This window comes from Rhipicephalus sanguineus, chromosome 1, assembly GCF_013339695.2.
Source record: "Rhipicephalus sanguineus isolate Rsan-2018 chromosome 1, BIME_Rsan_1.4, whole genome shotgun sequence".
NCBI lineage: Eukaryota > Metazoa > Arthropoda > Arachnida > Ixodida > Ixodidae > Rhipicephalus > Rhipicephalus sanguineus.
In genome coordinates, this window is record NC_051176.1 from 133855327 (window position 1) to 133927415 (window position 72089).

At 44.9% G+C, this 72089-nt stretch overlaps 2 protein-coding genes across 2 annotated transcripts in view; both read left to right on the plus strand.

Annotated features, from left to right (window-relative positions):
• The first annotated feature begins 10212 nt into the window (after positions 1–10212).
• Positions 10213–35596, plus strand: LOC119379303 (uncharacterized). Its single transcript, XM_049412101.1, has 11 exons — positions 10213–10588; positions 16397–16605; positions 18216–18339; positions 25759–25938; positions 26818–26914; positions 27033–27128; positions 29499–29667; positions 31481–31563; positions 31933–32055; positions 33940–34114; positions 35098–35596. The coding sequence occupies exons 1-11, from the start codon at positions 10213–10215 to the stop codon at positions 35464–35466; spliced, it is 2001 nt and encodes a 666-aa protein (XP_049268058.1). The 3' UTR covers positions 35467–35596.
• Positions 35597–48361: 12765 nt separating this feature from the next.
• The window catches only part of LOC119386931 (nose resistant to fluoxetine protein 6-like), a 27832-nt gene continuing 4104 nt past the window's right edge, over positions 48362–72089 (plus strand). The window contains exons 1-10 of the mRNA XM_037654224.2: positions 48362–48604; positions 50454–50577; positions 51940–52027; positions 52812–52924; positions 53389–53568; positions 58969–59065; positions 65690–65785; positions 66147–66315; positions 68398–68480; positions 69577–69699. Coding sequence (XP_037510152.2) covers positions 48365–48604; positions 50454–50577; positions 51940–52027; positions 52812–52924; positions 53389–53568; positions 58969–59065; positions 65690–65785; positions 66147–66315; positions 68398–68480; positions 69577–69699 — 1313 coding nt within the window. The 5' untranslated portion in view covers positions 48362–48364. The remainder of the gene's footprint in view (positions 48605–50453; positions 50578–51939; positions 52028–52811; positions 52925–53388; positions 53569–58968; positions 59066–65689; positions 65786–66146; positions 66316–68397; positions 68481–69576; positions 69700–72089) is intronic.

Sequence of the window (72089 nt, forward strand, 5' to 3'; positions counted from 1 at the left end):
CGCCCGACCCTCACGTTCCTAAACACGATACGATCATCCTTCAAGACTGACATAACTACGACGTCCACATTACACACACCTTTAAGTTATTGGTCCCGGAGCCATTCATCACGAAAGTTTCTTTTGCATTAGCGTGCTTCCCATGTTGTTTCCCTGAACAAGAGAGACGGCGCGCGCAGCCTTCCTGCAGATAAGTTCCTGCAGTTAAAGAATTAAATTGCAATAGAATCATGTCAAAGAATCCACCAACTTGATTACAAAGCAGCGCAAATAAGTTATTGGAAAGTACTCTTCGCAATGCTCGCACCACGCTTTCTGTACGGTCAAGCTTATGCTGTACTTTCGCCTCAGTGCCGTTTCTGAAGGCTGCCCAGAAAAGCCGACTTCTTGGTCTGTCCGAAAAGTATGTCATTCACAAGAGTAAGCTGTACACACCGAATTGGGGGGTGCTGCAGCAGTCGCCAAGCTATTCGGAACAGTTGGAGCTTTGGCGGAAAACATGGTCGGAACAAGCGGCCAACCCGTCGTTTGGCCACTTCAGAAGCGAAACTTTAGAGAGTCTTCAAGTGCCTAAAGCGATAAACTGATAGTCTAACACCGCCGCATCGCGAAACCGAAGCTATCCGCTGGCTTAACATTTTGCTGGGAAGTTGCCGGGGGACGCGCCAGTACCTCCTGCATCTAGATTAATTGAGGAGATACACACGAGTTACAGGACGGACATACCAAGTGGCGCGTAATGTGCGCCTTCTATACTGGTAGGTCTAAAACCAAGAAAATAGAGATAATGTTGTCGCTCATTCGTTGGGAAGACACTGAGATTAACTCAGTCGAGACCAAAGCCGAAAATCGCCAAGAATTCGCCATGTCGCCATTGATAATTTTACGTCGCCAAGGGCCTCTCAAATTCGCCATTTTGGCGAAAAGTAGCCACCAGTGGCAACCCTGAGTGCCGGCAAGGAGACGCAAAGTGACTTCTCTTTTCTTCACATTCATGTTGCACTCATTCAAACGTTAAGTCCTATTTGAAAAATTTGACGATTATCTTCAAGTATTTACAGACGCATCTGTAGACAGCGACGGCCAAGGTGGCTCTGCAGTTTCTTATTGCCCTGCGACTAACATCAAACAAGTGTTTCGTATACCGCAGCCATCTTCATCAACAACTGAGGAACTATCAGCGATTGATGTTGCTATGAAATATGTTCAAGAAGACTTAGGAACATCAAAGGTTGTCATACTTACAGACTCTCGTGCTGCCCTTAGCAGACTGTTGAGAAAAGACTCCGACGGTCCAATTACATGCAGTATTATAAAATCTGCCACAAAAATTATTTCTCGTGAGGCGTCCTTCATTTGCGAGTGAATACCTTCGCACGTGGGTATTGCTGGGAATCAAGAGGCCGAACACCAAGCTTCAAGTTGTGCCCACAACGAGTGTGACTGCCAAGAAATTTCATGCATGTTTGACAACGCTCGTCTGTTGATCGGCCGACAGCTTTTAAAGCAGCACCCTGACCAGCGTGTCGCAAGCGGATTGGTCCCTCCCGTATTCGTGGTCGTGTATTGCCTCGTCGTGACAGAGCCATCTTATATAAACTAAGAGTTGGCTTTGTATTAGTGCATGAGCGATTGTACCGTCAAGGACGTGTGGACAGTCCGTTATGTACGTCATGTGGCTCCTGTGAGACATTAGAACACGTCATTTAGGGGCGAAGCTCCTTAGCGTGTGGGTCGTTCCCTCCTCTGTAGTAGTATGTAGCCAGCTCTAGTTTAATGAATTGCTCACTAGATGAGCAATTCACTAGATATCATGATTTACAAGACATCGTAGTCTTCCTTGATTTAATCACACTAAAAGACATACTTTGCGGGTGATATACTCTAGTGAGCTTTCAACTTTTCGTCTTAATGTACATGACAAAGAAAATATTTCTACGAAAAACGCAAAGCACACCTTGAGCAAGATGTTTGGTTTTCAAACGCTTTATGTGCAGTAAACGCCGTGCATTGTTCGCGAAGCCGGAGCACCATCGCGTTCCGTTGGCTTTCGTTGGGCATGCTACCGACCTCGCGTCGTGGAACGCGAAGAGGAACGCTACGCGCGTCGTGCAAGGTCAATCTAAATAGGTCGCGAAAGTCGGTACGAAAAGTGGTCGGAAACCTATTGCGACAAACATCAACACCCGCGTGACGATTAAAGCGCTACTAGGTGAGGGGGGGACAAATAATGAAAACAAAAAATTAATTAAGCGTTTATTTTCATTAGTTTTAAATTTATTTGTCGCGAATAAAATTAGTAGATTACTTTAATCAAACTTTAGTCTTGGGTATGTGGTTGAGTGGCCAATTTTTTTCGTTTATTTTCAGAAACAGCGGGCACATGCAGGCAGTCTGGTAACATGGGCCAACGGTTTTGCGCATTTTGAGATGCAAATGGCGTCGCTCGTTTTTGCGCAGTAGGTTTGTGCCTGTCGTCCGTAAATATTTCCTCGCATAACCGTTGTTTTCTAGTCGTGGTAGTTGGCAGAAGGTAATATAGCCCATCGCAGCCATCGGGAACCGTTTCAGTGACTGTGTTTTGCCAGCGCACGGCCGGTGTGCTGTCGCCCTTCGGGACGATGAGTCCGCCACGCTACGCGAAGAAACGCTGCGCTGTCTACGGATGCAAGAGCAACACGTGTGCAAGGTTTGTGTATGTGATGATGTGGATTGTGTGGCCCGTGACGGGGCGAAGAGGGAACGACAGTTCTGCTCTGCGGTACGCCTTGGAGGGGAAGACGACGAAAAGGAAGCGCGAGCTGGGCGTGCGGCTCGAGGAGTTGGAGCGCGACACGGTTGGAACGGCAGCCGCTGGTCGGCGAATCGGGTCGCGACATCGCTTAACCAGGCGCCCGGCAGCCATGTGGACCTGGTGAGCCTGATTCCCGCTCTGTGCCCGGTGCTGACACAGAGACCGGCAGCCTAGTCTGTTCCTGGTCTGAGGTCCTGGGGCCCGAGTGGTGTCACGAGGTGGCCGCGGCTCATGTTGGCGACGGGCAGCTAACCTGCGCTGCAGTGGCCTGGTGATCTACCGGCCTGCAGTGCCATCATCACCACCACTACCACCTCGCCACGGTCAAGGCAGCGTGACTGTTGACTGCCCAAGGAGTACCGGTGACGACCGACCTCGCCGCAGCGGCAACAGTTCATGACGGCGAGTAGGACAGTTTGTGTGCGAGGCGCGTAGGACGTTTAGGATGTAAATAAGGAATGCTGTAGTGTGTTGTGTGTGAATCGTCAAAGTCTGTGTTGTGTGTCCAGAATCACCTGACTGCCGGTTGAATTATTTCGGATCCTGGGCCCACATCACACCATCACAGTGTGCACGTTGAATTGTTATGCTACTTCTGATTTCTGTGTTATATATTTTGCAATATTTCGCCAATAAAATACACCTTATTTATCAAATCTGTCTTTTTAGTCTTCCCGTTATCTTGCAGGCTTCCATTATGGAGCCGTCATAGTGATAAGAAAAAGAACATGCAGCTATAAAAAAAAAAGTAAGAAGCGGCGCCCTGTCAAAAAATTTCATAATTTCGCGCCCATCGCGTTAAAACCTGACGTCATTTCCGCTTCCGGTTGTGACGTCATCCTTTTCTTTTTTTTTTTAATTCTGTTTGTCCCCTCCTCACATAGATGGCGACTGTTGCAACAACTAGCCACCGGCTTGACACGTGGGCTTCTACGGAAGTTACGCTACCAGTTTGCGTCGTGCGTCGTGTCTTCCCTCTAGCCTTGCCGTTAATTCTCACAGGGCGAGCGGGGAACGCGGTCGCTCTTGGTGCGCTTTCTCTTTCGCTCGGGAGCGGACACTTTCCCTGCATTTCACCGATCACAAAGCGGTGATAATGACGGGACCACGTGAACCAACAGTACAATAAAAGTTTGATGTTTAATATATACACGGTGTTTCACACTCTTTATATGATGTACTGGGCGAATTTCACGGAAGTGTTTCACGGTTTACCGATGATTCCCTCCGGAGCTTCGCCCCACTCATCATCATTCACCCCGTGGATGTGCTGTGATTTTTTTTTTAGAGTCCCGCATTCGTTATGCAGTGAATACTGCTCATCAAGGAATATGAACTTATTGGTCTTAAGTGTACGCACCTTGATGATTGCCTGTTCCAGGGAGGTTGTGCTGCTCGGCGCGACCAGGCCCATCTAGCCCTGCTAACTTCCTTAAACAATACCAATTTGGCTTCGCGTATACAGACATTTTTCGATGTGTCTACTTATTTGTTTTTTTACTTTCCTATTTTCTTTCCTCTTTCTGTCCCGTTTATCTTCATTTCCCCTGTTTCTCCCTTCCCGAAGGAGCAGGCAGGCGTTGTGCCCCTTTAGGTGGGAGTTGTCAGCCTGTTCCCTCCCTATTTCCTCTGTCTCTTCGTGTTTTCTATGTATCCAAACCAAATAATGATAATAAGTCAGGCATCGCTTGTTCTGTCCGATATACAGTCTGTCAAAGGATGTGGCGCGTGGCTTTCGCTGTGTGTATCTCGCTGTCCTAAAAGTCCTCTGCGCATTGGTTTGTCCGTTAATTTCCATCAGCTCATGCCACTTAACTCTTTCGCCAAACGAGCGGAAGCATCTTCAAATTACGCCAGACCGCGCGACAACAAGACGTTCAACGAGGAACGCGCATAGGCGCGCACAAGCCAGGAAAAAGGAAAAGCTAGGTGCAAGTTGTTTGTCATACCTGATGGCACTGATCCAGTCGTGCTCCCGCTAGGATTGTAGGAAATAGAGCCATTTTTTTTTTCTTTTTCTTAAAAACCAAATCACGCCTGTGGTAGCGATTGTTTTTTGCAAAAAGCGCCACAGAAGATGTGATTACTGGCTGCGTTCACGTATAATCCACTGTGTGTCCTAATTAATATTATTATTGTGTGCCCCGTGCAACACAAAGAAGAAAAAAAGGAAAAGAGAGAAAAACGCCAGGTCTGCGCGGAAAGCGCAGCACAGTCACAGCGAAAGCTCGAAGAGCGGCATTTCTAGTGCCCGTTATAAACTCTCTTGTGGCTACTAATACAAGTACATTAGCAACGGACCCGCTACGCCCCAAATCATAATTTTTGTGAAGTTGGGAAGCACCCACCACGACATTACTCGTCATTCTGCGGAGAAGCGAGGTACCATATGTAAGGCATTATGTGCAGTTTCTTGATGCGACGGCTGATGACGATGAAGAATTATGACTGAGCCTTTCGTAATGGGTTGGTAGCTTTAAAGGACCCACTAGTTACTTAATTCGCATTGTGTGACGTCCGGCCGTTATTTCACTCTCCCACCACGCTTTATAACATACGCTAACGTGAGAAAGAGATAGAGAGATGGAATTAATTTTATTGAGACCCTAAAGAAATGGATCATGGGAGCCTTATGGGCTTCCTTGGCAACCAATAGAAGTGCACTTGCGAGGAACCCACTACGCATAAATCATCATAATTTTTGTGAGGTAGGGAAGCAGCCACTATGCAATTTTTCGTCATTGCATGCTGAGAACCGTGGTACCTGCTATACACCTGTAAGGCATTACGTGCACTTTGTTGATGCTGTGGCTGATGACGATGAAGAAATATGGCAGAGCCCTTTGTAATGGGTTGGAAGCATTGAACAACCCACTCGTTGCGCAATTCGCATTTTGTGACGCCTGGTTACAGAATTCGCGTTGTGTGACGCTTGGTTGTTATTTTACTCTTCTACCACGCTACATTACATATGTCAATGTGGTTCCTTCCCGACATGAAGCCTCTGTAGGGTCTTTTTGCAATGCAGTTTCAAGCACCGGCATTGCTCTGAGGTAGAATACTGGGCTCCCACGCAGAGGGCCCAGTTTCGAACCTCGTTTCATCCTGGACATTTTTTCTTATTTCGCTTTTTTTTCTTATTTCGAGAGATAGTAGTTACTGACACGGGCGGCGGCGGCGGAAAACTACGGCGCCGAAAACGGCCCTTGTTGTGATCTCATAACAGCTGTAAAAAATCCGGAAGATCCCACGCACTGCGGGAACCGATGTAATGCGAAGCAGCCAGCAAAGAGCTGCATACATCGCCTTGTCTTTGAGGCAAATGAAGTCCTTCATGTCATGACATCTAGTTCCCTATATATCGCATGTTTGTCATGCATGCATCCATGCATGTACAGTCTTGTATATAAAATGCTAATGAAACATATATTCTGGTATATACAGTGCATGATCTGTCATTTATGTTTGTCACGCACTCATGGTATGCCACATCAATTTTGGTATATAACCAGTTAACAAAACGGCCGGAAGCGCACCAAGACAGTGTCTTGTAAATCATGCCGCACATTGCATGCATGCCACGATTTGCATCTTAGGACCCGTCATTTATGTTCGTCATGCAGTCGTCACGCAGCAGCGATATTGGTGTATATCAAGCTAGCGAAATGGCCGCGAGCGTAACATGAGGGTGTCATGTAAGTCATGCTGTACATTACATGTATGCCATTATTTTCATATTACCATCTGTCATTTATGTTCACCATACAGTCGCGTCACGCAGTACCAAAATTGGTACGTGCCGAGCGAGCAAAACGGCTGCGAGCGCACCATGAGCGTGGCATGTAAATCACGCTGTACATGAAATGCATATCATGATTGTCATGTGACCACCTGTCATTTAAGTTCGTCGTGCAGTCAGGTCCCGCAATACCTGTTTTGGTGCATATCAAACTAGTGAAACGGCCACGAGCGCACCATGACCGTGGCATGTATGGAATGCCGCACATGACATGCATGTCATCATTTTCATTTTACCACCTGACATTTATGTTCGTCATACAGAAATATCTCGTCATACCAATTTTGGTATGGTATGATGAACTTTATTCGGGTCCTGAAGATCAACCCTAAGTTGTCGCAGGTGGCACCCACGTTGGTACAGTAAGGCTTAACCTTACCGCCATATCGTGGGCTTTCTGGACGGCCTGTGCTTGATCTGAGAGAGCTCCACTGTGAAGGACTCTTTGCCACCAGTCTCTTTCCTAGTCACAGTCTGTGAAAGCCACAGGACACTGCCAAAGCATGTGATCCAGAGTAATGATGTCATTGCACTTCTCGCAATTGATGTGTAACTCCCTTTCTGGATATATCTTGTGAATAAAGTTTGGATTCGCGTAAGTGCCTGTCTGTAACAATCTCAGAGTCACCGCTTGAGCTCTATTGAGCTTAGCGTGTGGCACAGGGAATTCTCTTCTGCTCATATAATAATGCTTCGTCACTTCATTATATGTGAGTAATCGGTCCCTGTTCTCCTCCTGCATATTATCGGGATCCTGGTCGCGTAGTGCACGGATAGTAAGTCCTCGTGCAGCTGCGTTAGCCACCTCGTTTAAATTCTTCCGAGATGGATCGACAGTCCCCATATGTATATGGCCATTTAATTAAACGGCCGCGGGTACCCCGAGACAATGTCATGTAAATCATGTTGTACATTACATGCTTGTCATGATTTGCACGTTAGGAGCTGTCGCTTATGTTCGTCATACACTCTTGTCACGCCATACCAGTTTTGGTATATATCAAGTTAACGAAACGGCAGCAAGAGCACCAAGACCGTGGCATGTAAATCATGGCGTTCAACACATGCACGTCATGGTTTTCATGTTATGACCTGTCATTTTATGTTCGTCACACAGTCATGTTCCGCCACACCATTTCTGGGATACATCTCAGTAACGAAACACCCAGGAGAGCCCGAAGTCATAGATAGATAGATAGATAGATAGATAGATAGATAGATAGATAGATAGATAGATAGATAGATAGATAGATAGATAGATAGATAGATAGATAGATAGATAGATAGATAGATAGATAGATAGATAGATAGATAGATAGATAGATAGATAGATAGATAGATAGATAGATAGATAGATAGATAGATAGATAGATAGATAGATAGATAGATAGATAGATAGATAGATAGATAGATAGATAGATAGATAGATAGATAGATACTCTCAAAGTTGCAGAAGTTCGCGAAGAAATGCTTCGCATTTGAACCGCCAGGCCTGCGCGGAACACACCGCCCTCACTTGCTAGAGCCTCATCTAATCGACTGTGTATGGATGAATCTTCAAGTCGTCGCGGAATTATCTGAATAGCGTTGTTCGTGGACGTATTATTTATGTACAATATGATGCACGCTAATAAACCACATAAACGAAAATGCTAGAGGTACACATCTTCCCGTTTTTTTAGGAAACAGCAGAGCTACATGCCTAAATATTGATGCTGTGCTCTGTCCAAGCTTAGATGTTCTTATTTTAAAACATAATTATAACGAGAACGACAGAAACCAAGCGGCTTGATGCCTGTCAATCCCTCTCATATGAAGCCGGACAGGCCTGGAATATCGTCAGCACCACAAACATAATTCACTTTGCCCCGACATTACGCCTGCATAGGCTGTTTTTCCAAACCAGTTTATAGACCTGGTGTAGCTCTGCGGTAGAATACCTGATTGCCACGCAGAATGCTTGGGTTCGATTCCTGCTGGAGATCCTAATTGTTATTCTCTCCATTCGTCGGGTCAACGCGGCCGATGTCGGTTTTTCTTAACACTCTCGCATTTAAATTAACAATGTCTGTTCTCGCCGTTCCTGGGTAGATATAAACTGTCAATCACCTGTGGCGCATACCCGTACGCCGCGGCCCGCGGCAAACGGGTATGTGCAGCTCGTGCCTGGAGGAAAGAGTTTGACGACGTACATGACAGGATTTTCACGTTATTCATGTCATGACCAAAGAGTCATATTCGTCAAATCCTCTTACCCTCTCATGCTGGTTTTGGTCTACACCAAAATAAGAAGGCGATCATGAGAGCACTCAGAGATAGATAGATAGATAGATAGATAGATAGATAGATAGATAGAAACGCTTAAAGTGCCAAAGGTTCGCTAAGAAATGCTTCGCATTTAAAACATTGCTCTCGCATGCTGCTAGCGTCAGTAATTCTTCGAAAAAAATATAGAAAAAAAAAGCTCCTCCTAACGTGCATGTATCAGAGTTATCACCCGCAGTACGTTGCTCTATTAAAGCCAAGGGCATACTTTATGCAAGAAATTACTTTAGCGAGTAGTAAAGGCAATTTCATTCATTCATACCATCAATACATTGCAAACCTTGGCTGGAAGTAACATGTTAGTTAATTACAGGAAATATTGCTTATTAAGTTACGGACGTGCTGAACATGCGAAAGCTTATAACCGAGCACTCCAGGCGTTAACTGCATTACCGTTTATTTATTTGCCATCAGCGTTGTTCCTTTGGTGTTTTAAATCTCGAATCAACCTGAATAATTTACATTAGGTAAATAATAACGTGCGGGCCGATTTAATTTGCAGAGCGCACATCGAAACCTCGTTTTTTTCCACCATTTCTCTCTCTCCTAATCTGGCTGTTGACTTAGTTATTTCCATACGCCAACATTAATCAAGAATATATCAAATGTAACAAGAACGATAAGAGCGAAACAATAACTGAACATCTTAAAAAACGAAAATGATTAGCAATACATGACTATATTTCAAATTTGATAACAAAAGCTTCAATCACGAAGAAATGCGTTTAAAAACGCGCCGTTTTACATGCACGCCCACTTTTACGCAAGAGCTTGAAGAAACAATGCATATAGCGATAGCTGCTCAATGTTCGGTGTTGTAATCGGATAAAAGCTGCAAACACGCGACTCGCATTAAGTATCTCAATGCGACTCGCATTTTTTTTTTCTCGGAACACGACAAAGGTCTTTGTACCGCACCGCAGTACCGATGTCGAATCGTGGGAAACGGACTCGTACACGGACAAGAAGGAAGCGACCGCGGGGAAAAAAAAAGGAATGCTCAGTGAAAGGAGTTCGTCGACTATCACCTGCTTCCCACGCTTTGCAGCATTTTTCCCTTTATATGCAACGCTGCGTCACGTCACTTCGACTTTCGAATCAATTATCACCGCCGTTCGAAAGCTCCAGGTGCTCAGTGGATGCGATACAAAGGCGCTCATCACTTGGTGCGAGTGCGCGACTCCATCCGCCGCTTCGCAGAACCGAACCGAATTGGTGGTGGCTCCGCGGCGTCGGTGACCATCTTCGAGAACCTTCGTTTGCTCATCTAAGTGAAAGGACTACGATTCCAGATATGGCACGTTTCCGCGGCTTGCGACTACTTCTGCTGCCGCTGGTTACGACTATTATTACCCTGCAATGTCCTGGAGCCCGGGCGCAAGTGGCTTCAGACTCTGCGGGAATCGAAGTGAACATGATGAATTTAACGTCGACCACAACGACGAGCACGACTTCGACGACGACGACGACGACGACGACGACGGCTAAGCCGGACCGCGCCGAGGAGGTCTTCTACGCCATATCCGACAAAATGACGCGCTTCGCTACGCGTGAATTCTACCCTTTGGCCAGCGAGCTCATCTATGACCCACGGCTCTCTCCGGGCTGCATTGGGTCTCTCATGAAGATTGGAAGAGCACTAAGGACTCTTGACTTCTGGGCTGTAGAAAGTGAGTTATAGATTATGATGTTTTTGCAAACTCTAGGCGAATGACCCCCAACCGACTTCAAGCGACTCTGTCACTTTGAATCGGTTACTCGGGCTTTACTTTTTAAAACGTGCCCTGAAGAGGCGACTAAGTACGAGCTGCTGTAAGTTGCTCATACTTGGATCGAACTTCAAATATCAGCATACAAATTGCCTTGCATTACCGCGACACAAATCGTAGATATTGTTGTTTTTGATTCCCTGTTCTTCGTATCTTGAGGAGCGCTAAAAGGGTGCGAAAAGGTCGGACTGCAAACCCATTGACATTTCAGTGTTGTGGCGTTGCTACCTGGTAAAACTACGTTTCATTCCATCTGTGGTTCGTAAGTATTAGCCTCCCAAACGACACTTTTTAAGGCGCGTTTTTCAACACTATGCGGTAGAGGTGTCCATTATACACGGCCATAAAGTTTTCGGTGTAGTCGTCTGTCGTCCTTCACTCGCCCTTTATGCAGACACAACGCTTGGTGCGTATGCATTACAGGTGTGATGCAAGGCCTGTGTTTTGTGTGAATTTAAGCAGTGCTTTGAGGGATCTGTTACTGGATATCCAATGGTCATAGCTGGTTGTGGCCCTGCAGGAAGCCGTGGTCATAGCTGGTTGTGGGGCGATAGGAACACGATTGGGGGGGGGGGGGTTGAAATAGAAATATTCAAGTGACTTTATGGTCAGCATAATAACTTTCAGTGACAGCACATCAAAGCACTGAGTTTTTAGTCTGAAATGAATAGGGCCCCTAACGTCGTTCGGACATAATATTCGCGGTGACATTGCTGCACCCCCGAGTTCTTGCGGAAGTTATTAAACAGGCGCCCGTTTCCATTGCTGCCACTCCTCACCATAACCGATAACCTTTATGGCTGTGCGTCTCTTACAGCAAGAGCGGCCGAGGATTTGCTTGCTTCCGTGCAGAGAAGTTGAGCGGCTGCCCATGACTCGTTCGGTCAGTGTAAATTGACGGTGTCCAAGCAGTTGCGCATTGGTTGAGACCTACAAGATTCGCCAAAAAGACACCAGAACTCGAGAGCCTCGCTGTTACGGGAACCAATTAGCTAAATAACAAGCTTTGTTAAACAAACTATGCATATGCCGACATGCAGTAGCCTTGACCTACCTAACATTTTGCTGCGGAATCCAGATATATTGTCGAAATAGCAAACGTCGTTTTCTACGGTAGATGCCGGTGCATGGCGATATACGAAGTGAACGCTGAAGGAAGAGGAATAAAAATCGCATTCTCTAGCAAATATTTTTTAAGCTCATGTTGCAATATACGCACAAGAAAATTATGTTGGGGGAAGAGAAGGAGGAAGCTAATGCGTCCCCTTCCCCCGTCCCCCCCCCCCCCAAAAAAAAAGAAATAATAGTCTATCTTGCGTGCGTTTACATTAACGCTGCACTCTTGGTGCCTTCATGTCATCGCGGCATGCACGAACCAGCGTAACGTAATATTCCAGGCAGCAAGGTTACAGTGTTACACAAAAAGTGCTCAAGGTTGAGGAAAAATATTGTTTAAGAAAAAAATAAACCCGAAAGAATGCACAAAATGTCTCAGAGGGCACAACCAGATGCAGAACACACTCTGTATCAGCCAGCGTGAGGCAGCGTTAAGAATAAAAAAAAAAGGAAACAGAAAAAGAAAAACAAAAAAACTTGGCCCGTAAAGTTAAATATGATGATTTCCTCATCGCATATGCCCCACTAGGATAGTTCATTAAGGAACGCGTTTGTTTTTGCTTGTTTGATTCTTTCTCGAGGTCCTTGTTATGCCGCAGTTGTAGAAATGTTCGGAGCACAACTCGAAAATGACAAGGGCATAACAACAGCCTCTAGTATCTAGTATATAATTTAGCACTGAAGTAATCAGGTCTACAAGAAACTTGAAAAGCCGTATGACGACCAAATGAGATATACCACACTTCTTTCCGTTATGTTGGCTTCAATGAAATTGCAAAGAACTGGCAATTGCGCAGACGTCTAAAAACTGCTTCGCAGTGTTGACGCAGATCATAACAATGCAACTGCAATCACCGCAAAATACAATTAAAGCTGTGACTTAATCTGCGCATAAACAAACTTCACAAGCCATCAAAATGACAGTGACCTAATTATACGCCTTGCGTGCTTATTTAACAAATGGATTTCGTCCGACATCGCATGCGTTTCCCATTTAATAGGTTGAAATGATACAGTGAGCGTTAACTGGCCGATCAGGTAAATGAACTTACTGTTGAGCTGCAACAGGGTTTCCAACTTTCTGTTGGGAACCCATAAGAAGTCCCAACGGGCCATCTTTGGCGAAACTTAGCGTTCCTCCATTGGCTACATTAGCTACCACATATTGAGAAGGGTCTCCAGCTAACCGCATTGACGAGGACACAGGAAGAAACACCAGACACTGCTGTGACTCAGTATTCTTCCTGTGCCCTCGTCAATGCGGATGGCTGGACACCCTCATCACTATGGACAACGAACTAGGTTCGGTAAGCACTATTCTCTGCAGTAACCGCTGTCATCTTTTTCAATGACGGCTGTGGGCGAACTAGAGCTCTTCGACAATTATCACCTCGGCCTCCTTTCATTCGTGCGTACTTGTAGCGTCCGACTAATCTATGAATGGCAGTTGCCGACGAAGTATTCGTAAGTAACGCCTTCAAAAAATATGCGATAGTTATTTTTATCACTGAGGTCGCGTATCCGAGCGCCGCCTCCGGATAATAATAAAGTTCTTTGCCTGCCTGCCTGCCTGCCTGTTTCCGTGCGTCGGCAGGCTCTTTCACTATGGCTGGTGTCCAGGCGGCAGCACCCAGAGCTACGTTTCCATCAGTCACTGCCGTGCACTTCTGAGACAAGCCATGATGTTTCAAGTTTTCTTCCCCAAGCTGGCATCCATCTTTCAGTGACAGCGGAGGGCAGAGATTACATGTTCTCTGCACAAACGAGCGCAAAGAAAATTTGCCCTGCCTACTGGCTGTCAAGCCCCCATAGATGCCTTTGGGCTTCCTGCATTAAAAAGCATGTAGACTATCTATTGACAACAAAATTATTACTAACAGAACAAAATCAATTGATTTTATTCGGTTTCGTTCCATTCGTTCTATAGAGAGCAATCAACAAATCTATTCACGTCATACGTCCGCAGACTGTCTATATGCAGATATATAGATAATTTGGATCTATATTTATAAAATTCTATAAATTTCCAAAGGAAATGCATGCACGGAATTCTGCAGTAGTTGAAGAAAGACGACTTTGGTGTTTCGACTGAAGGAAGATAGAATTTATGAACGCTAGTTAGGTTTGTAAAATAGATGAAAAAGAAAGTTGAAACGTGAACAATTGCGATACTTGTAGCTGGGCTTGTTGGTACATAATAAGTGAATAAAAAGAGCGCACACTGGAAGACGGACGAATGAAAACAGTGCTTGCCCCGTCCTCATCGCCCATGTTCCAGTTCGGGCCTCTTTCCTTTATTCCAAATGTGCACACCCTTTTATTGTTTACACCACATTGTGTAAACAATTTGTAGGGATCAGAAACCATGGTTGCCACCCTCCACTTGCGCGTTCGCTACCTTCTACTCAGCTAAAAGTAGACTTTCAATGCCAAAAAAAGGCACAGTTTCGCAGCAAGGGCGAAGGAATGAATGCGATAGCAAAAAAAAAAAAATAAAATGTTATACACAGTAAGGCAAGCGACTGCCTTTTTTTGGCATCCGACGTGGCGTACCCCAACAAAACTCTGGAGTAAGGAAACGCGGCTGTTGCAGCGAGCGAAGCGACCTTCGTGCTGTCTATCGCATCAACGCAAAATGAGCAATTAGAACACACCACGTACAAAGGCATGAGCCGCCTGCTGATCCCTGTCAAGATAGGGCGCGCACGACCGCGCCTGTCAACTCAAAGTACGTAGTTTCTGCCGGAGCCATACAACACCCCTAGCGGGCCTCCCCTCAACATCCAATGAGCCTTTCACGCTACGGAAGGCGGCCGGCGCGTTTCCTCTCCGCTTGAGCTACGGTAGTCGGCTGCCCACCGAAGCTTTCACTCGAACATAGAACATACGACGCACGCATACGACGGTGATGTTATTAGACTTTATACGGAACCTCATAGTGACCGCAAAATGCTATATATATATATATATATATATATATAAACGGGGGTTAAGGACATCATAGTTGAAATCAAGAAGAAGAAATGGATATGGGCCGGGCACGTAGCACGTCGGCAGGATAACCGATGGTCATTAAGGGTAACTGACTGGATTCTAAGAGATGGCAAACGCGGGAGGTTGAGACAGAAAATTAGGTGGGTAGATGAGATTAAGAAGTTTGCAGGTATGACGTGGCAGCAGAAAGCACAGGACCGGGTTGATTGGCGGAACATATATATATATATATATATATATATATATATATATATATATATATATATATATATATATATATATATATATATATATATATATATATATATATAGATATATATAAAATTTGCCCTGCCTACTGGCTGTCAAGCCCCCATGGATGTCTTTGGGCTTCCTGCATTAGAAAACATGTAGACTATCTATTGACAACAAAATTATTACTAACAGAACAGAATCAATTGATTTTATTCGGTTTCGTTCCATTCGTTCTATAGAGAGCAATCGACAAATCGATTGCTCTCTAGAGAACGAATATATATATATATATATATATATATAAATATATATATATATATATATATATATATATATATATATATATATATATATATATATATATATATATATATATATATATATATATATATATATATATATATATATTCATTTCAACTACCCACCAAATGCGCTGATAGCCTACTCTGTTCTCTGCACAACACAGTAAAATAAGAAATGTTAGCTGAATAACCCGAGGGCAAGAAATATATGTCATCAATAGGGCAATTCATTTAATTAAACAAACGTACCTATGTCTCCTTTCCCAGGGTTTTTCGTTCGGTGCAGCTGCTTGGTCAGTCTCACCAATAAAGGGCCAATTCTGTAGCGTACTGTGTGTAAGGTGAGGCACTGTTGGTGTGCTGGTCCGGCTGACAGCGTCATTGTAAAGTAAGGTGATCCCGCAAACAGTATGCGTATTTATTAGGTTGTTACGCAAGCCTATGTTTGTTGCGGGGTGCTTTCGTCGGCGAACGCATACTCATACAGTTGTCAGAGTCGCACAAGCTGTTTTCCTATAATACCGCTACAGACGCGCTGGTTAGCGGTTCTGTTCAATGCGAAATTACGCAATAAAACAAGAAGCGCAGCTTAAGTACCCTCGCTGCAACAAATATTCACCGTCGTGTGTTCCATTTACTTAATGTGGTGAATAGCTTCCTGGAAGCGTATACTGCTATCCGCACGCATCCACAATCATTGTTGATGGTTTCTGTAAAACTGTTCTCCCGCGCGCTCTTTCTTCCCTCAGAATTTACGGCCCACCGATATCGTGCTCCATGCAGAAAACTTATAAACACTGCCTACGAAAAGCTTCAAGCGTTTTTCTTTTATGTCAGTTTTAACCCGCGCAGCATTATATGCTTATCTCTAGTGCGTTAATGTTACAGGCAGCTCAAGGAAAAGTGCAGAGCTTGATTGAAAACAGTAGAATCGGCTAAAACTAATTCATATCTATTACGCTGGTTAGCGCGATTTGTCTATATAGCTGGCATGCGACATTTGTATTCTTCTCTCCGGGTCAACACCCGTTTACCACGCATCCGTCCGTTGTCCGCTTCCCAGTGATAGACGCGATGGGCCGGCCACCTGCTGGAATGATGCAGGGACGCCTGTCCGGATACGGAGCCTACGAACAGTGCCTAGCCATCAGGCATGACGAAGGTATTTTCCAGGGAAAGTACTGCATGGTCCATCTCAGGTATGAAGGTGGAGAAATGTCGCCCAGTGTGAAAAAGGTGGTCACAAAGTTCGCCAACCACCTGGGATTTGAGGTAAGCATTGTCCCTTCACCTCAGGCTGCTCTAGTATTAAAGCCGTAGCTTTCTTTAGCTACTTCGCCTACTTTGGTTGGGCGTTGGTGCATATTGCACAATAAATATCCAGAGGATAGTAAACTTGGAGGTGTGAAATGGCTGCTGGCTTGCCTGGCAGACAACTGTATACGTAGGGCCAGTAAGTATATGTTACTGGTTATGCATCGAAACAGGCAAATTCGACACTGCGTATGTGATATCTCTTCTTTCTATAGAAGTTCCCCAGAATGAACATGCCAATATGACACAAAGGATATGCTGTCTTATGGTACATTCGATTGATCGTCTTCGAGTGCTCTGGGGTCGCGCGTAACATTCGGCTGCTCTCTAAACGAGCACGCGAAATCGAGCACTCTGAACGCATTCGTCTGCATGGTTCTTTCAGAGCACCGTGCTTCAGCTCGGAGCGCGAAGCCATTAAAGAGTAATAATAATGATGCAGAGGCAAGCAACGAAAGATTAATTGTTCCTTTAAGCTAGTAAATGAACAAAGCAATATGAAAAATCACATAGCAACGTCGAATTGCTTCCAACAGATGCAAACGCACCAAGATAGAAAGGGGCTCGTTTGAATTTGATGAGATCGTTTTAGCTTTGAATCGTGAGCTATACCATTACCGCTTTGTGAGGCTGGGCTACCGCACGTGCAGCTTGGATTTGACGGATGAAAGCGTTAACATCGCACCAAATGTATGCATGTCGTAAATAGGTGATACGTACATCATGTAAACAAATTCAGTGCCACTCGATTTTTGTAATCCTTGCTTGGGTCAGAACAAGTGAAAACGCAATTTCTAATGCGATGAGCATTACTGGCACACTTCACGCTCGGTGTTTGTCTGAAACCGTTTTCCGCAACATCCGGTGATTGGGTAGTCTACAATCTTATGATAGAGCACGAGGCTACTGTGATGCGGGAGCCCGGTGCAAAACAATTCGCTAGACCAACTTGGGTCAGTAGGTACACCTACCTCTCTTCATAATAATTATCATAACATATAAAACACATCGCAAATTACAAACGAATCACAGCATGAATTACGAATGGCATTACCGTAGCCAATAAGCATGAATGCGTAGCCAATCTCCCGCCCTTTTATTACTCCATCTCTGGTATTGTTTTGTTTGTTTTCCGCTTCCAGCATATAAAGCCTTACCGGAGACTTAATGTCCTGATATCTGGTCATTGTCACCCATTTATCTCTGCTTGATTGTTCAAGTGCTTCGCTTACTTTCATTCGTACACAATGCGCATGCGCAGTTTATGCAAACGACTGCATGATGTTTGTTTCGACGTCAGAAAGTATTGTAAGCTGCACTGGGAAATTGACAACACAGCTTTTGGTTTGTTTACTTGCGTGCGTGTAACTGGAAGCTGCGTTGGTAGAAGAGTGCAATGGCTAGCTCGTATTGAAGCTTAGTTTCCTCTCAGCGTAGGTGTCTGACGTAGAACCTTCTGACTTGACTTCTGCCACGTTGGTGAAACCCGTCTCGACAGCTCAAATAAGCGTATACTATTGCTGGATAGACCAACAATGCATCTCACTTTTTTTCCCTTCTTTTTCCAGAAAGCAGGGAACGTCTCTCGCATGTTCGACAAGGACTTTTTACCACTGGCCCCACTATACAAGTTCGGGCTTTGTGTACCATCTCTGTGTGACACAGGGGACCTGCAGGCCATTATGGATCGCTGTAAGAGCACGTTTTTCTCTCATCAAGGATCTCATAAGGATACTAGTAATCATGTGGCAAATCAGTTCTGTTCGCTGCAGCATACACGATCCAGTTAGCAATCAATATTATTAATGCGCGTTATTGTCTCGTGTATCTCAAGTACTAATTACGGTCGCCCTACACCTCTGTTCACAGGCACCTCAGTTTATAATAGGCTTGACAGTAACCTAACCACTCCAAGAGCATTACACACACTTCTAAAAAAAATAAAAGCGCTTACTTTTTGGGAATGCTAAGCACTGCGCACGCTTGCACACATCCCATTTTTTTGCGGTTGTTTTTTATTATGTAAAAGAGAAAATCGTTACAAAAATGTATTACTTTTTTTGTGAAATTGCTTCTACTGCGGCGTTCTCGCGTTTCACATAAGCTACTTTTGTTTTACGTGATTACACAGTATAAAATAGCAACTGCCATAGTAATGCATTTCCTTGATGGCAATCGGAAGGGACCCTTTAAGAAATCTGCTGGGCCCCAAAAAAGTGTGCTTTGTAATTATATTTGCATTGCATCTCGTGCATGTTACGAGGTGTTTGCTCATAAACAGGCGCCTCGTAACAGTATGGATGATGCCGTGGTTTGTCTGAGTTGTATGTCTGTGAACTTTTCTGCCCTTGCTCGGGATAAATCTCGTATCGAGAAAGTAGTGACACGTGAGCTTATCGAGAATCGTCATATGATATCATGCGGCATCTTTTCTAATGTCTCTGTGTGGTATTAACAGACGTTATGCACCGAAATCCACTTGTTTCTTTCCGTTAATAAGTCAGCGACATGACTTGAACGACATAAATCAACCAGGAGCGTTTACTCACATAAAGTTAACGCAACACAAGTGAAGGACAGCTGCAGTTTGCCGACGAAGTTATACTGAATGATAAACCAAATCTTCAGTGAAAACTGACCGCACAAAGTCGCACTGAACGCGCTCCCTGTGCACTTGCGCCCAATAAAGATATTTTCTGAGGAACGCCATCATTAAAGGAATACCTGTCTTCGCTATAATGACAAAGTAATTGGCAGGCGCGCCACCCGCCTATACAAATGCTATTCAATGGGAACGTTTGTGCATTCGCCACATCATTTCTCAGGTTTCGACAAATTACAGTCTATGTCATGAAGAACTGGCTTTTTCACACCAGATGCCAGTTAAGAGTTCAAAAACACGTAAGGACCGGTTTGCATACGAGAAAGCATGCACACTTCGGAGATCACGTGAGTGTCCAGTGGTTGCAGTGGCGGTAAAGAGAGTGGTACGTACGGGCACTGATGCGCGCATGTCGCGGCAAGTGTGTATGCCGGGCTACATATCCCTTTGATTTAGAGAATTCCTGTCCACTGTCTACAGGTGCTGTTCATATTAGCTAAAAAAACGAAGCATGAACATTTTTTTTTTGCTTCGTGCGTTTCTACCCTGTGTAATGTCCAGACAGCGAAGTTCCGTATTAACGATGCGCGAATGCACTGGGCATGTTTTGATCCTGCAAAAGTATCCGCAGTTTTAATCATCCACATTAACGAGGCCTATAATAATGGCATACGAGCACGTATGACCACGCCGCTTACGCGAAATGCTGGAGACCCGTGTGCTTAGATTTAGGTGCACGCTAAAGAACTCAAGGTGGTCGAAATTTCCGGAGCCCTCCACTACGGCGTCTCTAATAATCATATCGTGGTTTTGGGATGTAAAACCCCAACAGTTATTATCATTATTATCACCACGCCCCATACAGCAACAAAATCCAACACCTATGCCTTGATTCTTTGTTTTCAGTAACGGAAGGCTTTTCCATCCATCTGAAAGCTCGGTGGTGCGCCATTGAAGAACCCGTGAAGCTGGATCAACGCCAGACATTAATTGTGTAAGTACTTCGTTCAATGTTTCGATCTTTAAAAGGCGTCTGAACTATTACATTGGCCATTCACAGGAGGATCGATCACAATGACGTCTATCAAGGAACGTTGAAGAGCGAGTTAAATGACGTGATGGCGATATGTATATCGCTGTTACGTGCCTTTAATGTTAGGCGAAATTGGCTGACACTCCTCTCTTCAGTATAGATATACACGCGATGTGGCTGCAGAACCCGATGTGGTGGGTTTGGTGGCGGCCGCATTGCGACGAAGGTGCAAAAAAAAAAATGCTCGTGCGATGTTTTTCATGCATGTGCACGTCAAAAAACCTGAGGTGGTCTGGAGCTCTCCGCCTAAGGCCTTCATTGCCTGCTTTGCAGTTTTAGAACAGTCGAATTTTCATATATTACTTTGTTTATACCTCTGACGCGTCGCACATCACACCACCATATAACTTAGAAGCTGCATGATGTTAAAAAAATAAATAAATAAACAAACTCCATGTTAAGCACTATCTTTAATATGTTTTGCTTGCTATCTTGAACCCCTGCGTTTTGTTCACAGGTGCATATTTGCTGTCTGGGTGTCCTTCATTCTGTTCGGCACCGGCTACGATATCTATCGAACGATGCTGTGGGGTGACGAGTATACCGACTCCGACAAGACGACGACTGTCGCTGGTTTGTAACAATGGACGAGCACGCTAACTTTTTTTTTTCTGCTCACACGGGTTACGATATTTTTTGCAGCAAAAAGTGCTCACTAGGCTGGCGTTAAAGCCAGAACATGGAGTAGGAATATCGAGAATAGCGAAATGCATTTTTTTTTAAATTACTGCCTTGGGAAGCAGTAAACTTGTTTTACGTACCAGAAAGCTCATCGCTCGACTTTCTTGAGTCTCCAGTAATCAATATCAATCGTAACGTATATTCAAGGTCGTCCAACTAATAAACCAAATATTTGTAACCTTTCCTGCAAGCTCGGCAGTTATGTATCAGACATCTTCTATGAGGCTCAGTAGCGCTAAACGGCGCATCCAGTACGCGAATGTTATCATGGCGCATTTATTTTTAAATGCGAAGCATTTCTTGGCTAACGAAAGGCGTTGAGCATATCTGTTTATCTAGCCGCCTAATGCCTTCGTGCTCTCGCGACCGTTTCATTAACATGATATAAACCACAATTGGCATGTCATGACATGAGTGTATGATAAACATAAGTGACAGGTCATAACATGAAAATTGTCACGCATGTCATGTACGGCATGATGCACATGACACAGTCTGGGCGTTCTCACGGCCGCTTCATTAATTTCATGTGTTCAAAAACTGGCGTGCCACGACATGAGTATGCGACGAACACAAATGACCGGTCATGACATGAATATCGTGCCATGCATGTCATGTATGCCGTCCGTAATATGCAAAGTACTGGCAAAGTACTGGTGCTGTCGTGGTCGTTTCAATAGCTTGGTATACACCAAGGTATACACCATAATTGGCATGGTGTGACATTGGTGCATGGCCAACATGAATTGTAAGTCATAACGTGAATATCATGAGATCCATGTCACGTACGTCATTACATACTTGACAAGGCACCATCGTGATGTCATGGCTGTCGTTTCATTACCATGCTCTATATTAAACGTGCAGCAAATGACGTACGTGTATGGCGAACATGAACGACAGGCGACATGAATGTTCAAGGCATGCATATCATCTGCATCATAACACCAATGACACGATGCAAACGTTGTGAAGGTCGGCGCTGTCGTTTCATTAGCATGGTGCGTCTCTCGTAGCCTGAGTCGCTTTGGGACGTTACATCCCCCAAACCAGCCATTAGGATGGTATATAACAAAATGTACACGCATGCATGACAAATATGACTATGAACGATCAATGAGGCCGGTTCAGTTCAAGAATTTCACTGATAGTATTTTACGACCATCAAGGATGCGGCCACGGTCCCATTGTTTGTAAGAAAATTGCCTGCAGCATGAAGGTAACAAGCTTATAATAATCATCAGATATGTACAATAGGCAACGAAAGCCAAAATAGATGGAACTACGATATGTGACGGGTTAAAACGGGGGAGGGGGTGACAACGGGTCACTTAAACAAGGTCCACAGCAAAGGCTACACGCCCCAAAAGCATCGAACGAAAGTTAAATTTACCCGCGGCTTTTGCGTCAAACCGGCAACATTCAAGTCCCCTACGTCGGTCGCACGTAACAGCGTTAATTGCAAACTTCTATTTTAAGTTACATATGCATCTCGCAAAGGGAAGAAAACGTAGGCTGAATGAATCGATAATACTAGCGAACACACACTACAGACTACACAGGACGACACAGGACAACCGCTAGTGTGTAGTCTGTAGTGTAGTCTTTGTGTGTGTTCGCTAGTATTATGGATTAATGAAGACAGTACCAACTAGCCCAACTAAATGCAAAAACGCAGGCTCTTCGCGGAAACTACGGTCGCCACCTTCTCGTGCGATTGGCCACGCATCATCTACATTTCAGAAACATACTGTCTTCTGTGATTTATTTCTTGAAACAATTATCAGAAGGTGGTGCAATTAGTAACAACGTAAGTGCGAAAGAAAGAGGTTGATGTTGCAAGTACTACAGAACTGAGAAGAGATGTGAGCCTAGGAATATAGCTAGCGGCGCCCATTATTCCCAGACGTCATTTTATAAGGACTTATTAAAGCAATTAAAGCAAGACATGAGATGCTCTTGAAGTTAATATTTATATTACCAGGTTCGTCAGCACGAACGTGGTTAAGTTTCATTTCTATTTTGAGCTTGCCTCAAAGAAATGAGGCCGCTCAATCCAAAACCTAAATTACAAGAGACTCAAGAGGAATAAACTGTAGCATAACCAAAATGCGGGCGACTTGGAACATATCCATTATTGGGCAGCGCGCAACAGGACAACACACGAGAGAGAACGCAGGACAAGCGTTGTGTTCGATTTGCGCGCTGTTTCGATTCATTCGGCATGCATTTTCTTTTTCTCTTTGCGAGATACGCATGTAACCCAAAATCGAATTTTGCAAGCGCTGTGTGAACAGAGGGCTCAGCGCTTGACCTGTGTTCTCACTCGTGTGTTGTCTTGTTGCGCGCTGCCCAAGAATGGACACAAGAGAAACTCTCTAGGTGATTATCATAGTTGCAATATCAGGGGCCTTATTACAGAAAAGGCTAGAGCACCACGGGAAGAGAGAGAGACGATAACAAAGGAAGCAGGTTTCAGGAAAGGGCGCTCTACCAGAGAGCACATTGCAAATATCAGATGGTTGGTGCACACCTGTAAAAAATACCAAAATCATTCATATTTTTGTTCCTTCAATCATAGCAACCCTTCTGACCACGCTGATCACTCTGGGCACATCTTAGGAAAATGTGCATTCCAGATGAACTTACAATTCTACTCATGTATTGGACAAGAAGCTCTTTTAACCCTTTGTAGGTTCGCCTATATTTTTGACACGATCTTATAAAAGCCGGCTGTGGCATATACATATAAACCACAAAGAAATAGTATAAAACAAATTTCATCAAAATCAAGCAAGTACTTTGCTGGAGAAAAGTGGGACACATATGTCCCACTGACTCATGAAAGTACCATCATGCGATCACATCACCGGGTATTTGGGATGAAACGGCCGACACAAGTGGTGCAGAGGAGCACCTCTCAAGTTGTGCAGAGGAAAGTTGTGCGCCCCTTATTTCCAGCCGCAAAACAGCACCTGCACATTCACCTTACAAGCCTGTAAAGTTTCCTTCAACGCATACACCAACCATTTTTGTTGATTTAGTCGTCCGTTCTACCGCTGTCGAAATGGTCGAGTACTGATGTTGTCAATGAATATCTGCCCACATTTCAAGATGTGTATGGTATCAAGAAAATTATTCCCATGCACTGTTATCCACAGCTTGGCGTAGCGAAGAGCGAGGCAATTTCGCAAAGAACTGTGTTTCGACGCAGTTATCAGTCAAGTTACTGCACAAGTCTACAAAAACAAAATGATGACTGGGAGCTGAAATCGCCTCTTTAGAAAAACTGAAAGAGATAATTACCTGGCATTTTGAATGGCAGGTGTTTTTTTTTATCGGAACTAGAGGATAATTCAGGAGTTTGCGTCAAAAATGGAACAAATTTCAAAGGAATTGTAGCACTACTACCTCCTTCCGAAACTGCAGTAAAACAATTTTTCGCAAGCTTACACAGACTTAGCTGAGATGGCAGCCACAAAGCGCTGCGCTAGTTGCGACGGGTAATGTGGGAGAAAACTTTTGCAGCAGAAGGAAAAGTGGGACGCATGTGTCCCGCTGACGCACAAAGGGTGAAGACAAACGTTGGTAACACAGATTAGTTCATGGTTGAAAAAAAGAGTCAGTCAAGGTTGTATTCTTTCACCATTCTTATTTAACTTATGCACGGAATATGGACGCAGCATATTCGAACTCAACAAGTGGAATATATGAGGTAAAATGGTAGGAGCAGAGCTAACTTACGATATGCAGCCGACACAGCATTAGTAGCAGGAAGCATACAAGACTTAAAAACACTCATTTTGAAGGTAAAAGAAGAAAGCGAGAAGGCTAGCCTTTTTTCTAAACACAAAAAAAAATCATAAAAGTTAAGACAATAGGTGAACAGCGGAGCATTCAGATAAATATTGACGTAACAGATATTGTAGAACGCTACGTTTTCCTAGGATACAGAATAAGATTTTGACGGTGGCTTCGAAAAAAAAACAATACAGCGATAAATAGTATTAGAAAACATAGCGATGGGTGAACATTCAAAGATTATGAAAGGCTAAGACGTCACTCTAAAAACTAAAAAAATGGTATGGTTAACGCCCTGGTCTCTCCAGTGGCAGTGCATCAGCAGTGGCAGAGTTGAGTGACATATTTCATATTTCCTCAATCCTGCCACGGGAGGTCCCGTGGCAGGATTGAGGGAATACGAAAGAAAAAAGCTAGATTCTTTCGATCTGTAATGCTGGCGTAGTATTTTGAGAATCCCAAGGACTACCGTACAAACAAATATGCCGTTCATGAGAGAGGTGAATCCCGAATGCTTTATCGAAACAGAGGTAATGAAGGTGAAACTCTTCTTATTTCGGCCGTGTCACGAGAGCCACCAGTTCACTGGAGCTATAATTAATGTTAGCCAATGTGAAACGTAAGAGAAAACGAGGCCACACAAGATGGTTAGATGCTACGTATCAGAAGACACCGGGAAGCGTCTAGATGATCTAAGAAAAGCTTCCACAAAATAACTCTCACTGGCGGTCGTACGCTTCTGGGGTCACCATGGAGTCGCCAGCGAATCGATGCAAGTGGGGGTCATCAACACTCTAGACACTTTTTTCTTGAGTTTAGTAACACACGTATTGAACAGTGATGGTGAACAATATCCGCTTGCCCGTTTTTTTTTCTCAACCTGATAATTACTATCCGAAAGTGGACTTGCTTTTAATAATTCTCCTCTGCTCAGGTTACGTGTCCAAGGCTGTTCGTTCGTTTTCCCTGCGAAGAGCCGTAAAGAAGCTCACGCAGATTCCCAACTGGGGAGACTACTCGAACGAGCTTGGATTCATTCACGGAATCCGAGTCCTGTCCGCCACATGGGTCATTCTGGGTCACAGCCAAATGATAAGAGACCCGCACAACAACTGTAAGTAACAAACGCGACACGCGTTCTATATATATATGCATGTATTCATATGAGCGTGTGTTTTTATCTCACGAATGCCTTTTGTTTCAAATTTATTTACAAATTTACAATCTTTTTATATTTCTTTCTCTTTCTTAGGTTTCTTTCTCGGTCTCTCTCAATTTCTCGCTTCCTCTTTCTTTCTCTTTCCATCTCTCTATATTTCCTTTTCTCTTTTTTCTCTTTCTGTCCTGCTCTCTGTTTTTTCTATCTTTTTTTTTGTGTGTCTGTTTCTATCTAGTTCTCTCTCCGTCTATTTCTTTCTCTGTCTTTCTATTTTTTTTCTTTCTTCCCTTCCATTCTCTCTATTTCTTTTTTCTCTTTCGTTCTCTCTCTTTCTCTTTCTCTCTCTCTCTCTCTGTACTCGTTCTCTCGCCCATCAGAGTTATTGCATCCCACGCCAGGCAAATCTGCGCACGTGTTCTGCGAGCGAGGAGGATGAAGAAGAGGACGAAGAGAGCGCGTGCCGATTCATGATAATTTTTTTTTTTCGGGACTAACGGAGTTTCCCTCAGCTTAAACAGCTCCGCCGTTAAAACTTTCTTTTTCAATGGGGACCCAGAATTCGACTCGAAAACTTGAGAATATAGCACATATACGTCTGAAAATAAGCCTCTGTTTATATTTACGACCCTCTTCATAGCATACACGCCAGTGTTCCCCAATTGTTTAGCCACACGTGCAAGCGCGTGAGATTCGACACCTAACACGAAGGGCTTCGTGCGCACTTGTGTCATTGTGGAAACTTCAACTTTTACATGGGTCGTGCGCACAGGCTTATGTGCAAAAATTAACAGCGTGCTGCCAACCAATGCCCTTTTGTTTATGCTCTTTGTGCAGCCAACTTCATCGCTTACTTCAAACGACTCCATGACGACTTCCTCTTCACCGTCCAGGTGAACTCTTTCATGGCAGTGGAGACGTTCCTCGTGATTACGTGAGTCTGTGGCCTCAAAGCAACTGAGGACCTAGCTTTTTTTACCGTTCAAGTTTATTGTGTGAAGAACATGTTGCCCTCCTTCTTCAATACATTTACCTCCTACTGGGTCTTGCAGAGGTTTCCTCTCCGGCTACCTCGTGACCAAGGCCCCACGTGTGCATCTGTCGCCAGTAATTGTTATAATCATCGCGCTCTTCAGACGCTACGTGAGGTGAGTGTGCTCGTCCATCGATGCGCGCAAAGAATTACACAAAACAGAAAAGCATTCGTGGAGTCAGGTCTGAGGAAAGACCCGCTATTTTATTTCTCTAATGACACCACCCCCTTCATTACCTGGTACGCAAATGTGTGGCACCCCTAGATTTCTGACCACACGCTTCAAATAAACAAACATAGACCAGACGACATCAGCGTCAATGACAACTGACAACGCGAAGTGTAGTGCGGGTCACTAGCGAATCACACGTGATGACTTCGGGGAGTGGTCTTTGTAGCACTGTGCGGCACAGTGAAGCATGTGCATACGCGTACGTACGTTCATGGATTATCTTGAAAGACGTTTAGGTAGTCCTAATGTCTTAGCCAGTTTACGAGTGGAACTGAGTAACAAGAAAAAAAGAAAAAAAAGAATCCACTTCTCCGCATTATCTCCCACTTAAACCTTCCTACGTGCCAAAGACAATTAAAAAAATGGCTGATCCCTCCGTCATAGGAATCGGTATAACATGAAAGTGAAATGTGTCGCCACAGAAGTAGTTGATCATTTATAGCGCATTGATATATGAGACCTTGTACAATGTCTGCTGTTGTTTGCCAGATATAGCGCTGCTTATGTGGACGCACTCACGTTGACGCCTAGTGGCACATCTCCGTACCGACGACTAAGCCCATGATCATGATTTAACCCTTGCGGTAACTGAATTTGTTAACGTATACCTGGACACCGCATATGATGAATCCCTCACAAAGATGGTATCAACAAGCACATAGTAAACATTGATACTCGATATGCACTCCTTCAAAGTTCCGTGAAACGCAAAGAGAAACGCTACGCACGTCGTGTATTCCCTTAGCCTCACAGCGCGAGCGGGGAACGCGGTGCAACAGCCAGGCGAGTATCGGAGAGCTATTTTTCAATATGGATGAATGCTATGAGCGAGGCTTGGGCTAAAGCCGCACCCTCGCCGAGTGTTGAAGCGTTGGCGAAATTACAGCTCTCATGGAAACGCGCCGAATGGGACGGTCGTAGCAACGGCGCATTGCTGGAGCAAATTGCGGAGGCCACGCATTACTTCTCTCTACCGCGTCTAGACGGCGGCACCACGCCGCGAACGAACACTGTGAAAGGAAAGTGTGAAGCATAAAAGGCGCGTTCATGCAGCCTCCTTTATGTTCATTTTTCTGACGTATTTCCGTGTCGGAAATGCGTCATCAAAGTCTTGGTGGACCCCGTCATAAAACACTTTCGAGTTAAAAAATAACGATATATAACATGTGTGACGATAGATGCTATAGCATCTATGATCACTGCATCGGGCTATAGACAACTGCATCAGCCTGATGCATAGCCTGAACTGTATAGCCTAATGCAGCTGTCGCAAGGCTCTCATTAGCTAATTTACTTGCAGGATTTATTGAATACAGAGTTCATAACATTACAAATCGTACTTCGCAAAGATATACTAATCTGCCGTTCTACCTGTCAGATTTTTTAAGACTTACATTGCTACCCAAGCTCACAGGTTGCAGGGTCTTGAAGAATGCATATGTTTGCGTACAACTCAATTCTGCGTACCTAAACAAATGCTTGCGAGCAATCATGAAGGGCAGGGGCTTGTTATAAAAGGCTTACGACTATATTATTGAAATTTTGATATTTTTGCGCTGCTGATACAACATTCAGTGGCACTGCGTTGCATTCTACATATACCTCCATAAAGCATAGGGAAATGCGTCAGTGTACTTCTTTGCTTACCCGCAATACCCTTCTTGTAAAAGAGCGCATCATTATCTAAGAGTACTGAAACAAGTAAGGCATAAACCGCACCTTATGCTGATAATAAAAAAACGTGTTCGATGTATCATGGAAGCGTGGCGTCAGAAAAGATAAATAAAAGAGTGGACAAAATAACATTGAAGAAATGCGTCACGATGTATGTTCCCGGACGGCTTTGTGTTTGCGTGCATGTTCATTCTCGCGCTCTTAGCCGATTTTCGGTGATTTTATACGCTTATTATGTATACCCTGCAGAGAGTAGTAGTAAGTGCCACCAAGTTCACTCACCTAATTAACATTTAAATTTGTTGTTGTTGTTGTCTGAGCAACAAATTTATATCAACAGAAAAATGTTGAAATATAAGAACTGAAGAACTGACGTTAACCAGTGCACTTTTTCTCTGGTGTACCGTGCCCTTGGAGTCCTGTCAAATGTGTGTATGACCATATAAGGTGCTTAATGGTGTTCAGTGTGTAAAGCACTAACACACTACCCTAGTGATTTGTTTGTTGTGTTACAACATGGTCGCACGGAGATGAAGATAATAAAAGACAACTAACAACTACGCGACGCTCTTCTCGCAGGCTCATAGTGCCCATGGCGGCGCTTTTGGGATTCATGTATCTCATTCCGGCTCTCGTGGATGGTCCAGCCTTGAGAGACTATTGGCCTGTGTTTGAGAAGCCGTGCACCAATCACTGGTGGAAGATTTTCACGATGACTGAAAACTACATGGATAACCTAACAGACCTGGTGAGAAATAACGAAACTGCGGCTATATAAAGCTAGACTGTGGCAGTTAAGCGAAGGAGCGAATGCCTAGTTTGTGACCTTGTATACCCAATGATTTTGCGATTCTTTCGATCGCTAAATCTGAAAATTTATTCTGTATCCAGGTAGATACTACATATTGACGAGGTGTTGTGACATGGCGACATCGCTCAGGAAGGAGTGAAAACTCCTTGATTTGCAATACATAAAAGAGATTGAATAATGACGCTTAGGCACTTAGCATACAGACAAGGCACGCTCCTTGAAACTTCAAGCTCTTACTTTAATCGACCGAAGACAAAACTATTGTCACTTTCATAGACAGATAATGTGCGTTAGTAACCCTACTTGGCCGCTGCCTTCAACAGTGTACTGTCGAAAAGAAAGAAGGATGAAATGCGACGTCCCAAGCAGCGCACGCTTTCACCGCACACGTTACGACACGAATTACATCGCACGAGCGTCACGCATATCACTATTATAGGCGCGGCATTCATCGGATACAGCGTAGAATGTTTAAATACTTGTATGGCATGTCTGTATATAGTTACTTTTAAAGGGGTCCTGAACCATCCTTCGTAATTGGTCAAAAAACACCTACAGCAGAAAGCAAACGCTGCTGCGTACACCCCAGCCAAATCTTGCAGCCGTGCACGGCGAGGAGAGTTCACAAGTGGAGCGCGAACTTGCCTCTTTCTCAAACGCCCTCTCTTCATACAGAGGCCCCTCCTCACTCTCTTCGGAGGTGCCGGCGGCCGCTGTGTGGTGTCATAGAGCAGATCGCTGCTATTGGCCGATAGCTGACATAAACCAAGCGCGGCGTTTGGATCAGATGCACTTCTTGACACGGAGTGCCACCACGTGCTGACACCGAGCTCTATAGTGTGTTAAAATTACACAGCAGCAACACTACCTCGCATCGGAATCACACTGAGAGAGAGAGTGTGTGTGATTGCGTTTCATGGCGCGCGCTCACGGTCATGAGGCGCACTGACGTAGCTTCTTTCCTTCTTTGTCGTCCCCCCTGTGTAGCAGTTTCTAGAGCACTAAACAGGGGGGGGGGGGGGATGACAAAAGAGGATGTACAGTGGGAATGAAAAGAGAAAACGCTTAAAGCGTACGACAAATCCCTGTAACACGGCTCGTTCTTGACAGATTCGAAAAAATTTTTGCGGCGGTCTATTCGCGAGGCAATAAACTCCAATACTGAGATCATCCCATGATTACCTGGAAAAGTGATTCGGAACCTCTTTAAAGGCACATTAAAGAGAAAAGCCATTTTTCTCGTATTAGCAAATTACTCTTTCACAACACCAAAATCACCACGCTTGCCGGGAGAAGACGCTTGGGAAGCGAGAAAACGGGAAAAAGAAAGTGCGGCTGGCGACGCATCTCGAAGTTCCCGCACCAATCGCCTTGACATCATTGATTTTGACGGCGTCTGCTAGGGCCTACGTAGTTTCTAATCGGCAAGAACAAAGTTTATTGCCCTCTGAGGGGGCCAGAGACATAATATACGAAATTGCGAGAAATTTCATGAGGCCATTGTCGAGGAAATACGAAAAAAAAAACACATTAAAATCCGTGACGTAACGTGCGGAGATTTCGGCGCGAATTTAAAAAAATAAAGATTCATAGAGTGACGGTAAAATTTACGACAGCAAAGTTTTCAAAGTAAGATTAATTAGTTTGAATCGATTACTTGTTTCCCTTTAGTGTTCTTTTAAAGTTAACGAATGAATATTGCTTTAGCCTTGTGAGAGCACTTTGGGAAATAAAATATGTGTACACGCAGTGTATGCCGCACTACTGGTACATCGCAGTGGACTTCCAGCTCGCAATAGTTTCAACTGTGATCCTTGCAGCTGTGACGCCTAGGTAAGCATATTGGAATGGCTATGCCCACAACTTACATTCACTCATGCTAACTCTCATTTTTATATATACAACAAAGCTTTGAGCCTTTTTCTGACTACATACTGTTTTCCTTTTTTCTTTTTTCCTGTGCACTAAAGCCATTACAGACTGTATAATTCGGTTGTATCATTACTCGCTTTTTTCGTGCTTCAATTGATTGGGACGAAGCTCTTTTTCGACATGGTCTTCCTATGATCGTCCAGGACTTCTGTTCTCAGTACCTAAGCAGAACCCTTAGGCATGCTCAATTTATCCGGAAGTGTGTCATTCAGACTCGCCTAGAGACAAGGGTCTTAATTTTACGATCACTGTGCGCGCCATTCTTTTCAGGTGGCCGAAGGCCTCCTTGTGGCTTATGGCCATCATAGCAGCGGCCACCTGCCTGGCAACAGGGATCCAAGTCTACGTAAAAGACGCATTGCCTTTCAACATCATTATTACAACTGACGTGAGGTAAGTTGCTCCGCGCGGCCCCTTCGCATGTTATCGGCTTTATCTTTCGCCATGCTTCAGTCCATTTCCGGGCCGAAAAGCACATAGAGTTGCGCTAGCAAAGCCAATTGATTTGTCTCTTGCTTCCTATATGCGAGTCATTCAGCACATGCGAGTGCTAAATGACATAAATGTTCATGTTTTACTTCCTTTCCCTCCGGGAAAGAGCAGCACTGTACGTACTGAGTCCACGCTATTAGCAGCTTCGTCAGCACTTCGTTTCATCATGATGGCGTGTGCTGAGTGTTTATCACTCAAGCGTAAAAGAAGCAATCGACATTGCACCACACACGCGTAGATGCGAATACATTGCCTTGCCTACGCGCAAAGAGTGTGTGGCCATCAGCGATGCCCGATTTTTAAAACTAATTTTGTACACTTCTAGGAGTTCATGTCCAAAATCTCTCACGATAAAAACATGTCCGGCATATATGGCCCTAATAAATTCCGTCTCTTGTTTTTATTTTTCGTGGGCGAAGTTGAGAGGGGATGAAGGGCGAGAAGGTATTGTAAGTTATATTCCTTGCTCTCAAATCTTCAAGGGCACAAAAGCTTTATGACATTTTCAAATAGAAATATTTGCAAAAGCCGAGACACGCAATTAGCTACTTCACAGTATTCTATTCTGCACTGCATCCAATAATTGTGCTTCTGATTCCCGGTGTCGAACTTATGTTCCACTTGAGCGTTTATCCATGTCATTGTTGTGAATCCCGCTCTGTCATCTGACGTCTCTATTAGATAGATTTAGGCCAATAAAGAAACATTAATTCTCCTTACCTCTCTGTTATCGATGGTTCCCAAGCAACAGAGCCAGCACAAGCGCAAATAAGCAGAAAGTTGTCGGTCGATAAAGCAAAGAGGGATGGAGTCGACCGCACCCTGAAGGTGCGCGAATCCTGAAATTTATCCCGTCCTGACTAGCCTCGTAGTCGCCTTTGCCCATGGTTATCAAATTCTGATTTTAAAAAGAATGCTTTACGTACCGAAACTATAATATTATTGTGCGGCGCACCGTAGCGGGATATTGCGCATTAATTTCGACCACCTGCGGTTCTTAAACGGGCACGTCGATCTAATCAAGCGGGCGTTATGGCGCTTCGTCCCCATTGAAATGCAGCCTCCGCGACCGGGAATTGAATCTGCGAGCTCGTGGTGAGCAGCAAAACGCAGCATCCACTGAGTGACCGCCGCGGGTTTACGACGAAACCACCAGAATCAAATATCAAACTTTTAATGTTGCTAAAATGCCTGTAACACAGCGCTCGCAGTGGCAGCACTGTCGTTTTTATTATACACTGCAAAGTTCAAGACTGACTTGTCGTATTATTGATGCAAACGCCCATCCCTAGAAAGCAATCGGTAAGTAGAAGAAATTATAACAGCTTTTTTTAGAAGCCGCTGCAGATGTATTTCTTTTTTTTTCACATATTTGCATCAGAACTTTTAGCTTTAGAACTTTGTGTGCAACCGTATCATGTTATGTCAGCAGGTGGTTCTTGCAAAAATGTTACGTGCGACGGAGTTTAGTAAAACCTACACTCCAGGCTTTGAAACTGTGTTACAGTGCGGGAAGCAATTTTACGGAGGCACGTCTGGCTTCATATTTGAACCAACAGACACACATTCAATTAGCTTAATTCCAAATTCGACTCAGTGCGTCATCTGTATAAGTAAGAGCGTAAACACCCGTGCATTCAGATCTAGGTGCACGTCAAGGAATCCCATGTTATTAGAATTCTTCCCAAGTCCCCCGCCATGGCATGCCTCATAGTCATATTGTGGTTACGGCATATAAAACCGCAGAACTTAATTTTTCTCTTCTTTTTTCTTTTTTTTTTGCAGGAAGCTGATCGTTTCTCAAACAGATATTTACATCAAGGCACATCCGCACGCAGCACCCCTTTTTATCGGGGTCATTTTCGGCTGTCTCGCCACGCGTCGGCACCGGCTGTCCAAGCTAGTCCAGGCCGCCGCATGGGTTCTGGCAACCGCGCTGTCGCTGGCTGCCCTGCTGGGAGTGCGTACATGGTCCCAGGGCCGCCATCCTGAGCGAATCGAGTCAACCTTGTACGCAGCCCTCCACCGTGCGTCGTGGGCTCTTGGCGTTAGCTGGGTCATGTACGCCTGCGCCACGAAACGAGGGGGCCTGGTCAACAAGATACTCTCCTGGCCATGCTTTTACCCGCTGGGAAGGCTGTCGTTCTCTGTCTACTTGGTTCACCTCATCCTGATGGCCTGCAACTCGGTTCTAAGCCGAGAATTCATTACCAACCATCCGTTTTTACACGTACGGCTCCTCAACTTCTTTTTCACCTTTTGGATAAGCCATGCCGACTACCGCAGAAAACAGAGATTATCGCTTTATGCGCGCAGTAAACTTCAACTACAGCTGATTCCTACGGATTCATTTATTTAGAATCACCGAAGCGTGATATGAGTTAGGATTTTAAAGTGAATTGCCTACCTTGAGACAGAAATAGATGAAAAGGAAGAGGCAGGGAGGTTAACCTGGTAGTAATAATCGGTTTGCTACCCTGCACAGAGGTGGAGAAATAGATAGGGTTCAGAAAGAGGATGGATATATATATATATATATATATATATATATATATATATATATATATATATATATATATATATATATATATATATATATATATATATATATATATATATATATATCGTTTGTAGAAAGAAGAGGGAACGATTTCTAGCTGACTTTGAGAATTATTGTAAATTTCAGGCAGCATGTTGCGCTATAATGTTATAATGTCAAGTGTTTTCAGGAACCTCGACTACCGACCGACAGCGTTTTCTGACCATGCTGAAAAAGTGTCGCAGGGCCCCTTTAAGCTTGCGTATTCTTACAAATATCAGTAGACACAACTTTAGCGTACTAAAACTGATGACATTACAACGTTATTCTGGCTTACATATCTGACACTGCCGATATAGAAAGGCAAGTGAAGCTGCCGTTTTTACGTTTATTTCTTCCTGCAGGCACAGATGTACGTCTCCCTGGTAATCACGGCCTACACACTCGCTTCGATAATGTACTTGCTTGTTGAGTGCCCGGTGGCCGGACTAGACAACCTGGTTTTCAGCAGGCTGATGCCCAAGGAGACTATTCTGAAAGTTATGCAGGGCAAAGCAACAGGCGAAGAAGTGAAGTACATCGAAGCCTTGGCTCGAGCGAAAAGCAAAAAAGCGTTCGACCTTGCCTCTAAGCAAACCAGCATCAATGGATTACCCGAGTCGACAAAACGCAACCCCGACGACAAACACATGTGCTACACCAATGGGGCTCTCAACACCGACCTCAGCGAAGACACGCAGCCGAACGGAGCGGTGATGTCCGTGAAGTTTTGAGAAGAGGCTGTTGTGCGCTCCTGTGTACAAGAACAGACATTAGTGGTCGGTTTTCTCATCCACATTAGAGATATCGTGTGATGCAATTTATAGGTGCTCGTCTTTTAATCAGATGTCAAACTTCGTACAAAACTGCGGTAGACTGAATGAGAGGTCTACACAATTTTACAGCGCCCATTCGATATGAGGTTTTTTCAATGAGGGTTTGGTTTGTGTAAATTGCAGTTCGTGGTTCTCAAACACCAAGACATTCATTTCGACGCGTAATTCCTTTCGATGTGTTCTTGTGCGCTCTTGTGCGCGCCAATTCCCTGATCCATATCCACGTCACGGAATGCGCGCAATACTCTCGTACGCGAGTTACCGGCATTTAGTGTGCTGATATCGGTGTGCGAATTGCATTAGTGTGACACGTACGGATAGTCGAATCTCTTTGTGGATGGTCCCGAGCACCATACTGCGAAACAAGCGCTTCATTGATCACCCCGACCACTCCAGTGATATCAAACGAAGTCAACTGCGCGCTTTCGATAAATTCAATGTCTTTCACGCATACTAACCGCTTGGAGAGGCGCATAAGCGAATGTAATGCCTGTCATATTATATAGCCAACTCAATATCAGAAAATGCGAAGCCCTTTCTGTAGGCTGTCATATTTGTGTGATATTTGTGGCTAACGTTTTGGCCATATTCGGTATTGATATATACACAAGTTATTGCTCTTCTGAAAGCAAAATAAGCTGCCGCTTGAAGCATAAGTGGACCACATCAAACATTGCGGTACAATTAGGCAATAAATGAGGTCTAGGCCTGCGTCTCGGTAGTGGTAGCTTTTGGTTTGATTTTTCATGAAGAAGAGTATAAATCACATGAGCTGATGTCACTAACTGACGTCATCGGAACACTTCGGCTGTATGATAATTTGCGGGAGGGACACGCAGAAGGGCTGCAGCGTTTCTGTCTTTCTATCGAGGTAACAGATTACTTTCTTCTACGGAACAGATCACGCCCAAATAGCTAGAAGGAAAAGTTTCCAAACATCAAGAAGATGCGAATTGTCACAAGTTTCACTTCAACTCAAATTCGTTTATTATTTAGACCTAGTATAATACATCGCAAGGGAGGTTAACTGGAGGCCTTAAATTTAATTTTGCAGAATGCAGCCATATAAGTACTGGCGTCTAGCTATAAAGCAAGGTACGCGTGGCCTGGCCTACATGTATACTGAAGAAGCTAACTGCTCTACTATGTGACAGTGTCTAATCGAATTATCGATTCCTCTAGATACAGCATGCAGTTGGCTTCCTACATACCAAATCACTAAAGCACCCAGTGACGAATAATGAGTTCTCGTGGGGTGTGTAAAGTTTGAAATAAAAAATTTTCCATGCAACATTGTCTCCTTCTCTTGGTAGTATCTTTCTCCTGCTCGCGTGGCGACTTCCCTACTACGTCACATCACCTTCGAATACAATATGTATTTCCATAGTCTACAAGAATAAGCGGATTCTAGGGCCTGAAAATGGTTATTTACGACCATGCGTAGAAAAAAGGCAAGGGGTCAATTGATATTATAGGAAAAACTATTTAGTTTAAATGTTTATTAAGCTAAGAGACAACATGGCCCAGTTGGAACCCGAATGCGGATAATGCGCACAACGCGTGTGAGGCTTTACCAATTAAGCTGCTGTAGCTGCTGTGTCATCATATCTCTCACGTTTTTTTTTTTTTTTTTTTTTGCACTTGCGTATGTATACAGAATTTGTGTATAGCTTTGTATTTGTGCAAACGTTCTTGGTTACTGCTGTCCGCGTACAAAGGTCAGCGCTCGTATTGTGCCCTTCCTTGTCCCTGTCGTGTTAGCGCTTTGAATATTTTAAGTGTGGACCACCTGGCGTTTTATCCAGCGCCATTTATAGCCCCGGCAGCAGATGTGGAGCATCATTTCAACCGTAGGCAAAGCGTGCAGACCAAGTTCTTTTACTCGACCCGCCCCGGTGGTCTGTGGTTGTGGTACTCGACAGCTGACCCGAAGGTCGCGGGATCGAATCCCGGCGGCGGCGGCCACACTTTCAATGGAGGCGGATATGCTTGATGCCCGTGTAGTTAGATCTAGGTGAACGTGAAAGAACCCCAGGTGGTCAAAATTTCCGGAGCCCTCCACCACGGCGTCCCTCATAATAATATCGCGGTTTTGGGGCGTTAAACCCGAACAATTATTATTATTAAGTTATTTTACTCCCGTAGCCAGGATTACAGCAACCATATATAATATTCACCCCAGTAATCACACTATGACGCAGTCAGCACCTGTACTGCAGGTTTCGTGACATAACATCTGAAGGCGAGCGAACAGTGGCGACAAGCATGCGATAAGGACAGGCCAGACGCTATAATACGGTATATAATGCATCTCTAATATGGTGCGGAGAAAAATGTTGCGCGAGAAGTTTTGAATAGAGGTCACGAACGTGTGGTGGTATCCGGAGCCAAGCAGGTTAACCGGTAGCAAACGTGGGCGCGGACTGTTGTCATGTCGTGTCTTTTGAAGCCCGTGATCTTCACGAGCCCGAGAATAAGCCTGCTTAAGGCAGTCTTCGGAGTACCGGACGACTTCTAAAATCCTGCACTCGGAGCAGTTGTAGTCTAGAAGAATGTGTCGTGGAGCGCCCATTCGCGCGTTGCACAAAACACCAGTCTGTACAGCAGCTCTCCGTCATACCAAACTCCATCACCAGCCTATGCGTTCGTTCCCATAAGCCCCTTCCTCAGCGTGGAGTGGAAGGTTAAAGGCACAAACAAGACAGAAGTGGAAAATGGGGGCTTGAAGTGACAAGCGGACTTCACTTAGTCGGGGCCTGACCAAGCCAAGTCCCCTAGTCGATATACATTTGGCTCCAGCGACATTCCTTGCTCACCGATTCGTGTCAATCGCACTTGAAAGCTTGAGGCTGACCAATCAGCTGGTCAGCAATTGACCAGCTGACCAATCCTACTTGCTATCCTTAAAGCTTGTCTCTATCTCTCTGTCCTTCTGTCAAATGCGCGAAGTGTTTACTTAAATCAATAAAAGTATACGTCTTACGTCATTTATGCGACGACCGCATTAACAACATATGCGTGACGTAAGAAGGCAGTGATAGCAGGAGAAGAGAAGAAGCCAATGACGAAGAAGTGCGCGAGCTATGGAATAAAATGATGGCGTATGAGTCACGCCGCGTCTACTACATCTAGCGTCACATATATGTATTAAGAAATAAAACATCAATATGTTTTTTATAAAAGCAATTATACCAAAGTTTATTAGGTTTCATATAAACTATAATTACTGGCGTTTAACTTTGTCTTTATTTGCCTAACTGCAGACGCGCGTCGCGGCACAATGAAGTGCGGGAGCAGTGGAACGCCACAGTGACGTAATATGTAGCCGTAAAATGGAGCTTTGCTATACGGTGCAACGAAGCGCGGTCCATTTCGCCCTTGCTGCTGAAGTGACTATATGCATCCGCTAGAAATTTCCGCACAGCGCTAATGAGATCGTGGAAAGGTGTAAGGCGGCATTCACACCGGCGACTGACAGATGTCCACGACTGGCGACCGACGAGCTCCTCAGGGCAACTGGCGTTCACACCGGTGAATGCCATGTGTCCATCGTCACACCCGCGATTACTTTCGTTTACGTTCCTTTATGACCAACTTGGTTGCGGGACCTCTGTCAATCGCCGGGGTGAATGCGCCCAAAGTTCGACGGTACCTTCAGTTGAGGCCACACTCTCACTTCACACAATGGCTTGGTTTGAGGCACGTTTCGCGGGGTTGCACATGTAATCAGGTAAATTGAACAAATAATTTTACGGGGACGAGTTTTCTCGGTCTACGTGGCAATTTTTTAAGATGTATAAGTTACCAACTAGACATTATAGCAATTCCTTTCAAGTTGCAAATGTACACATGCGCTTAAAGTTTAAGTGAAGTTTACTTAAGTAATTAGCTCGATTAGTGAAAACATTGTTTTGAGTTTTCTCGCAAGTGATGTCTGCAATATAGGCAAACAACTCATATGTAGTGACGTAATTTCAGTAACTTGTGTTGTAATTTAGAAAGTAAGTTCTCTCAGTAAAAAGTACAGTCTATGTATATTCAGTTGCAATTTATCGTGTATCTGCATGCACATCATGACAAATGAAGACGAATAAAATACAAAGCTGAGGAGAAGTGCACGATACACCATTACATAAGAACATTCATGTCTTTTTAATTTCGAGTGCTACTAGGGAGCTCTTAATATCGCTATTTCTACACGGCTTCCGTGAGAAAATTAACTCAAAACCTAATGAATCCGTTGCTGCTTCTGCAGGTATTTCCCTATTAAGCGCGGCAACGTACGAGGAGGTGTGTCGTGAAACTGTTGAGAAATAGGCCGACACCAATGTGACCTTTAGGCCCGGCAACCTTCTCAGTCACGTGCACGGACATGACCAGTGACAGCATCGAAGTCGAGGGAAGCTGTGGCAAAATCAAGCTCGGCACTGAGAAGGAGGCGACTATGAAACGTGTATGCTGTGAGAGTCGTCTCTCCGTCGTCGCATCAATAATGATTCGAAGAAACGGCTATTGGACACCGCAAGCCGGCGTTTCAGTTTGTCTTTCTTTTTTTTTGTGAATTTCCTGATGCTTGGGAATCAGCCGTCAAGTTCAAGGACGGCGCTTCCCGTTGAATTCGGGCGAGTTGATGCCGTGAGAAAAAAAAGATATGCTGCCAGGCAGCTGTAGGGCCGTTGCTTCCCACCATTTACATTTGCTCCTTTGCCCTTTCGTCGTTTCCCGTTGGTGATGTAACAGGATTTTTCATTTCCGAGTGGTTTATTGCGACCGCTCTAGATGGTCGAGCGTTCAGTCGACCCTTTGTCCACCTGGCGATCCAAGACCGCCTGGCTCATCCTGTAACCGCTTACTCCCCCTGCTAGGTGTCCAACACTCTTACTCGGCTGAGCGCGACAGCACTGAATGTCATGGTGGTGCGGTTGAACACGAGGTGGTACGGTGTCGTTCTGTCACTGCTACTGGCGTCAATCGCGTTCGCCTTAGCTCAACATGAAGACGGCTACGCAGGCTATGCGACTACGATCAACGCCACGACTACGATGAATACAACGACGACAGCGACAACGACTACGACAACGGCCAAACCGGATCGTTTGAAAGAAGCGTATGAAGCGATCTCAGAAAAGATAGGGCGGCTCTTGGCGCGAGAGCTATATCCGATTGTCAGTGAGCTCATCTACGACACACGGCTCTCCACGGGATGTATCGGGTCCCTGATGAAGATCGGCCCAGCCCTAGGAAGGTTCGACATATGGGCAGTACAGAGTGAGTTTTTGCTATTATTGTTTTTATTCTTTTTTTCTATATAAGGAGTTATGTATCTACTATCAGCTAAACGTGAAATACGAGCACCAAAGTGCGTGAAAGCTGGCTTTGTCTGCGAGTTGGGGACCCTCGGATTATTACTATTAGGTATTATTAACTTTATTAGTTGAAGTCTAGCGTGGTCCCGTGTCTCTTCTCGTCCCCGTCTCCTATTACGCTAGTAACCATTTCATATTATTCCCGATTCCAGCTAGCCCAACTTTCCGCCTTAAGTGTTACGTTGTTACTTAGGCAATGAGTGTTACACAGGAACCATAACCGCGTTGGAGCAACCTCGCGGTCACAGCACATCGCGTGCAACGTCCGTGTCTAAATATAGGATCGCGCTCACACGTGCATGCACTCGCACGTGATCACTCGTCGTTTGAGGTAACTTAAAATGTGCAGCCTCTATCGCAAAGCCTGTGCCGGCAGGTTTTCTCACAGCGCTGCGGTGTCTTCATGCACCGCACTCTCACTTTCACTGGCGAAAACGCATCTATGCGTAACTAAATAAGTTTGGTATTCTCGTGCACTGGCCCGCAAGAATAACAAACTTATTTAGATAAGTAATGCCGGCCTTTTCTTTTGACGCTCGTTTTTCTGTATTGTTATCGAGTTCGTCTCGTTCCTTTTGCGCACAAACACGAAGTCTGAACACTAGACGAAAAAGGCGTCATAAGCCTCGCTATGGCAGTCGCGTGCAGATTTCGAACCGCCGCTGGCGGTTATTGGCCAAGCATGAGGCTCGATGCACGCTAGTTCTCGGCGATATCTCGATGATATCGGAAATATACTGGAGATATCGCCGATGATGCCGAATACATCGGAACGACGTCGGTGACCATTACCGAACTCCAGCCCAACGGTGGTGTCTCGTTAGAGGGAAGCTGAAGTGCTTTAAAAAAAAAGAATGACTTTGGTGCGTGTAAAGACAGTTTGATCCCTGCTGAATTCGAAAGGTGATGTGAAAGTTCTGAAAAGTGAACGCAAATAGGACTTTCTGGCAAAAAACAGACGCTGTGGTTGCAGGGCTTCTTGAGATGCTGAGCGAACGCGGTGACGTCTTCCTCCGTATGCCGCGTTATCTGCAACAGTAACACTGCTGAAGCGTGGCATCCTCGATTAGCCCTGGCAACGGCACGTCACGAGTTAGTCACGGAGGCCACGGTTGAAGATACAAGAGACGCTTGTTCACGTAGCGCTCGGCTGTGTGTCGTTATTCCAGATATCGTAATCCAGCTGCAGAACTTTCAGCTTCGCTATACTTACTTGAACCTTCGTCACATAAACGGCGCTCTCACATTTCGGATCAGTGAGCGGTGGGAACCTTTCGTGTGAGGGCAGCACGGCTACGCCAAAGGAACCAAATATCACGTAGTTTCCACGCCCACACTTTCTGCACGCTGGCGTGTGCAGAGCAAGGCAAACTTTTCTTTTGCGAATTCTAAAGCTCCTGCTGCAACAACCGCGGAAAAAATTGCGGCATCGTCGACAATGTTGTCGGTCCTTGCTAACCACGAAGTTTTATCGAATTCTAAAACCTCTTCAGCTTCCCTTTAACGCACCAGTAATCTTATTTACGGCGCAACACACATCAAGAAGAACCGAACAATGGCAGATTCAACCAGAGCGCAGTTACTTCCGGGGTAGCCACTTGGCGACGCTCCTTCTGAAAAAAGCCACGCATTCTGCTATTCGCGTTTCGAGCTTGGTTGAACAAAACCTGTGTGACCAATTCTGCCGCGAACATCAGATGAGCATGAGAACAGCATGCCAGTATCATGGGGAAATCATGTGTGTTATGATCACGATAACATCTCTTATGTTCATTCGCGAGTTTGTTGGTCACGAAAAACGTGGCCTCAAATATAATAATGAGATACTTGTGAAGGGGTATGCAAACAATGCGCCCACGCTTTAAGGTACGGCATTACGCCACAAACGCATTGCGAAACCTTACAGACAGTACTTGTGGTGGACGACGACGAACGTCGCCCGCTTTAATTTCTTCGGTTTCATCCAATGCGCATTTCTACGATGTCCGACCGTGCACAACTGTCACCTGACATGCGTTTATGATGTTACCTTCTTATGAAAAGTCCCTTGGGCTGCGAAGCGCACGTGTTGGCCCAGGCGGGCTACTGTACACCTTTAGTTGATGAGGATTTGCTGAAGTTCTTGCGATGGCTCTGTAGCTTTGTCAATGTTTTCTATTGTAGCGGGCAGTTCTTCATTAAAGTCGCATGGAATTCTCCAAACTCGTGAATGAGTTCAAGGTTCGTAACTGTATTTCGCACTAATTCAGTTAAACAAAACGTAGTTACTGATATATGGGAATTTATTTTTTTGTTTTTGTCGACGTATCTAACTAAAAAGAAAAACCTGTCTTTTACAGAATGGGCAATTTTACTGTTTCTAAAGAATGCGTGCCTGGGTTAGTTGTCAAGTGACGTAAACAGCGCTCGCGAACGAGAAAATACAGGCAGATAAGCACCGCGTTTCATTTATGTCTGCTACCTGAGCGATGTTTTTATGGTAATTATGCATCCTTATTATCGTCATGTAAAATACGTTTCCATGTCCTGTAAAAGACGTTTCGAAATTATTATCGTCATCATCGCCATTATTATGGCCAGTCAAGAGTATCATGGTCGGTCAGTAATGGTCAGTCAAGATGTTCTATCGAATTCATCTTGCCGCTAAGGCGAGTTGCATGCGACATCTTACTTCGCATCGCTTGACTGAACCAAGGGGGCTAAAAGTCCAGTCAATGCGCATTTCTCTAAGGTGCCTCTGGAGCTAGATTGATTGCGCCCAATCAGTTATTGTGCAGTTACGCACAAGTGAAGCAATCAAAGAGCACACACTGTTCATAATTATACACTTCATCTACTTTGACGCCCACAACCGATCTGGTTCCTACTTCAGAATCAGTTTCCTGCTTCAAAATCAGATACGGCCATTTTGCGTTAAACAGAATCGGTGAGTTCCAGAGCTATATCAATAACGCGCTGCTAAGCTGTCAAATATTCACGGAGCATCGGAATTCCAATTGGGATACTTAATGTGTCACAAATTTTAACAGCGTTACAAGATGTAACACAAAGTCAAAGAAGCCGGAAGGAAAAGCGCTGGCCCTTTTTATCTTTCAGTTCTACTTTCCGTAGTTGTCGTATTTAATGATTCATTTTATGCCATGGCACATTTTCACGTGTTATGTCATTACGGGTTATTTCATGCCTTATGCCATTAACACATTTTCGTGTGTTAATGAACATGAAATACGCGTTCTTTGTGTATTACGCTGTTTCAGGGAGGGGCTGCGTAGTGTAGAGCCATCCGATATTAATCCCCCCCTCCTCCGAACCCCCTGTTTTCTTTCTTTCGAAGTAGAAATAGCGAGAACCACAGATTAAAAAAAAATAATAGCCTTACTCAGGCGTTTGCTTCGTGGCGAATGAAAAGGGAACGTGCTGGATCGATGTGACGGCCAGCCATCAATTGAGCAGGCTTCGGCATCATTCACACAGCCGTCAAACGCTCCGTCGCGTCACCATCACGGCACCGCTTTTCGTCAGGGGAGAGGATTTCATGTCGTTTTCTCCTCAACAACGGGTTGACAACGATGTAGAGCGGCGCTCTACGTTTCCGTCGCCGGCACGGTGACCGAGCCCCGCCCCTACAGAATGGAGCAATCACATATCTTCACATGTTTCACAACCACACATTTCTTCGTAGCCGACCTTCGTGCGGTCGTCGCTCTCCCCGTTTGCAAAGCAACAACAACATCATAAAACCGCTCAGCATCACGAAAGCAGATATGTGGTTGTCATGGCACCCGTCGTTATGAATACCCTTCATTGTCGTGAGTTACAATAATATAAACATCGTGTTCGTGGTGTACTACTGAACAGTTTATTCTTAGTTTACGCAGGCATTACACAGACTAGAAGTTATTTAACTTAATGAATGCATAATGCTGATTTTGTTTATTTAGGTTTCGGCAGCGCCTCCTCTATCTTTCTAGATAGAGCAGGCGCTGACACTGCACAAGAACGTGTTAGTGTCGACGTTACCGCCGCCGTTGCCTGCGGTATACGTTTTCCTTTTCTTTTTTTTCTTTTTTTTTTTTAAATTACGTTCGAAGCACCTTATGCGCTCGGGCTGTCAGCGTCTCCTGTCATCGTAGCCCATCACGACGTCTCCTGTCGAGGCCCGCCACGGTAAAGCAAGTGGCAAATAAGACGTCGCGTTAGCTCAGGAAAAGCTCGAGAACGCGCGCTCGCCCGCGAGAGACAACACCACGTGCGCTTCTCCGAGTGGCAAATAAGGGTTGGGTCAGGAAAAGCTCTGTTTCTGCGATGGACGCTGTCTGCAATGGGCGCTGGACGCTACCTGCAACGCTGTTTGTAGCAGTGATAGGATGCTGTCCTCTCATTGCTATTGATGTGTCCCTATGGGAAACGCCGGTGCTTCGCACCTCCCCAGGTTTCACGTTAGTGGAGCTGGTGTGGGAAAGGGAAGTGAGCTGTCTTGTATATATAGCATAGTAAGGGGTGGGAAAGGTAAGTGAGGATGAGGAGGAGGGAAAAAGAGGAGGGCAACGCCACCTGCTCCACCGCTTCCTTAGTTACTAGTACGTAGCTGCCTCTAATTTTTAATTTTTTTTATTTTTGTAGTGACAGTGACGCGACGGAGCGTTGGACGGCTGTGTGAATCACGTCTTAGGAGATGCTTGGTTGAAACATGCGACGTAAATGCCAAGGTTATTGCCTAAATTGTTTTTTTTTTTTTCTCACTGGCCCTAAGTGTAATGCAACAATAGTCCTTCATTAAAGGCCACTATGAATTGCGTCCAACACGTACGTGTTAAAAGGAAGACTGTGGTTATCGAACAATCCTCGATTCACTGAAATTTATGCACGAGAAGAGTGTCTGATGAATGGAATGAACATCGCTGTCTCGTATTTAGTGTATAGTGCCAACCATCATTAAGATGTTTCCCCAGCATTGTGCTTACAGGTGCTCGCGCTAGAATTCAAGTGGCACGTGTCTTGGCTGAAACATGATGAGAGTTGTAAACATCGTCAAGATCCTCGGAGAGGAAAAACGGGACAAGCGCACGTAAATCCGTTAACTGCGCGCGTGCAAGGGCGCGACGAACGTGACGCGAGCTTGGCAGCCCTTACGTCGGCAACGTAAACGTGACGCGTGATCTACACGTGTGCGATCCGTACCGCGGGTGTACGTGGCGATTTGATTTGAAAAACCAACCCTTGAGGCTCTGTCCCCGGAAAGTGTAGGGAGCCGCCAGCGTGGCGGGTTTCGTCATCCGCCTCGTTCAGAGGCTGCAGCTCCATAGCTTGGGAACACTTTCCTTATTCGATTAATATAGACGCCGGATAATGAAACACTTTTGCTTCGTTTCGAGCAAAAGACAAAAATGAAAAATAGCGTCGCGATAAGTGAGCACACTGGGGAGGTAAGACTGCCTAATTTCTTTTAGCTGTGTGACTGAGGGGGAAAGAAGAGGTTGACGGTTAATGGACTTATGATCATCTGTGTTTAGATAAATGGTCGCGGAAATATTAGTGCGCAGTTGTTTTTGTGCACCACTCCCTAGAAATGAGGCGGAAGTAGGAAGTGAGTGAGTGAGTGAGTGAGTGAGTGAGTGAGTGAGTGAGTGAGTGAGTGAGTGAGTGAGTGAGTGAGTGAGTGAGTGAGTGAGTGAGTGAGTGAGTGAGTGAGTGAGTGAGTGAGTGAGTGAGTGAGTGAGTGAGTGAGTGAGTGAGTGAGTGAGTGAGTGAGTGAGTGAGTGAGTGAGTGAGTGAGTGAGTGAGTGAGTGAGTGAGTGAGTGAGTGAGTGAGTGAGTGAGTGAGTGAGTGAGTGAGTGAGTGAGTGAGTGAGTGAGTGAGTGAGTGAGAAGGGGAGAAAGAGAAGAAACGATGAATCTGTTGGATACGCTCAGTTGGATGGTTATCAGGGAGAGAAATCAGTGGAAAGTAAGGAGAGTTACAAGGATAAGGCCTGGTCGGCTGCCCTTTATTGCAACGCGTCTGAATTTTAAGGGGAAATGCGTTCGAATTATTGTAAAAGAACAAGCTAGAATATGAGAAAATAAGTGCACCCGCAAAAAGAAAGACAGGCAGTATCCAAGCTGGAAAACGGGAATGAAAAAATTAACAGACAAAATGAAAGTAGGGACATAGAAAATGCGCATGCACGTAGACGCATATTGCGCCTGTTAAAAAGGGTCTCCCGGAATTCTGGGTATCATTTGCTTCTGGACTGAATTTTCTTGGGATTGAATGTTTTGTCGATAATTTTTGGATATGAAAAGTGTCCATATTATCAGTGTTGTGCACGCGTATATGAAAGAAAACTGTGATTCATTTCTGCGGAAGCCATCGAGGTGGAGGAAAGTTCAAGAAATAAATATTCTAATCGACGAGACCATAGCCCAAAACTATAGTCGGATATAACTTTAGAAGTCTAAACGGCATTTCCCCCTCAAAGGCGGATGAACACAAGCCTGCACCAATGGGCGCGCACTCCATACTGACGTCATGAGCCGGACGGCCGTTAACCTCGCCTTTGGAGAGCATTGCCCAGTGCATGAGCGGTACTATTACTTAAGTCGCGAAGGCGATTGGCTGCCGTGCTTCGGGCCTCTGGGAGGGGCCTCTCCGGACTTATTCAGTTGTATCCGACTATAGAGAAGCTTGATTTTCACATACACAAGTGTTAAGAATGGGAGATTGAAAAACAGCCGTTTGTAACACGAAGCCACAAGGAAATCCATACGGATTTCTCAGAAAGAAAGCTTCTTAGTTGCCGAAAAATTGGTCCTGGTCCGGGGATCGAACCCGGGACCAACGCCTTTCCGGGGCGGTCGCTCTACCAACAGAGCTAACCACGAAGCTAACAAGTGGCAGCGCGAGGGCGAATTCATCGACAACTCGAAGCACATGGACGCAAGTAAGTTCTACGGGATCCCGCAAGGTGGCGGAAGTGTTAAAAATGGGAAATTGGCAACCACCCGTTTGTAGCACGAAGCCACAAACCATGTGCTTCGAGGTGTTGATGAATTCTTCCTCGCGCTGCCAATTGGAAAGCTAAATTGGTAGAGCGACCGCCCCGAAAAGACGTTGTTCCCGGGTTCGATCCCACGACCAGGTCCAATTTTTCGGCAACTAAGAAGCTTTCTTTCGGAGTCAGCATGGATTTCCTTGTGGCTTCATGCAACAAACGGGTGGTTGTCAATTTCCTATTCTTAACCCTTCCGCCACCTTGCGGGATTCCGAAGAACTGACTTGCAATACACAAGTGTTGTTCGCAAGGATAGCATCTGGCCCACAGGGCTTACGAACGAGATGAAGGCTAGTATGCGTAAGTACCTGCAAACGGAAGAAACTACATGCGAATGAATGGAATTTGTTAATCCAACTCAAAGTCAGCCTTTCCTTTCGTTTACGATTCGCACTGATGAGAATGCCATATCCCGTGTCACGTGCAGTGGTGGACGCGATTGGCAGACCTCACGCCGGTACGATGCAGGGCCGCATCGCCGCGTACGGTGCTTACGATCAGTGCCTTGCTGTGAGGCACGACGAGGGACTTTTCCAGGGGAGGTACTGCATGGTGCACCTGGAACACGATGGCTCCCAGTTTTCGCCAAGCTTGAGAGTCATCGTCAACAATTTCGTCGAACACTACGGTCTTCAGGTGGGTATCGATGTGCGTAGCGCTCTTGACATCTACGTGAGTCAAAACCAGGAAGTGCGCAAGTGTATGCGCGCTATGCGACGGCGCTTGTGCGTAAACAACAGCACTAGCGTATTACAAAAATCCTTTTCTCTCAATTTCGTTCCCATTCTATTATCCACTGTTCACTGCCAGCCGATTTCAGTGGTAAAGTGAACTGAGTGCCTGAGCCGCACTTCGTTTGCGTTATGTGCATTGACTAAAACCAAAAACGAAGATCATTTGGGAGAAGGATTGTTACGTTGGCGCCGGAATATAACATCACATTTCACACTTGAAACACCATAATTTTCTGGTAACCTAGTGAACCGAGGTGCTTTTGATAGTTCTTACTTTGTGACAGACAGATTATCTATTTTTTATGTAACCTATGTATTTCCCCCGAAAGTCAGCCAAATAAATGTATGGAACGTACAGATACGGATTATACGTGACCACACAACAGAGAGCGCGGAATAGAACACGCAGTTTGTTCAGGTATAATCCGTCGCTGTATATTAGAGGCCGATAATCCGAGACATTGTATGACCAACTAGCGCCTATTGCAGTTCTGCTTGAGTTATTGGGGCTCAGTTATCACGTGGGTCGGCGTTAAAATTATCTGCGCGTTTTGTTCGTTATTATATTGACCTCTAAGAGAGCCCAAGAAACGCCGAAGAACCATGAGCTTTCGAGGCCAAAGGTTCAAAGCAAGTATAAAGGCACGGCCCGTGTTCACAAAAACGTCTTACGCTAGAATTTTAAATAAGAAAGATTTTTTAGCCAATCGTGATGCTAGGCAGATCATTAGCAAAGCCTGCAGGCCAATGGTAATGAGCACTTACGAACAAAAAGCTTAATCGATCCCGCCCACGAAATTTTGGCCTGTACTTGAGCAGTGGTGAATCACGCGACGATGACGCTCTCACTTTGAATAAATTCATTATCGTATTCGTCTTTCTACATTTCAATCACATGGAACCTACTCTTTCCTATGTTGCTGGCATCCATCCTGGTGTTAATTCGCATTGAAGTATCACGCCTGGTTGCAAAGTTCTGCGCCTAGTTTGCGTTTACTAATTTAAGCAAATATAAGCAACGATCAACTCATTGGAAGTGCAACGGCGAAGCGTGGAGTAAGAGTTGCAGAAGTCGTATGAAGCAAGGTCGACCCTTAGATAGCAATGTCTGCCTAAAGATTGACCGCTCATCTCCAGCGGTTCTTGTTCTAAGCTTAAAGTCAGCTGAACAAAAAGAAGTCACAGAGGGCTGAGTGAGGCGAGTATGGTTGAGAGTGATTAAGGAAGGGAAAGGGAGGCACTAATTGCCTAAAAAGCCACTGTGTAGTCACCGTCATTAGGGGGAATACACTACCAGCCGTAAATGAAGAACCGTGCGTAAAATACTCGTCAGTTGTTTCTCGCATCTGTTGATCCAATGCCAAAGCGCACCTAGCCTTCTTAACGACCCTCTACAAAATGCATGAGCATTCGGTGTTTTCCTGCCACCACGGATATCTCCAGCACTCGCATTCACGGCACTACGTCAACACCTCAAATTCCAGGAAGATTTGAAGTCCAGTGCTAAGTTAGTGTCGTGCTCCCAAGCACCGCTGCAGTTCTGCAAAGCAATTGCAGTTAGCATTTTGGTACCATGCAGCAGGAAACTTTTTGAATGAGATCCCAAAACATTACTCGTTTTCCTGATCTGTGTATATTCGTATCACATAGCACCCCCCCCCCCCAACAAAAAAAAAAGTATTGTATGAGCATAGAGCTATACTGTTCGTATATGACTAACTATAGCGCTTTTCTTTAACGTCTGTTGGCAGTACGTTGGCAACTTGTCCAAGCAGGCGGAAAGCGGTTCGCGACTGGTCATACCACTGTACAAGGTTGGACTGTGTGTGCCTTCAATGTGCCAGAAGGACGATCTGCAAGTTATCATTAACCACTGTAAGGAGGCATTTCTCTTATTACCAACATGATTATACACAAAAGTTCCGACATCAAAAAAAAAATGACAGCAGTTCCTCGTTCTTGCATGAGAATATTTGAAGTTTAACACAGACGTGCACAAACCATACAGAAACTGTAGACCCAACAAAATTCTGTGAACATCATCAGGTGGAACTCGAAAGTCCACCGTTGAAAACAGGCCTAATGTACAACAGAAAAAAGCATACGCCGTGCGCATACGCTGTACACACACACACACACACACACACACACACACACACACACACACACACACACACACACACACACACACACACACACACACACACACACACACACACACACACACACACACACACACACACATGCACGAGCGCGCGTACGCATAGTATATACGGATTGTTTCAAGATGTGTGTGCGAAAACTTTCAAAAATAAGGGAAATGCAATATTTGCTTGCTGCCTTCATAACTACCTTTTCTGTGGCGACCGATACCTTAAGGAGACTACAGACATCAATTACGGCAGTAATTAAAGAAATTAAATTTGTAATCTTTCTCATTAGTGGAGACAGGCGGTCAGGTCAAATGGGAGAATTAGAGCCCTTCCTGTGAAGAGCCCATTGCTGCTTTGAGATCCCCAAAAGGCGGCCGCTAGTAATTTTAGCAGAGTGGTGAAATGTGACCCATTTCCCCAACGAAACGCGGAAGAGCGCAACTGCCATACTCTTCCAAGGCGTCCGTATTGAGCGGGCGTCGTTACAGCAACCCTCGATCGAGAGAGATAGAGAAAGACAGAGAGACAGTGACGTCATTCAGGTCACCTGCTAGTTACGCTCATCCTCGCTTCAGTTTCGGTTTCGCCAGTGAAGTTGGTCAAACTTCATTACGTCGCTATAATTACCGAGGCCCGTTTTTCGATATCTCAGAGCGTCCATGGGTTCTTCGAAGGAAGAACTTCAATTCTCCCATCTGACTCGACTACGTGTCTCCACTAAATAGAATGTTAATTTAATTTCTTTAATTGCTGCCGTAAGTGATGTCTCGTCACGTTAAGATATTGACAACTTCAGAAAACTTAATTATGAAGGCAGCGTGCAAATATTCCACCTCTGTTACTTCTGACGATATATATATATATATATATATATATATATATAATATATATATATATATATATATATATATATATATATATATATATATATATATATATATATATATATATATATATATATATCCGTTTCTAGAAGTTTGTTTTCTGAGAGAATCCGAACCTTTGTAGGATTTTCAATAATTTACTGCAAATGCTAGTGTTCTCCAATGCATGTTGTCATTTATAATGTAATTTCTGCCCTCAGTCACGAAAGACCTTGGATCGCAGCTTAACGTAAAGTGGTGCGCGATCGACGAGCCAGTTACATTGGATCGACGGCAAAGCGTGATCCTGTGAGTCTTTTTTTTTACCTTTCGTGTGTATTATGAGTATGTTTTCAGTGTAATTGCTTTCTTATAAGTTGAGCCAGAAATTTATAATGCCAGAGTGTATAGGACCAGCCGCAATTTCATGTGGCGTTGTGGTTTTGAGCATACATGTTGGGAGATCATTGGAATAGAAACAACACAAGCAGTTCTGCAGGACTTTCATAAAAGAAAGAAAGAAAGAAAGAAAGAAAGAAAGAAAGAAAGAAAGAAAGAAAGAAAGAAAGAAAGAAAGAAAGAAAGAAAGAAAGAAAGAAAGAAAGAAAGAAAGAAAGAAAGAAAGAAAGAAAGAAGTAGAAGTCAAATGCTCCTGCTCAGAAACAGAAAAATAAATGAAACATACGCTATGCGCACGGCTTCTCATGTGCCATATTTCTGTCCAGCGATGGCGATAAGGGAATGAGTGAGTTGCAGATTTTAGCGCACAAAGCGACAAAAACGCAGAGGCTAGGGACACACAGGCGCAAGTAATGGAAGTAAAATTCTTCAGTATAAATAGCCCTTGCGCCTTTCTGACTGATTAGACTATGATTCGACTCCTAGACTGAGATTTTTACAGGGAGTAGCTGGCAGCAGGCGACCGAGTAGAACGGTTTGCCTTGCAGGGGACTGACGATAGGATATTGACTCTTGTTCTGGCGCTTCTAGAGCGTGGATATGTGCGTTCGATGCTGCTGCTATACTGGTGGGAAAGTGTCATTTTCGCGTACCATCGTCTAACGTCTTTCTATTTCGCTTTCCAATCTCCAAGGTGCATATTTGGAGTATGGATATCCTTTGTGTTTTTCGGCACTGGCTACGACATCTACAAAACAATGTCATCCACAAACGACAGCAAAGACAATGTGAAAACAGCCTTTACAGGTTAGTCATTTATTACATGGTACCTCATATGCCTGGTGAGAAAGCTTACATAGTTATGTCATGCTATTACATGTCATAGTTATCAGCGCTGCGTACTTCAAGACGCAATCAATTGCGCTAAGTGCCACAGCACTTAGCGCGATTGCCTGCGTCCTGAAGTGAGCAGAATGTCAAACCAGCAGTATAAGAGCTGTTCCGAACCCTAAGATAGGCACGAAATATGTGAGGCGAAAGAAAAATATCTCTCATCATAATGGAAAATCCGGCTAGCTACCTTACGCTAGAGTATCTGGAGATGAAAATATAAAAAAATGGTGTACAAAACCGGAAAGGGAGAGGAACCACCGACCAACTTGCCGCTACTTCGCTACAATTCGGCGCCCATAGTAAAAGAAAGAACACCTTCCGCGCGATATTCTCCTACGACTATGATATCTTGAATGTGGGGATGATTTTGCACGCAGGCTACTTTTCGAGCATCGTGTCGTCGTTTTCACTTCGGAAGGGATTCAAGAAACTGATGGACATGCCCAACTGGGGCGACTACTCCAACGACTTGGGCTTCGTGCACGGCATGCGTGTACTGTCAGCTACTTGGGTCGTGCTTGGCCACAGCCACATGGTTCGGGACGTACACGCCAGCTGTGAGTACCGAAGGCTGGCATTTTGAAGCCCGTTTCCAGCATGCGCGGAGAAGATACCTGTCCGTCTATACGAAAGTTGCGGGACTTTTGTCCCCTGAGTAGGTCTTCAGACAAACGTCAGGCCAGTTGCCCAAGTTTTTGGCGGGCTCCTGCAGGCGCATACTGCCGCAGCAATCTTATCCCTGAGCTCGCATTTCGAGGAAAATATATAACGCTTTTTTGCATTATGAGCGCTACGGTATAACCAGAAGCATATTATATATATGTATATATGTATGAAGGAAAGAAGATGACTCTTAAGGGCTCTTTTTCTTTGTTAGACACAATATTAATGAGAACTAACAGACAATAACGCCACGGAAAGTATAGGGGGTGTTATCTGTAGTATTTAGAATATAAATGTGAAGAAAGTAAAGTGGACGAAAAGATAACTTGCCGCCGGCAGGGACCGAACCTGCGACCTTCGAATAACGCGTCCGATGCTCTACCACTGAGCTACGGCGGCGGTCATCCTCCCGACCACTTTATGGGGTATATATGTGCATTTAAACCTTGGAGTGTTAGTCAGCGCCATTCGCAGCCATGGCGGCGAGTGTGGAACACTCTTTTTCTGCCTTTCTGGCGTCACGTAGCACGTGATCTTTTTACAAGCTGGCAGCTGACCAATTGGTCAGCTGCCTGCACTGCTCATTATATATATATATATATATATATATATATATATATATATATATATATATAAATTGGCTTGAGCGAACGAACGTACGAAAACTTTTATTGTTCCAACGTTTCGGCCGGGGTCCGGCCTTCGTCAGGGAAATCCCTGACGAAGGCCGGACCCCGGCCGAAACGTTGGAACAATAAAAGTTTTCGTACGTTCGTTCGCTCAAGCCAATTTTTATTAATCACTGGATCCACTGAAACCACTTGCCTGATATATATATATATATATATATATATATATATATATATATAATATATATATATATATATATATATATATATATATATATATATATACACTCGTTTAGTTGAAGGCGCGGCCATTACTTGCGCCGGAAGTCAAACCATGTCGCTGAAATTTCGGTGTCGGCGTCGGCGGCGTTGGTTGTGAGCGAAAAATTGTCATCTTGTCCGTGACCGAAAAATGGAGAAAGATGCAAATAAAATAAGAAAAAAAAGTTGCTTCGAGTGAGAATTGATCCCAGACCGTCTCCGTGGCAGGCAGGTGTTCTACCACCGAGCAACGCTGTTGCGTGAAACTGCTTGGGGAAAAAACACTATATGATTATCATGTAGTGGAAGGAGTCTCCTTAACGCATATAATATTGCGTGCTAGAAGCGTAGAATCATACCGGGCGTCAAAACACGTGAATTGCGCAAAGAGTGGGTGTTTTAAAAGCCCATTCATTACAAAGAGCTCAGACATATTTAATCATCATCAGCTGCAAAAGCATCAAAAAAGTGAGCAGCTGCGTAGGTTCGCTTGTTGCCTCACGGACGCGCAGTGGGCCCTTTGCTGATTCGCAAATGGAAGAATTATGGCGTAGTGGGCACTTAACAACTGTACTTGCAGCAGGCATTCTAGGATAGAATGATCGGAAGTGGGGGCCGGGCAGGCCGGTGTGGTCCAGCAAAGAAAAACGAGCCCTTAAAATACCCCTTCTTTCGTTCATTATCGTAAGTAGTCGCTTACGCAGTTGAATTTTAACGCGATAGAATTAAAGAGCTCGTTTCGCAGAAATTCCGGTGTCGGCGTTGTTGGTTGTGAGATAAAAAAACGGCGTTGTCCGTGAGCGAGGACTTCGAGATAGATGCAAAATAAAATAAGTTATAATAAATCTGGGTCCCAGTGAGAATCGAACCTAGGCCTTCCGTGCTGTAAGCAGGTGTTCTACCAAGGAGCCATGCAAGCGCTTGAATCTTCCCAAAAAAAAAAACGTTATAAGAATGTCATGTAGTGGGAGGGGTCTCCTTAACGCATGTAATATTGCGTGGCAGAGTCGTAGAATTAACCGCACCAAGCGTCAAAACATGTGAATTGCGCGTCGAGTAGGTGGTTTAAAGCTGCCCACCCTTTAAAAAGTGTGCAGCTGCGCAGGTTCACGTAGCACTTACGGACGCGTAATGGGTACTTCGCCAATTTGCAAAAGGAATAATTATGGCGTAGTGGGCACTTCGCAACTGTACCTGAATTAGGCATTCTAGGATAGTTTGAGACGGCCAATGTTGCGCGCACAAACGTTCCTGTCGTTGCGGCACGGTTGAAGGCGATGCGCACGGGGCCCGATTACGCTATCACGATCTCCTCTTGAAGGCGAAGCTTAAGCGTCCTCCAAGTTTTTACACGCTAGTGACGTCCGCCTTTTATAATAATCAGGCTCGGAAAGTTCGATTGCGCTAAATGTCAAGCGAGCTTTAAGAAATCTGTTATCCGCCACGATGATCTAGGGGTTATGGTGCTCGACTGCTGACCCAAACGTCGCGGGATCGAATCCCGGCCGCGGCTGCCGCTTTCTCGATGCAGGTGAAAATGCTTGAGGCCCGTGTACTTAGGTTTAGGTGGAAGTTAAGAGAACCCCACGTGGTCGAAATTTCCGGAGCCCTCCACTACCGCGTCTCTATAATAATCAAATCGTGGTTTTGGGACATTAAACCACAAGACTTGTTATTAAGGATTCTATTAAGTAAAACACGCGGTATACTGGGTCTTTCAGATTACTCGGGCCAAGCTTCAAAAAAACTCGCGTGTCCTCTACAAGAATGAAGCCAACTTATCAACGTTGTATCATCACGCCGTCATACATCACGTGATGTTTGACGCCAATGGCATCATACGTGACGTTTCTACTCAGGTCACGTGACTCGCCGCTGCGTTCTTTAGGATATGGAAACGCGCATCGCGGGAAATGTAGGAGCCTGGATCACTGTATACGATCCACTTCCACTCTTCACACCTTCGGTCTCCGTCCCGCATCGCACAGTCGTTTACAACATGTTAGAAAGGACTAATATCGTTATACTTAGATTTAGCTGCAAGTTAAAGAACCCCAGGTGGTCGACATTTCCGAAGCCATTCAATACGGCATCTCTCATAACCATATCTTGGGTTTAGGACGTTAAACCCTAACAATTATCATTATTATTATTACTAATTTTGTTACGCGAAAACACCTAGTCACGTGGCCGTTTTTTTTTTTTTTCATATCTCGTGCACTTTCTTTATAGTCCGGAAAAATTAAAACCACAGTACTCTCTAAGCCGAAATCGGGCAAAGTTGGACTAACTGCAGCCGTCACACCAAAGGATGAACGGTTCGTCCAACAGGGAGTAAATACGTGCCAGTGTGTGTCTTGTGCAAATGCCCGACATGAAAGGGACTAGCGGGAAAGGTAACTGCGCGTCGATCGTCTGCTGCCGCGTTGCACTGCTCAACACCGCCAGACTAGCACGAAAGCGAGTGATATTAGTGGTAACTTGTACCCCATGGTTAAGGCGAAGCACGATTACAACAATTTTATAGACTAAAGTTTCAAACACGAGCCATCTCTAGTACGAATAGAAGCTGCGATGAGAGACTTGAACCCGCGCATGCGCATCTATTATCTATTAAATACATTATTTGGATATTATTATTAGGCTGTATACTAAACTTCTCGATAAAAGGTTTTGCGTTTAAAGGAACGCTTCAAAAGTTTATTAATCTATTACCGCTAATAATTACATGAGATCATCTAAACGAATACTCTAAGTTAGTCGAAAGGGAAACGAACAATACCAATTGGTTGAATTCTTGTAGCGCGCATGTGGATGTTTTAAGCTTGGCCAGAGTTGACGTAAAGAGCCCCGTATTATATCCCATATGTTATTCATAATTTACGTACTGGCATGGAGTTAAGTGTAGATTGTCGATGGAAGGATGTTCAGCCACCGTTCCGTAATGGTTACCTAAGAGAACAGACTTTTGGATTAGTTGGTTTGTAACGTTCATTGAAGCCATAGCGCTGTTAAGACAGGGACGCACGTCCCGTCCTCTTTCTGTGGTCCCTGTCTTAACAGCGCTATGGCTTCAATGAGCGTAATGGTTAGCCTCGCTTGTCTTGCCGTCATGGCATAGATAGTCCGTGGATCTCGCGATATATGCGTTCTCGCAAAGGTGCACGTGCGTCTAGGCCTAGCTTCCACCAGCAGGCGTGCGACATACCTCAGGAATGTGCGCAGAGACGCAGAGCCTCTAATGTGAGTCGTCTCGTCAAGGCACGGCTTTTAAAGTTGGCCGGTCTCGGGAATTTCTAACACCTCATCAAATATGTGCGATGCAAGTTGTGAAATTTTGACCCATGGCGAATGGCACTAACACATACAAGGAAACTGAGCCACGAGGAAAACCGGGCTTGAATGTTTCATGCCACTACCACTTCAAGGAAACGAGCATGGGTAAGCAGCATCGGTGTCCAAACAGCTTTAGCTAACGATAGACTCGGGCACGAGGACACTTCGCAGGTCACTTAGTGAGATCTATTATACAGGCTACCATCTGTATCGTTCGAAGTTTCCCGTTGCCTACTTTCAGCGAAAAAACTTCGTTATTCAGCCACGCCGCTCTGCAGGCAGTAAACACGGAGTCACGCCAGAGTTCATCCAGCCATTAAACCTGTTGTGCCTCGTATATCGTACGAGTGAAGTATCCTAAATTAAGCTGCAATATTGAAGAATGCGAGGCATCTTGCTGATATCCATAAATGGTGAAGGAATGTGTTAATAAAAAAGCGACCACGCCTTCCGCTTCTGTTTTCCTCGGAGAGAGCTCTGTCGAGGAATAGTACGTGCGTATATGTATGGTACATAAACAGAGAGAGGGGCCTTCGGGAGGAATGGAGCGAAGGAGACAACATTATAGACCATACTTGGAAACAATAAAGAGATAAGAATAGATCATGAAAGGAACAAAGCAGCTGCTGAACAACCTGATTATAGCAGAGAGAAGAATACGTTCATTGAAACGGGACCTCAACTTCGCCTTCAGGGTGAGAGAAAAAGAAAGCTTTAGGGGCACCTCTGTAATTGTGCTGAATACTACAAGAAACGAACTGACATGGACTGAACGCATACAGTAAGCAGCTGACATAATTAATAAACGGCCGCAGGAATCAATATACAAGATTGATTGATTGATTGATTGATTGATTGATTGATTGATTGATTGATTGATTGATTGATTGATTGATTGATTGATTGATTGATTGATTTGAACGTTTACGAAGCAACTTAGAACTCAATCATACCAGGTTAAGGAGCGACTGCATTCCGTTTCCTCGCGTGAAGTCGCACGTGTGTACAGTCTAAGATTGAAAGAAACAAAGATTGGAAAAGTTAAGCCACCGTATTTTTCTTCCGCAGCTGACGGCATTGGCTTTCTGAAAAGGATTAGGGAAGACTTCCCCTTCACCGTCCAGGTGAACTCCTTTATGGCGGTCGAGACCTTCCTCGTCATCACGTAAGCATCCTTGTTCGAGAATTGTGTCCAGCTGAAATATTATCTCTGACTATTGGATTGCCATTTTAGGTTGGCAGAAACATGTTTTCTTTTGTTATTCTACCCCAAATGATTTTGAGCAATAAATGTTTCCGTCTTTTTTTTTTTTTTTTGTCACGTATGTACAGTATCCAAGCTTATTGTGAGCTGTTAGTGCCTCCACAATGTGCAGAGGTTTAGGAAAAATGCCTCAGCGGAGACCTTCGAATTATATTTGAGTAGCAAAGGTTCTTTATCGTGCACAAAAAGCACGGCACACGACCGTCTTTTTTTTAATTTACCCTCATCGAAATGTACCAGCCATGACCGTTAATGGAACGTGCTCCCTCGTGGTCAACTGCAAAACGCCACTAAGCCACCGCTGACAGTCACTGCAAATAATTTTTGAAAATTTTAAATCTATCGAAGTTGTTGAATTCTTGTTGATTTTTAAGTTAAAAGCTGTTTCCAACTTCGAATTTAGTAGCATTTAATTAATTTTCGTCAGAAACATAAACTTGTTCAGCCGATCTTCAATGTGTCGAGTACTCTCTCATACGGCTCTTAGTTCGTATGTGTTTGGTACCTTTACAATTTAAGAGACACGAATGCCAAAGCCACTTGCCACAAGCCAATTTGACTAAAATGTCGACGTATACAGAGCTCTCAGCCACTCATGAGGCTTTGTATAATAAGCTATGCAGATTCTTATGAGCAGGGTTTCACGGATCAGTGTTGTCGTCTATGTGATGGCTGTAGCCTTTTGATGGAAGTAAACAGCGCGGAGTACAAAAAAAAAAAAACGGTGTAATTTTTTTTATTATTTCCCCATTCCTTTTCTCCCGCAATTAATACGTCCTTCAAAAGATGTACCAAGTTGCTTAACCAACCATACTACTGCCCGTAGCAGGCCAGTATAGCATTTTCTTTTATTTATTTTTTTTTTTTTTGATGCAGTGATTACCAACGTTACTAGAACAAACTCAGTTTCAAAGCTCCGTATCTCCGCCAGCGGAGGAGGGTGGTCCGAACGGCGGTCGTGAGAACTAGCGGCGCTGCAGTTCCGTCTTGCTCCACTATCGGCGCGTCGTCTGCTGCCACGGCATAACGTTGCGGTCCGCCGCGCAGTTGCTCGCGCCAACTGCGCGGCAACTTTCTTATTGTACTAGTTAGGTGGATACTTAGGTGGATATGTATAAGGTCGTCTGTATGCATTGGCCCGTGTGCGTTGTTCATTGATTGGCTAAGAATCGATGTTCGGTCTATATTGCCACGTCCACTTCTTGTTTTATTTTGACGTATTCGGGTTTGACCAGCAAGGACTGTTATCAACGCCCGACGCTGTCCGCGAAGCAGTGTTCGAGAAGCTTCGCGATTGTAGATCGTTTTGGTAAGATTGCGCGCTGCACGCGAATGTTCCAGCTTTGTCGAGAGATAACGCCGCCACCAGCGATATCGCTGGAAAGTTCGATAGCGCGTGTATAAAAGCCGACGCGCTTGACCGCTTGTCAGTTGATCGACGGTCGACGCTGTGTTCGCCGCTGTCAGTGTATTGCTGTAGTTTGACTTTCAGTTTCCCGGCCACAAGTTCGGCCAAATAGAGTTTCATCTCGGACCTGCTGACTGCTGCCTTCGTCGACGTCACGAACCTGTGACAATATTTGAGCTGTCTACATTGCGCTTAACTTCCAAGCACAGGAGTTTCTAAGCGAATGAGGGTTTTCAAAGTAATTTTTATAACTACCACCCCAATTTTAGCCGCTGCCGTCTTATCTAGACCAAGAACAACCCAACATGTTTGTAAAAGCCTTTATAGCGCACAAAGAAGCGTACTTACTCGAGATACAAAAACGTTCTAGAAAAATAGTACTCATGTTTCTACAATTTATTGAAAAAAACTTTCTCGAAAAACATCACCAATGCTTTGCAATGTTTACAAGACACGTTTTCGCGACGGTTAAAGGGATACTGACCCAAAATCGGAAAATTTTACGAGAACTCGGTAAATGAAATCTCAGTGTGCGATTACATCGAATAGATATCGTCTCTGAGCAATTTTTTCAGTGGATAGTTGTATTTTCGGTGTCTCATCTTTCTACGTCGCATCTTTCTACGGTGCCTTAAACAATTCGGACAGATCGGCCGTGATGTGAGCACCGAGCAGTTATTCGCGCGTACTCTGTCGCTAGAAGAGTCGTCAATATTCAACTTCAGTTTTTCAATTTCACCGAGCAGATGTTCCATGCCCGCAGCACTTCACACTGTACGACAGCCGTTTGCGTTTCGTGCTGTAGCCGTTCACTACGCAGTTAAACTGCTTGTCAACTACAATTATCTTTTGCACAAGTAAGTCTCCGTTCCCGAAGCAAAGTGTGGGATTGGGCTAGTTGGTATTCCATTATTAAACTGCTCAGCGCAAAAATTTGACACGGTACACATAGAAAAGACGAGGACCAGCGCTGGTCCTCGTCTTTTCTATGTGTACCGTGTCAAATTTTTGCGCTGAGCAGCCCGTTCCCGAGCCGGCGAGTGTAAAATATTCCGCACATCTTGTTCAATACCTCGTCGTAAAATCTCTCGAAAATCCACTGCTTTGAAGGCATAGCGACAGCTGACAAAAACTGATCGAATGTTAGTGTGATGCAACTCTCAGTCTCGGTAGCGTATATAGGTAATCGCCTGCCTTTCGTTTTGCTGTTCTCTTTCTGGCGGCTCCTCCAAATTGGGCACTGGGCTTTCGCGGGACGCCGTGCGTTTTGGGGGGGATTTGCGCCTAAACCCCGAACATTTTGGCTTTGAAATGTGGGGTGGAAGTGCTGGGAACAAGCGCGGCACGGCACCTGGCGCGAGTTCCCACTTTCCACGTGGGATCAAAACGTCTTGTCCCGCAACGACACGACGATAGTGCTTTACAATGTCGTCACTCTCAAAATGAACGTCACAGACCTTGAATTTCGCAGTAAGCTTTCCATCTTTGCGATGCAAAGCCTGAATGGCGTAGGGTCTTTTGCAGGTCCGAAGTGTCGTGAAGCGGAGTCGTCGTTGCGGTAGCCGCTCTTGCAGCCCGGCGCAAAGCAAGTCGGCATACCGCACTGTGAATCTGTTCGCCCTCGTTACGCTTCGTACATCACTTCGCACAAGACGCTAAGCCTGGTCAAGAACAGTCGCAAAAATGACGAGCTAACAAAGCGCAGACGACGCTGTAACCCACGTGCGCTCGTACATCGGTGGCGCCGATCACAACACGCGCCAGCCGCAGCCAGCCGCGGTGGCCGCGGGAGCTAGACGTGACTGCAGCGCCACTAGTTCTCACGACCGCCACGCGGACCGCCTCTCCGGCGGAGCTTTTAAACTGAGTTTGTTCTAGTAACGTTGGTGATTACTGCGTGGCTTGTCCAGCCACATTGTATTGCTTTCTAATGGTCATGCTATTTTTAAACATCGCGTGTAGTTATCAGAGAAGTTAGTTGCAGTCCATCAAGTCGGGACACGGCCGGTCTGGAGGCGCGCGCTCGCTCCTTCCTTTACGGCCTGCGCACGGGGGGCTGTTGCTACCTATGGCCGCAATTTCGTGGGGGCGCTCCGAGCCAACTGTCACTCCCGGCCGTTGCAGAGGCTAGCGCGCGCAATGAGTGCTCGGCTTCCGACTTAGCATGGCGCTTTCTGAAGTTACTCTATATGGTATTCATGGTACCAATGCGATAGAAACATGGTAGCAAGTATATGTGATGACTCTGGTAAATTCCGCTTTACAGAAGTGGTGGCGCAGGCGTCTCATAAGCCCGCTTCTGTTGCTCGGCAAAGCATCGACGCGGTTATAACACAGCCTTGTTTTTTTTTTTAGGTTTCTGTAACTTCGATAATAAGTAAGAGGATGAACATTGCATTTGGTTGAGGAAACGGTTTATTCATGGTTTGGGAAATGTTTATTTCAAATGTATGTGCCGGCCGTCGCTGTACTTGAAAATAACAAAATTGCACATTTTTTGTTGGAGGCATCTTAATTCGCGCTTTAATATTGAAACAAATACTTCAAAAAAGTGAAAGTCACTGCATAGTGGGGACGGCCACGCTGCAGACGAAGAGGAAACATAAAAAAACTTTCAGAGAATCCTTTCAATGGGAAACAGAATGTTTTCCTTGGTACTACAACAATATGCGCATGGAGAACTGAAAAAAATCACTGCTGGTAAAACACTGTAGTGACGATCACAGTTTAAAGGAGTCAAGTCTGTCACAGCCTGATATGCTTCCGCGAGGGCTTGTGAATAAAACCGAAAGGCCTGTCATTCTGATCTGTTAACTTTTTGTGTAGTTAATAAGAAGAAACCGGAGAAACTTCTCAGAAATAATATGAGCCAGCACTCTCGCGTGACTCTTGTCCACACCTTCCGGACAGTCCAGAAGTGGCGAATCTTCAAGGTATGGCTCAACAGTCAATTGCAGAGTCTCGAGGATTTTCGTTCGAGGAAGATATTTGACTGCTTTCTCGAAGAACGTCACAATTGTGTCCAGCATTGATAGTAACTCCGGCTTTGGGTAGTGTAGATCATAGGCTTCCTGCTGACGGAGAAGATGGTACAAAGGACTGCTCGTTTTGTTTGTCGTCACTAGCATGGCGCATGTTTCGCAACCGACATCAGTGATGAGTTTGGCAATGTAACCATCTACATACACCAAGCCTGAATAGGCAACAGAGTTCGGTGGTTTGCGAGGAGGTTCTCGCAGAGCTTCAAGTTCCTCAATAACATCATCTTCTTCAATGTTTTCATCGCGAATGCCCATATGTCTTTTGAAGGTAGGGCCTTTTCCTTGACAATGTGGGTCAAAGCAGCTGTGACGGCTCTTGCGTCTAGCGCGTCATTGCCCCCGCACATTGCCCTCAATTTTCCAAACAATGCCTCTATAGGATCACTGTTAAATTTCTTCGTGAGCACATAGTTTACTCCTTTTCTCAGAAGAAATCGGACTGTCTCCACCGTGGACTTTGTGGGGAAAAGCAGGGCAGTGTACGTCTCGTCTGTAAAGTTTCCAACGCCAGCGGCGACAGAACAATCCTGGATGCGCTTAATTTAGCCTGAAAATTCATTTTCCAGCCACAGCAATCTAAGCACACGGGCCTCAGGCATTTTCGCCTCCATCGAATATAAGGTGGTCGGGTCTTAAAAAATACTGTTGTTGCTAGTAGCGCTGCGTGTGCGTCTTCTATTGCCGAGTGCCGAGAAAGGCAGACTGTCCCCACACGCACCTGTACTTCCTTCACCGCTTGCTACAACCGAAAGAAGTAATTAGCACGAGAAATTGGCCGGGCACAGCTGGTTTACAACACGAAGCGCATGCGGCGAAACGCGCTTTGGGCGGTTGGCTCGCGCCGCCCTCACGCGGAGCGCGCCGTCGTGACTGTATAGAAAAAGTTCCATTGTACTCCCGGCAGCTGCACAGGCCGTAAGGGAAGGAGCGAGCGCGCGCCTCTAGACCGGCCGTGGTCGGGAATATGCTATAAGAACATTGTTCATACACGCAAAAACACTTCACGGTTAGTATGCCTTTGTGAACTACCAAATGCAGCTGCCAACGCTGTTGAGGCTTTGGGCAATAATGCAGTGACTATGCGTCCAGAAATGAAGAAAAAAAAAGAATTCGCCTTCATATAAGGAACGCATTGTCCTTTGTGTAAGGGTGTAGCGCGATAAACAGAACGATGCCATACCAAATAGCTAAAGTCGAAACTTTCTTAGCGAAAGAACGTTAGCTGGATTTGCGCGACGCTTATGAGAAATGTCCTCTTAATCAAAAACAATCTTAGTTAATCCTGCTCAAGATTCTAGGGGGCAGTCCCTTCATTCATTACCCCTGAAAATAGTACTATAGCATTCGCGTGATGTTATTGTTTTTCTATACCGCTGTCATCCCATGACTACTTTAGGTCAGAGAAGTGTTGTAGGCTTTCGAGTGAGTTGAAGTACTGCAGCGTAATTTGGGGCTGCAAATACTTCTCACAGGTGACGCTTGGCTCTGTCTCGCGCTTGGCACATGTAAAAAAAAAATTGACTGTGATATTATATTTGTTTTCATTTTTTTTTAATCAGTGCGAAAGGTTTTCTATATTACCTTCTTTCTGAATGTGTCTCTTTAGAGCTTTGCGCTGTCTGATTTTGCAGTTGCTGACACATTGGTAGATAAACTCTAAATTTTCACGCTGTTCAACAACTACACAACACCACTAGTGACGCACAGCTTACAAGCAATCGATCTAAAGAGTTGTGCTTCTAAACACGATAGTGTTCTGGTGCATCCACGGGACACTGCATCACGTACCACTGCTTCACGCCTATGTTACGAGCGGCAGTCTCATAACGGCACCATCGGTGATCTCATAACTGCTAGAAATGTACTTTTACAACCGCTCATGGTCATCATGCCACCTCGCTGTTATTCAACCGCTACTGACCCCTCCCCCCCCCCTTTTCCCCCAAGAAAAGCGATGCGTGTTGCACGGCAATACGGACAAAAGCAAGAAGGTGATGTTTCACCCTCCCTCAACGAGTCTGAAACCACCTATGTTCTCCAAGTGATGAGACATACAGCACGGTTCTCTTATTTCAGGGGATTTCTCTCAGGCTACCTGGTAATGAAATCTCCGCGACTGAAAATGTCGCCAGTTCTCGTTATCATCGTGGCACTCTTCAGGCGTTACGTCAGGTGAGCATTATGGCTACGCCATTGCAGTTTGTTTGTTTGTTTGTTTTCGTCCTGTGCCATCTTAGGTAATGGAGCTCAAGCAATGCTAACGGTCACAAAGCAAACAAGTTGGATCGAAACGTGGTAATTTATCCGGAAAGTTTATCGCCATTTTGGCACCACCAAAGCAATAGTTAGGTGTAATCTTTTCAGCTCAAAGGTTTTGCTATAATGTTAGAACCAAATACAGCATAAGTAAGGCTTCATAACTACAGCTACAATCTCCCGTAAGAGTGCAAAAGTCCGCGCAGGTTCAAGTGCACGCTCGAGAAAACCATGGACGTACACTTTTCACTGAGAGCATCCGCACCGTTGCTTGCAGGCTCATGGTCCCGATGGCGGCTGTGATGGGCTTCATCTACCTCCTACCCGCAATTATTGACGGCCCCATGATGAGGGAGCACAGGCGTTCTTTCGAAGAGCCCTGCGACAAGAACTGGTGGAAGCTGTTCACAATGTCGCAAAACTACGCCGAGCGCTTCGGTGACTTGGTGAGAAGCTGTAGTCCCAAATGAAATCAGCATCTAATGCTCAGTGGAAAAGATGAACGCGAAACTGCAGTCGTGAAGTTCGGTTCCGTACAAAAGGGGGCAACTTCCCCCCTTTCCCTCAGAGGTAGATTTTCCGAAACGGCACTGTGACGTCGGTCATGCCGACGTTATGATGCTTTCATAAATATTGTTTCGATTAAAGTCACCAAAAATCGGGGATGATCTAATTTTCCTCGCAAATAAGCAAAACCGAGTCGGTGTCTGGTCCAAATGGCTCCCATCTATAGCGAAAGCGCGATGAATAAATTTGCATACTTGGTGTTATTAAATGCGAAGCATTTCTTAGCGAACCCAAGGCACTTTGAGCGTTTCTATCTACGTATCTATCTATATATCTATCTATCTATCTAGCCGCCTACGTCTGGGTGCTCTCGTGATCGCCTCGTTAACTTGGTGTAGACTAAAATTGGTATGGGAAGGTAAGACGTTTTGACGAATATGACTGCCGGGTCATGCCATTAATAACGTGAAAATCCTGTCGGGTACGTCGTCAAACCCTTTCCTCCAGACACGTGTTGCACATACCCGTTTACCACGGGCCGCGGTGTATAGGTATGCGCCACAGGTGATTGACAGATTATTACCCAGGAACGGCGAGAACAGACATTGGTAATTTAAGTGTGAGAATGTTAAGAAAAACCGGCATCGGCAGCGTTGACCCGACGAATGCAAAGAATAAAATTTAGGATCCCAGCAGGAATCGAACCCAGGAATTCTGCGTGGCAGTCAGGTATTCTACCACAGAGCCGCGCCAGGTGTATGAACTGCTTTAGAAAAACACCCTATGCAGGCTTAATGTCGGTTCAACGTCAATTGTGGTTGTGGTGCTGGTTATCTAATTTTATAACAAAGCAATAAACACAACACAGCATGTACTCCTACCATACAAGCGTCATGTCAGGTTAACGTCTGTGGTTCCAGTATTGGCTCCGCTTTTATAGTAGTCTAACAAACATTACATTTGTATTACTCTGGTTCAGCAAATTGTATTCAAGCTGTGCTCGACCCCGGAGGAATGCGCCAACGAAAGTTACGTGTGATATGCACATCATCGCACCGTAAAATGCCCCTAGTTTCGATAATATTGACGTATGTACTCTAACGTGAGTGCGGGCGTTATGTCAGACCATAAGTTACCCTTTAAACGCCAGCGTTGTCGACGTACCTGGTAAGCCCACGATGTGCACACAACTACTACACTTGCAAAAACACGTCGTTTCAGCTCGTAACGCTCGCCTCAAAGCCAAAAAACTACTCGCTGACTGCTTCGCATGAAACCGACTCCCACAAGGCGTGGGATCTGCCGAATTTTTTTATTGTATTTTCATTCTCTTGTAGTAAGCTTATCGATATAACAGAGCAATGTGAGCGGTTAAGAACTGAAGAGCTATCGGGTGGTAGAAGAAGAAGCTGTCATATACATAATCGATGCCCTGTTGCTCCGATGGGAATCGCGGCGATTCCAAGTTCCAGAATGTCGTCTTCAACACTAGTCGACATTTTTGACGGCGATGCTGGTGACAAGGCATGACTGAACGTGTGCGCCTAGCAAACGAAATGTTAGCTGAGCAGCTGAGAATAACGTCACTCCTTTCTGTAGACAAGTGGTCAGCTGGGGCGCGGTCTGGAGGTGGCGCTGCCGGCGCTAAAAATGGCGGGCTTGCCGGTCGTTTTGAATCGTGCTAAATACTGGTGATCTAAATCAATAAAACAGATAGTTATTCGTCCCTCAGTGGCATTTTGGGTCGTGAATTGCTACTAGGGGGTCGATAACTACTCCTGGATGCAAAAATCGTGACATGCGTAAATTTGATGTCAGTGCTCCTTTAACCTATAGTCTAGTAGCTTTGCACCAACCTTTTTAGTGATTTTTCGAATGTTGTAACGAATTGCACTTGAATAAGTGGATATTTGCAACAAAAAAATTAACTGTTCAGGTCTGATAACTCCTTGTTAGTGGGATATTACTTCAGACTTTCCTAACGCTTACGTTTTCTTTATCTTTTCTTTTTTCTGGCTTAGTGCGTTCCTCATTTCTGGTACGTTGCCGTTGACTTCCAACTTGCAATCGTCAGCACCATCATCCTGGCTGCTATAATGCCTAAGTAAGCACATGTTCAACCATTTGCTTTATTTGTTTTTCATGGCTGATGTTTTGTATTTTTACTCATCTACTCGCTCTAGTTCTTGCCTAGTATCGTATAATAAATCATGCGCTGAGTGCATGCGATGGCCATGCGCTCTTAGAATTGACAGAACAGAACGAACCCGTATGGAAATTTACTAAAGCGCACAAGCACCAAGCAAATGTCTAGGTGAAACTCTTGTCATTCATTAGGGGCGAACATGGCCGGCCAGACACCTATTGTTTCTAATATTTCTATTGCGTTGTTTCGGAATATTTCGGATATGCAGGGATGGCAAAAATGATACGAAGTAAATGATAGCGAAGTATAGCTTTGTGTTGAGAGCGCTACACAAATTAAATCATCATTTATAAAAATTGGAAATTTATTTACGCAGTGTTCATTCCAGTGGCACACTATATGTCTAGAATGAATTAAGCCGGTGATTGCATATGTCCATGTTTTCGGTAAGATAGAGCGTCTCCCTAACTCATATTGTGGGTCACGGGGCAGGAGGAAACGTACCTCTACTCCTTCGTAACTGATGCGTCTACGTCTGCACCTTCGCTGCGTCAATAGTAAATGGTAAATGCCTTACGAGACCGAAAGTATGCATTTCGTCAGTGCAAGTCATATTTAGAATTGTCTCGAGCCAATTTTGCCAGTTTCACAGAAGCAAAAAAAAAAAAAAGCCTGTACATCTCACGCAGTCGTTTGATCACTTATCAGCAACGCCCGCAGCACATTCTGAAACCACTCTGCTATGCTTAATACTCGTACAGTGCGCTTCTGTAAGTCAGCACCTGCACAAAAGTACCAGTGGGTGCATACAAAGCCAGCACTCATGCGGTGGCCTAGTAACGATAGACAACGCTTCGGCAAAGAAAACTTCCTTTGGTCTCGAACCATTGACGAGCAACGCAGTATCCCTTTGAATCTGCTTCGTATACGCATACTGTGTTCAATTTATTATAAAACAGGCCATTGATCCAAATTACCTTTGTGAGAGAGCACCGTCCTAAACACGCCGAACTTTTAACGTGTTTTTATTCATTGCTGACTTCTTATTCCTCAGGTGGCCTAAGGCGTCCATGTGGATCATGGGCGCCATTGTGGTTGCCTCGTCGCTTGGCACCCTGATACAGACTTACGTCATCGACGCGCTGCCATTCGGCCTCATCGTAACTACCGACATGAAGTGAGTGCACAAGACACGGCTCCCGCTGAAACGCTGAATGCGTACCGCGCGGCAGCTAGATTTTTAAACGGACACCTTGCCAGTAAATAGATGGCGCACTTTTGGAGGGCTAACGTTGCTTCTGGCGTCGGGAACGGCGACATAGCATGCGCATTGCGTCAGATCTAATTGTGGAATGCTCTGTCTATTATTCTTATGGCAACCTTTGAGGGTGTCTAAAGCGTTAATTTGCACTGTTGGTCTATACACAGCCCACACTATACTGTGAAACACTGAACACATGCACACAAGATAGGACAATATTAGCGCTCTTAGAGAGTCTTCACTTTATTTGCGCTGCAATTAGTTCACAATGCATATGCCAACTTGCCCAGGAAGATGGCGTTCTGATTCTGACACTGAACGCTGTGTAAGTGTTCATTCTCTTTTGGGGCCATCTAAGATGAAACTATTCAATGGTGATTTTGTTACAACCTCTGACGCCAAAAGTTTAGAGCACGAAAAATTGTAAATCGTGCACTGACTAGGCCCTCAAAAAGTTCTGGCATTGATGTTTCGCAACCGCTGACGAAAGCGTGGGCAAAGACCTTGAACGTTGTTTGAATAAATCAATCGTAGGCACTTCTTAAATACAAAAGAACCCGTTTGCTTGCTCTTCAAAGCGAATATCATTGCATACAGTGACGGGTTTCCCTTATCCAACTGGTTAAAAAGAGGCAAGGAACGCGCCAAGGTAAAGAGGGTTTGAAGAGGTTAGCATTAGCATGCTGAAAGGAGGTAAGCGGGAAGGAGTGGTGCTGACGCCATGCCGGCGTTCCGGAGAGGAGGCAACTGAGTCAGGAGAGTGAGGCCGGCTTCTCTTATTCATCCGTTTCCCCTTGCTTTTCTTGCGGTGGCTTTTAGGCGATCGCGGTGGTGTGCAACGAACAAAAGAATTCTAAGAAAAGGAGAGCTTGCAGACCGACGTCGTGCACGTGCCCAAAAGGCTCGAGAACGTTACACGCGCAATAGGGGCGGGGGACAATATAAACGGCAATATAAACAGATGGGAAAGTTCCGCGCTCACCTCCCCGAAGCGTAACGACAGCAGTCATTATCGATTGCTACACAATCAATTACACGGAGAAGCACTTGGTTAATGGCTCTTACGCTACAATGCGCGCAAACCGCTGTGGTTCTATGTAGTCGGAAAGGCGGTAACGAGAGCCCAGGAAGAAATAAACTGACATCAGTGATAGCTCCACCAAAACCTTTATTCGTCCAGAAGATTACACAATAAATCCCCACTCGTGTATCATCCAAAAATCATTAGAGCTTAAGCAGGCTGTCCTTAGAGTCTTTGTTAGTACAATCGTTGCACTTCAGTGATCCATGATTGAATCAGCGGAAATATAAAGCTCTTCATTAGCTTAGGTAGTTATCTTTGATGACCTTCGCATTTTTTTAGAGGGCCCGAGTAGCAAGAAGCACTGCAAAGAAACGCCTCAGAAATGAACATTTGTGCGCTACTAAAGAAAATAATAACGAAAAATCGTTGAAAAGGAAATATCGCAATGTCTCGACAAGAGCACTTGTCCCTGTCAGAGCAGCAACTTCATTCTTTAGCAGCGTGTTTGTGTACGCCTTCTCCCCCAATTTCAAAAGTGGAGCTTGCTATTCAAGCTTGCTATTCTCCTCGGCGCTGAGCCGTGCCCCCACGACGGGAGGCAGAAAATAGCGCCCCTTTTCATTTCTTTCACGAATCACTCTCTCTCTCTCCTCCTCCACTATTCAATAATTTTCATGGCATCAAACCTCCATCTTCCCATGAGCATGTCTTGTTTGAAAGAAAAATAGTTTAATAAGCCTTTCAACGCAAAACCAGTTCCGAATACCTTTCTTAACAAATGTAATTACTCCAACTTTTCAAGCACTGCCGAATTTTACGTCGATTCCACATCCAGTCTACGTCGTTCAGCACCGGCACGATGACAGCCGCTGTTCACAGCTGATCGGCACTATAAGCCACACGGCCTTTATCTTTGCCCGCAGTGTTGCGAGATGAGTTCAGTTCCCGCAGTTATACTGATGCGTACTTCATCGAGGTATTTTGTATTTGCTGCAATCAAGCAGGAAACCATGAAAGAATACAAAGAAGCGGGCGAATACAGTTTTACGTAACCTTGTTGCACATTGGCATATTGTCACGTGGTCGTGACGTCGACGAAGACAACAGTCAGCACGTCCGAGATGAAACTGTTTATTTGGTCGAACTTGTGGCCGAGAAACTGAGAACTATAACTACAGCAATACACGCTGTACAATGATAGCGGCGAACAGGGCGTCGTCCGTCGATCAACTGACAAGCGGTGAAGCGCGTCGGAATTTAAACATGTGCCGTCGAATATTCC

Bases quoted from the DNA above. Each gene is read 5' to 3' on its own strand.
- LOC119379303 (XM_049412101.1), top strand. From the start codon at position 10,213: ATGGCACGTTTCCGCGGCTTGCGACTACTTCTGCTGCCGCTGGTTACG. The intron at 27,129-29,498 runs GTGAGTGTGCTC...CTCTTCTCGCAG, and splicing joins CTCTTCAGACGCTACGTGAG to GCTCATAGTGCCCATGGCGG. The intron at 32,056-33,939 runs GTAAGTTGCTCC...TTTTTTTTGCAG, and splicing joins ATTATTACAACTGACGTGAG to GAAGCTGATCGTTTCTCAAA.